The sequence below is a fragment of the Quercus lobata genome, chromosome 4 (assembly GCF_001633185.2).
Source record: "Quercus lobata isolate SW786 chromosome 4, ValleyOak3.0 Primary Assembly, whole genome shotgun sequence".
Classification (NCBI taxonomy): Eukaryota; Viridiplantae; Streptophyta; class Magnoliopsida; order Fagales; family Fagaceae; genus Quercus; species Quercus lobata.
In genome coordinates, this window is record NC_044907.1 from 51,529,511 (window position 1) to 51,599,689 (window position 70,179).

General features: G+C 33.9%; 2 protein-coding genes across 2 annotated transcripts; both read right to left on the reverse strand.

Annotated features, from left to right (window-relative positions):
- Window positions 1–36,501: 36,501 nt before the first annotated feature.
- Window positions 36,502–50,677, reverse strand: LOC115985421. Its single transcript, XM_031108360.1, has 7 exons — window positions 50,365–50,677; window positions 50,092–50,272; window positions 46,263–46,524; window positions 45,861–46,151; window positions 41,344–44,775; window positions 36,717–36,785; window positions 36,502–36,597 (listed from the first exon to the last, which is right to left on the reverse strand). The coding sequence occupies exons 1-7, from the start codon at window positions 50,675–50,677 to the stop codon at window positions 36,502–36,504; spliced, it is 4,644 nt and encodes a 1,547-aa protein (XP_030964220.1).
- A 4,617-nt stretch (window positions 50,678–55,294) lies between these two features.
- On the reverse strand, window positions 55,295–56,427 carry LOC115985422 (zingipain-2-like). The gene is made up of 2 exons (XM_031108362.1): window positions 55,989–56,427; window positions 55,295–55,887 (listed from the first exon to the last, which is right to left on the reverse strand). Exons 1-2 carry the CDS (start codon window positions 56,425–56,427, stop codon window positions 55,295–55,297), a joined length of 1,032 nt encoding a protein of 343 aa, XP_030964222.1.
- Window positions 56,428–70,179: the final 13,752 nt, after the last annotated feature.

Below are 70,179 nucleotides of genomic sequence, written 5' to 3' on the forward strand. Positions count from 1 at the left end.
TTCACAGGAGTTGATTCCTTTTCTAGTGTAAGTCCATCTACTTCAATATCTTGGGCTTCGACCTCAATGGTGGGTTCTTTGGAGCTTGGTCCTTCTCCATCATCATCAATCTCTACTTTTGTTATAGCATCATCAATTTCCACATTGATGGACTCCATTACCGTCTTTGTTCTCTTGTTGAAGACTCTATATACCCGATTAGTAGTAGAATACCCAAGGAAGATGCCTTCAACACTTTTTGCATCAAATTTTCCAAGGTTCTTCTGATCATTTAGAATGTAACACTTGCTTCCGAATACTTGGAAGTACTTCACTTTTGGCTTCTTTCCATTCCAAATTTCATATGCGGTCTTCTTTGTTCCTGCTCAGAAGAATATTCTATTACCAATGTGACATAAGGTGTTCATGGCTTCTGTCCAAAACTTTTGAGGAATTTGCTTGTTGAGTAGCATAACTCTTGCCATTTCTTGAATCAGCTGATTTTTTCTCTCAACCACCCCATTTTGTTGAGGAGTTTTAGGTGCTGAAAATTCCTTTTTGATCCCATTCTTCTCACAAAAAGACTTAAATCTTGCATTCTCAAACTCCTTGCCATGATCACTCCTTATCTTGACAATAGGGACCCCTTTCTCATTTTAAAGTTGATAGGCCAAGAATGTATTGACCCCTTGTGATATATTAATTGATTAATTAGCCAAGTTTATTAATTAATCAAATTAACATGCAATGTACATGACAACACAAACAAATCACTAAATAACTAAGTATGTAGCGGAAATTAAATTGACACAGTGATTTGTTTACGTGACTAACCAATTGTGCGGATCCCAGTACGCGACTTAATCACCAACTTGAAAAAAATATTGGCTGCAAAGTTCTTCAGTTCATCACACGATGAAGATCACGAAGCTCCTTGGTCACAAAACCCTACGGTGTACAAACACAATAGCTTCTTCAAGAGAAAGATGAACTAGGGCAAATTCTATCTCCGGTCACAATTTGCATGAACAAAACTTTGCTTCACACTTGTGCAACTGTGCAACCTTTGACAAACCTTAAAATAATCCTTACATATTGAAAGCTCGAATTTTTGTGAAAACACAAGAGCTGTTTAGACCTCCCAATTAAAAAATACGGCTTGGTTGATTTTACTCTAACTTAAACTAAGTGCGGAATAGAGTAAATGTGAGCGGATAAACAAAGTAACTACTCTAAGCCATATTCATCATATCACAGCAGTAAAATGAAAGCTAAAAGAGTAGGAAAGAAGGATACAAACATAGATAACATCGAGACTTGTTATCGAAGAGGAAACCGACCTCCAAGCAGTAAATCGATCCACTAGAGAATAAGTTTGAGTACATGAATAACAAAAGACCCTCCAAGCCTTGTCTACCCCATGTACTCATGCCATCCAAGCTCCTGCTACCAACTGACTTCGCCAAGCCTTGTCTTCTCTAACTCTCCAGATCACGCAATTCAGTCCAATTGCATCCACCAAACAAATGGCTTCGTCCAATGCTTCCCAGTAGCTCCAAAATACTCACTACACTCTGAAAAGGTGTGAGTTGTGTTTGGGTATAAATCTCCTCTCAAGGTATGACAATGGGAGAGGGAATGAGAAGAGGCTACAATGATTTCTCACTAAGGGTGAGTAGCTCTCTCTCTAAAAGATGGGTGTGTGTATGTGTTGTAGAAAACCTATCTAGGGTTTTTCTCTCTGAATGGCTTCCTTACAATTTTTGTTGGTAATGAGGGTATATATAGTATGGGTGAAGAGTAAGAAAGTCACACATAAAAATCCTCCAGGTAGAGAGTTTCGTACATATCTCACGAGAAGGCCTTACTTGCGAGACACTCGCAAAATCCTTTAGGCTGGCATGACTTTTCAGCTTCCAGTATGTGCTTCTAACGTGGCTCTTTCGTGGGTTCTCGCAAAATCCACTGATTCTTAAATTCATGCTTGATTCTTCACTAACTTAATACTAAACCCAATACAATAAAATTCCACCCAATACAATAAAATTCCAAAAAATACAAGGAATAAAATTAAAGCAATTACAACAGTTTTTGTCATGGAATAAAGCCAGCATAAACATATTTATAAATCACAACTTTAAAATCTCCCCCTTTGGCTATTCTGTGACAAAACACCCTATAACAGACTCTACACTTATACGTGAGTTTGGGAACAATTGCAAAACTCACTCATACCTAAATCTAAAACCTATGATGAACTTGGAACAAAATACTTGTAACCCGAAATACTTGAACAAAATGCATTAGACCCTCAAGGTAAAGCAAGTAATTAAAGGACAAGTATAATGTAACAAGTAAACATATGATTAAGTAAGCATGTTGTAAAACATAAGAGCAACTAGATCAAACATAAAACAGTCATATGGAAATGACTACAATGATCATATAGCAAAGCAAATTATCATTCGAACATGCAACCAATAAAGCATAATAGCATAAGGATAAATGCATGTCCAACACATAAACATGATGCGATGAGAGCAACAAAGCATAGATACTAAACATAACTCAAAGCATCATAAAGCAACGAGAAAACAAGCATAAAGTAAAACAAAACAAAACAAGGTTTTCTCAAAAAAATGTCTTCTCCCCCTTGGTATATGCATCTCCCCTATGGCTTTCTCCCCCTACAAATGTGCACGAGGTAGAATTTCTCCCCCTAAGAATGTGCACATGAGTCATATAGAAATGATGAAACACACCGGTATACTCTCCAGTATACTCTCTCCCTTTTTGTCATGAATAGACAAATGAATCAAGAGGAAAGAGGGAAAGAAAAAAAGATATGAGCAAGGGTAAAAGATGATGAATGGGGGGTGTAAGATGAATTAGGAAATGAAGCTCAAACGAAAGACAAAAACAAAGAATGCTACAAAGCATAAAGTAAACATGACATGCTAAGAATGATGGAACATGTTATAGACCTAGGCATGACATAGACACAAGAACATGTTATATGTGCTAAAAGGTCTAAAAATACTTAACTAGCATGAGTGAATGTAAAAACATGTCAAGTGAACAGGTGTGTGCAGCAAAGGTGCATCTAGTGTGCATGTGAGATGCATGACTAATGCATGAGCAAGCACTCAAGGGGCAAAGTGTATAAAACACACAACCAATGATTAAAACATGATAAACTGATCCCCAAAATTTTGTACTCATCGAAGTCCAAAACAACAAGAAAATTTCATTTGGGCATTTTATCAAACACTTAGAGTGCACACACTACACATGTATGTTAAACAATGTATGAACATATGAAAATCTTGCCTAAATACATGTTATTTATGCCACAAGGGGTCAAAATCCATAGCAAAACATCATTTAAAACAAAACCCAATCAAAAAGATTGACAAAAAATAAGTTTTCCAACTCCCATTTGAGAAAATCTCAACTATGAACAAAACCCCCCCAAAAAACATAATCTAAGGATCAAATTCAATGAAAGGAGTTAAAGATTACCTTAGATATATTTATGGAATGTAAAACACTTGAAATTAGTTGAGTTTTGATGTTGAAACATCAAAATAGGTGTTTGGAAGAAGATAGGAGAAGTTTAAAACAAATGTCACACGAAATTTCCTCTAAAAACTGATCTGGAAATTTTCGCGAGAAGCTGGGAATTTTCGCTGGTAAGCCTTACTCGTGAAAAATTTTTGTGGGTAAATCTTACTCATGAAACAGTCGCAAAACAGTCGCGAAACTCTCTATCCAAAGTTGAAAAACTTGAGAATTTGACCATTTAACTCCCAGTTGAGCTTATACATGAAATAAGTCACGAAAACACCCAGAAAACATGTTTTTCACATAAAAATAACTTGAAAAAATTTGAAAAACATGTGTGATACAAATCACTTCCAAAAGTAAACAAAAAGAACAAAAATCTTTTTGGTTTGATCCACATATGGTTGAGCATACACATATCACATTTGAACAAGTACAATCATACAAATGAAATAGACATTCATTGAACATTAGACTTGTGTGTTGTGTGTGTGTATCAAATGTGGAATAGTCCTTAATCTAGAGTGAAACTTCAATGATCAATTCAATCAAGTCATACACAACTAGTACTAAGTCAAGTGGTCTATCTCAATTATTGAAATGAGCATATATGACCTCCCACAAGAAAATGATTACACATCTTTGAAGCTTTTCATTTGGCTTCTTTACAAATCATAACATTTGATCATTTTTGAACAATACATCTCATTTTGAGATCAGTGCATGAAATTTTTGATATTTCAATATTAAGGATAAGCCTTTGGCTTTTTGGGCATCATACATTTCAATACAAGTTGCTTTTCCTTTTTTTCTAGTCAAATACTAGTATGTGCGACGGCTTTTGCAGCTCTTTATCTCTTTTTGAGATTTGACATTTGTTGAGCTATAATGCAAAAACATGTAATAATTAAAAAAAAAATAGTGGGAAGATATATAGGCACAAGTCTATGCAAGTATCAAAACAATCAAGACTATTGACCAATCATTCATGACAAGCTTGAAGATCGATTTACAATAGTCACACAGATTTTGAGATTTATCCCACAAAGATAGATATGCATACAAAACAAGCTAAGCTCGTAAATGAACTACACTATTAGTACGAAGGTACTAGGCTAAACTCACATGATATATGTGCTCAAACATATACGATTAAACTTTTTGAATTTTTCACTTTTTATGTGTTTTAGGATTTTTTACACACATAAAAACAAATGAATAAAAGTAAGATCAAATGCAAAAACAACAAAAACAATGCATATAAAGAGATGCATGATGTACAAATGCATAACAATGAAGCATCTAATGCATGAAGGGTCCTACAAAGATCGAAAGAATTAGATTAAGGACCAAAAGAGCAAAAGCTTTGTTTGGAAAAATACATGTGCGCAGCAGAAAAATAATGGATCTACTTCATTTGCAATAGATAACATGTGTTATGTAAGTTTCAGAATTTGAGAACAAGAATGCGTACCTTGGTGTGGTGAAATTCAAAAACCGAAGATCAGAAGTTCTTGGGAAGACTTTTAATCTTCACTCCAATTCCACTTAATGCCCAAGATGTGTGGTCTCTCAATCAGTTTCCAAGGAGAGAATAAAGAGTGTCCAACACTCACATACAAAACCATTTCATTCTTTGTATGATCTTAAATGAAAGACCTTATGAAAGTCTCTTATGAAAACCTTCTATGAAAACCCCTTAATGAAATTCTGTATGTTTCTCTCCTTATATATAATTAATTATCTAATTGGGCTAGCCTTTTGGGCCATTCCAATTGGGCTCTAGTATGTGGCTTGAAGTGGGACCAAAAGGGACCAATAAGACTCTAGCTCTAATGGGCCTTGGGCTTTTCTGTCAACTCTTGACAAGTCCAAAGTTACCATTAATTATATTCAATACTACTATATGAATATAATTGCACTCTCGGCCTTATTAATAAATTATATCCCAAGATTTTGTTATACATGCAACCCCTTCATTAAAATATTCGTAGTAATACAAAGTCATGAAATAGACTGCCACTTTGAAGATTACTACATCTTAATCCTTGAGTATCCGGTTTAATCCTTTATGTTATTCATCATATATTTATGAAATTCAATTTCATAAATATACACTTTAGTAACTCCTTACTAAAGTGGTTGGGCCTAACACTCTGAATAACCAAACCCATTAAACTTACCTCAAGGGAATATTTTATATCTCCATTAAAAGACTATGAATTCCATCTTGAGAATATATGTTCCATCAACATTAAATGCGGTTGTCTAATATACTAAGGTTTTGACCATAACTTATAGATCTTACTTCTGATATATCAAAGCAACCTACATCTCATAATCAAGTCCATTATTCTCTCAGGATTTAGAGTTGATGTAAATAGAAGTCGTGAGATTTATTATTCACTTGATAGTTTAGGAGAATAATAAATCTCACGGCGGTCTAATTCAATATATCTTATCTCTTAAAATATATCAACATACCAACTAGAAGTCTCCACTTCGATGATCAAGACAAATCATCATAGTTGATATATTATAGTCTTCGCAGATGAAACGCCCAATTTCATCACCGACTATGAACTAAAATTCTGAATTTACAAAGAATTTGTGATTTATATCTTCTGTGACTTTTCATATAAATCACATACTATGCATCTCATGGACTAAGATAATGTCCCATTAGTTCATTAATAGATAGTCTCATATAATTAAACAATTTAATTATTTATATCATGCCAATAAATTGGATTTTAGGGTATAAACCCCAACAAGCTCAACCATAGGAACCCTTCCTCATCCAAACGGAACGATTGTTTGGAATGAGTGTCTCATGAGAAGTGAGACGAGGGTTGAAAGAATAAGAACCGGAGATGCACATAGACAAGGAGGTAAGAACATCAAAAACTTTCTTCAACAACTTACCATTTTCCCCAAAATCCGGTTTAGCTTGCAAAGCACAACTTCCAAGAAGCTCAAGTTTCTCTTTTCTTTTGATTCTTTTAAGAGCTTGAAACTTAGAGCAATGAGGTCTAAGATGACCAAAGGCACTACAATGGTTGATCAGTTTGAATTGATTACTGATTTCTCAGTTCAATAATTAGATGATGATGAAGGAGATAATTGGGCCAATTAACTGACACTTGTCTGCCCTGACCCTTGAATCAGTAGTCCGACCGCATTCTGGGCCAACGCTGTTGCAAGCCATTGTTAGAACTGCAGAAAGCTTGAGCCTCTTCAATCTAGACCATATCAGTCCATTAGTGCCCCAATTATAATTTGTGCTGATTTGTTGCGAGTTGATGGTGTTTTAAATTTCTTTTGTTTTAAGAAGGGTTAGTTCAAAGAGCTTGACTATTGCTATTAAGTAATGTTATGCTCATGCGATGCACGTTTAATAAATAGACATCATGGCTACCGTATACTAAATTTGCAAGACATTGAAGCTTAAGATTTAAAAACTTAAGGTACGTTAATTTGGGACGCTATAATAGGCTATATAATGTAATACCTATTTTTTAGGAAAAATAATTCAATTGTTTGGTTGTGTTTTTATTACAAGTAATATTTTTCCTTAGAAATAGATTTTCTTCATAACTATTCCTTACTAAAAATGGCTATAATAACTATTCCTTTAACCTACATAATAAATACATAACAATAAAATAAAATTCCTAAAGACCCCTCCCAAAAAAAAAAAAAAAAAATCCTTGTCACTCCTCCCTCTCTCTCCTATGAATCAATTAACAACTTTTTTGGTGGCTTCGTTATTCTCCATGTTAATTTTTAGACAAAACTTCGGGCAAGTTTGGTATCCTGAATGAGGATTAAAGTTGGAATTGTAACTTTTATAATTGGGAATAAAATATGTTGTGATGGAATAACTAAACATATTTGTAGGTTTGGTTGTGAGTTGTAACATTAGAATAAAACTTAAGATTTTTTTTAGAAAATATCTTACTCATACAATAATATTTCCTTAAAAATAATATTTTAAAAAATTTGAAAGAGAGATGAATTAATTTTTATTATTTTATTATTTTTATAATTGTTACATATATATGAAAAGTTTGTTTATTTGAACATATATTAATTTTACAATTATTGCACTGGCTACGAAATAGCTATTACAAAGCTTTTATAAAGGAATAATTATAATTTATTTTAAAGAATATCTATTCATAAGAAATAACAATTCATTGTAATAAATATATTACCAAACTAAAAATAACTAAACCATATAAATAATTATTACATTATAGTGTATATAATAGTCTACCAAACATGCCCTTGAATACAATAATTTCTTCATAATTTCTAAATATCAAAGTTGATAAGAACAAAAAAGACCGTGTGTTAAAAAAGTATTAATAAAAGCTAATAGTAAAAATTAATAAGTTAATAGTATATACATGATATTAATTTATGAGTTTTTATGTGTTATATGTATATATAAGGTCAATTTTCAAATATAAATATAAAAATTGTAGTGAATGTAAAGAGCTTTTGTACTATGGTCTTACCAATCCCATTCGTATCAGATGTAATCCCAAAATTTGGATTTCATTGGATCTAATAACATCTAAGAAGCTCATTAGATGTCAAGAGCCTTGTAACACAACTAGTTAGCATATCTTAATTTTTTTCAAAACATCGAAGGTTTAAATCTGACTCCTCCATTATAACTATCGAATTTAAAAAACAAAAGTCATTAGAATTTCAATATAAGAGTGAAGTCCAACCATATTTGCTAGCACACCAAATGACTAAAAATTGAATTAAATTTACTTGTGCCTCGAGAAGGATCTTAATGAAAAAATATCATTATTTTTCATTCAAAATGCCCTAGAAGGATCTTAATGATTGTTGGGAAATTTAGACCCCGGTTGATAGAATTAACAAGTTTTAAACTCAAGTTGTTAATTAGATTTATTATGAATAAACATTGTTAAAAACAAACTAACATCAATATTATGTCAATATCATGCACAGCAGAATAGTAAATAAGACAAGATATGATGACCCAAGAAAACCAATGAAACAAACTAGTTTCACAATAAAAAACCTGGGAGGAAACCTTCCTGAAGAGCAATCCACTATAGTAAAGAGAAGTTTCAAATCTAGTACAAAACCTTTGTCCCTAGACTCTACAATCCTCGTAAATGAACTTACAGCAGAAACCTTCTACCGCTTCAGAATCTCTGAACTCTTCAATATATGAACGTTGCCCTTTTGCACGAATCCCAATATGGGACTAACCAATGATGCACGACTCTTAGTACGTGACTAACTCCAGCAACTTGAAAATGTTGTTGGTTGCAAAGTTTTTCACTTCATCAACAATGAAGATCAAGAAGCACTTGGTTACAAAACCCTAAGGCGCAAAAGACGCAATAACTTCTTGTAGAGAGAATAAGGCACTAGGTCACCTTTTGCATGTGTTCTCCATGTATGATGGCTTTTAAAATAAACTTTATATATGTCTAGGGTTGTGAGAAAAGAAACCCTACACATACATGTCAGCATGAACCGAAAATCTAGAAATTCTAATTTCATAGATCTCGACAGATTCAACTTTTGTCAAGTTTTGTTCTTAAATCTTGATAGATACTGTTTCTATCGAGGTACTTGTTGAGTTTTAATGAACAGCTTTTCTTCACTTGTTTCTTGGTCCAATCTTCATGGTTTTAATACTTAGTTTGAACAACATGTTTCTTGAAATACTAAACTCATCCTAGATTTATTCAATTACAAGTAAAATGTATTTTATCAAAAGATTAGCCAATTACATAAAATATGTCTCTAACAATGACATCTACTCAATGAACATATGTTAGACTAAAAAAAAGAACTAATATCATTGATTGACTAAAGAAATAGTAAAAGATTGCAAAACGCACAGATATAATTGTAAATAAATATATCACTTCAATTAACAGTGCCTAAATAGAATTATTTAGGGTAAATTTCATTAACCACCCCTAAGGTTTGGGCAAATACTAAGTAAGTCCAAAACATTTTAAAACAAACCAATTTAGTCCATGCGCACAATTTAGTCCTTAAACTATGTCAAAGACGTTACTCACACTCTCTAACTCTTTTTTCCTCTCCTCTCTTATCTGTCGTCCCTCTCTCATGGATCTCAAACTAAAAAATACCCACCACAACCCACAAATACCCACAAATGTTCTTCTTGTTGTCATATTCTTGGTGCCAAAATAATTGATTTGGCACATTCTCAGACCCAAGATTGAAATTAACAAATTCTCTCTTTTCTCTTATCTTGTGTCTCTTTCAAACCACCATGACCACCTAAACTCAGTCGGCGTGACCCACAATCACCAGTTGGCATAACCCACAGCCACCACGATCTCTGTTAAATCTGGGTTCCTCTACTCTATGGATGAGGATCAGCTTGGGTATAGTATTTGTCGGGTTTGCTAGGTTTGATTTGGTATTTCTCTATGGGTTGGCTTTCTTTTCTTCATTTTGAAATGGTGGTGGTGGTTTTCTGTTTGGGGGTCTCATTGATGATTGGTTTATATTTGAGAAGAGTTGCGTTTTGATTAAATTTTTGGTGTTTCTGGCTGTGGGTTTATGAACGGTGTGTGTATTTTTTGGGTGTTGTATATTTCCTGTTTATGTGAACAATTTTTTTGTGGGTATGAATTCAAACCTGATCTCTATTCTACTTGGATACTTTTTTTGTTGGGTGTCCTTTTAGATCTACATGGCTGGGTGGTTTGGGTGGCTGAAATTGGTTTAGTGTGGTTTGGTTTGGCCATGGGTGTTTGGATTGGTTTGATTTGGGTGGCTATGAGTGCAGGTTTGCAACGGTTTGAGTTTTGATTTATGGTTTTGGTTTGTAGTAGTGGGCTTTGTAGCGATGGTGGTGAGGTGGTGGTTTATGGTCTTAGCTAGTAGATCTGTGGGCTATGGTGGGTTTTATTTATTTATTTATTTTTTTTTTTTTTTTATGTTTGAGATAAAATGAGAGAGGAGCAAGAGAAGTGACAAAAGAGAGAGAGTCAAGAATGGTTAATGTTCTTGACACCGTCTAGGGACCAAATTGTGTATAGGGTATTTGTCCAAACCTACTTGGTATTTGTCCAAACCTCAGGGATAGTTAATGAAATTTAGCCAGTTATTTAAAAGCCAAAATTGTAGATAAGTGGACTTGCTTTAAAACCCAAACAATATAGATATGTCTTGTTCATTCTTGCTATCCCATGAAACTGTTTTTAACTCTAAGGAATGACACTACTAACAGAGAAATTGTTGTTACTTTATAATGTATCTTCCTTTTAATCTTACAACCCTTGTTATATAATAACTAATAGCCGAAACGTTTGACTTTTTGTTGACCATTCCTCATTACGTCACATGGTTACATAAATTAATACCACGTCTACCATTAAAAATATAGAAGAATGTATCTTTTCATTTGGTGCTAATACAAACCATTTCAGTGCAGTTTTTTGCTGATGTTGGTGTTCAGTTGCATTGTTCCAGCGGGTAGTTATAAATTTTACATATTTCCTAATAAATTTTAGTTTATATTTCTTGAGACAAAACTCAAAAACTTCAAATTCATTCTGATTCTTCACCCTCTCTCTCTATGTACGGTGGAGAACCTTTGGTTTTCACAAATATTTTTTTGGGAGGTTTAAACGCTATATTCCATTATAGGTTTTTTGGTTTATTATTTCGGTTTTAAAATCTTCCTCCACAAACCCTAGAGGTAGGTGTTTCACAAACCCCAAACGCATGCAACATAGTAACGTCTTCTCCTCTATCTCCAGTCCACTTTCTTCTTCAGCATAGATTGTTAGGTTTAGTGTTTTGTATGGACTATAATTCATCAATTTTCTGACCTTTTGATATCTCAGAAACTATTAAATTGCTTTTTCGATTAGGTTTCTGTGCGTGGCACATGGGAGATACTTTGTAACCATTCTAATTGGATATTTTTATTGTAAAAAATTAGATGGTGATAGGCTTAATTATGTGAATTTGACCTTACAAGAGAGGTTTGTATTTTTCATGGTTTTCTGAAGTTCTATGGATTATATAATATTTATTTTGTTTTAACTATTGTATGAAAAGGAAAGATGTTCCTTATAATACCTGAATGATGTCTTGGAAAAACGTCTTCAACTCCTTGCTACAAGAAATACAAACACCAAGATGATGCTATTAAAAATTCGGTTGGCCCTCTCTTTTCAAAATATTTTAATTTTTTCCCTATTTTTCTATTTTGTCGTTTCTTATAAGGTTTTTAATTGTTTCAAATTTAATTTCTATTCTTATATATGTTTGAATCATATTAGGAAGGTTTAGTGTGCATTATTATTGAGGATATTTCATAACTCTTGGTACTCTTATTGGGGACACTGTTAACAAATCTTGTAAAAAGATTTCAATTTTTTTTTTTTTTTTTCATTTGTGTATTATGTTTTTGTAGCAAAGATTTGATTCTCAACTGGGCATTATAATTTGTGGAAATTTAATGCTTTTTTTGTCTACAAGAATTTTCAATACTATTCTATTACTTGTGTAACACCCCAAATATTTTTTTAAAGCAATTTTTCCAATGAGAATAATACCTAAATTGGTCTTTTTTTTAATCAGTGTGGTTAACTATTTTATGGAGTTTTGAATATTTGGGCATGTGATAGTATTTAGTTAAGTTTGGAATGGGCCAATTTAAATATGGGAGAAACTTTAAGGATAAAGTTGTAATTTTGATCCCAAAATATTTTGGAACAAGTGGCCCACAATGCTCCCATCAACACAGCCCATTTCTCTTATCACCATACATATACCCCTTCTTTCATTTCTCTATTTCCTTATCTAACTCAACCACCGAAGCCCACACAAAATACACACTCTAGCTCCCTCTATTTCTCTCACTACCTCACCGGTAAACCAGCCATCCACCACCACGTTTGGCAGATTTCACCAGAGAACCCCATTAGAAACCCCATACGCTCCATTCTCTCAAGCTTTAAAGGTAAAACTCTTAATTGTTTGGTAGCTTTTCAAGTTTTTCTGAGATTTCTTTCTAATCTAAGCTACATGAGTGGTATACATGTGATTGAGTACATGGGTTTTTGAATTGGTGGATTTATTTGTTAAATGGTTAAGGGCTTTTACAAATGATGATCATTTGGGGTTTCTTCATGGTTAAAAACTTGGGTTTCCTTGAGCAAATCATATGAGTTGATTTTCTGGAAGTTTGAGGTTGATTTTTTTGTAAGAGTGTTAACTTTGAATTTCTAAAATTGGAGTGTGAGCATGTGCTTTGTTTTTGCATACCAAGTGTTTGATAAGTTGTTTATATGAGATTTTTGGGTTTGATTCCTTGTTTTTAATATGCTTTAAATCTGGTGGTTTTAATGTGGGTGAATTCTCAAATAATTTGGGCTAGTCTTACTGTTAGGTTCTAAATGTTTAGAACAATTGGCAAATCGTGAACACAAACTTGTCTAGATATAGATCTTAGAGTCTATAAGTTTTATTAGACAATGCTCAATGCGATTCAAGTCAAGATTCAAGAACATACAAGCTACAGGAAGAAGATTTCATAATCTGTCTAGTTCGATTGATCGAAAGACAAGCTCGATCGATCGAAAGTCGTATCTGCAGAATTTTAATTAAGCCCAAATAACAGTTCAAGCCCATTTAGGATTAGGGTTTCTATTCTACTTCTCCCAGTATATAAAGGAAACCCTAAGCATGTTTTTATGTGGCTTTTCAGAGAGAAAAGAGTGTGCCTCTTTTGTATTTAGAGTTTTGTTCCTAAAACGCTCTCTTATGTCTTCTACCAGTGCTATTCCTTGAAGAATCTCAAGATCCGGTATTGTAGAAGTTGCTGCCTTCTCTAGTCATCAAAGGTATTGATGATCTAAACCTTCAAGGGTGGTCTTGGAGTCACAAACAAGAGAGTTTGTGTATATAAAGGAAACCCTAAGCACGTTTTTATGTGGCTTTTCAGAGAGAAAAGAGTGTGCCTCTTTTGTATTTAGGGTTTTGTTCCTAAAAAGCTCTCTTATATCTTCTACCAGTGCTATTCCTTGAAGAATCTCAAGATCCGGTATCGTAGAAGTTGCTACCTTCTCTAGTCATCAAATGTGTTGATGATCTAAACCTTCAAGGGTGGTCTTGGAGTCACAAACAGGAGAGTTTGTGTTGCTAAACCTTTGAGTGGGATATCAAAGTCACAAACGGGGGTGTTTGTGTTTTGCAAAGGCCAAAGAAAGAAAGAGTCCATGGATTCGGAGCTTGCACGTGGTCGTGTCAGTAAGTTCTACTGGTGGGTAGTAATAAGAAGTTGAGCGTGGGGGCTTGTAAGTCTTATTGTATGAACTTCGATTCTTTCTAGTGGATTCGATTTTTACCTTAAGGATAGCTAGGTTAAATCCTCCCCAGGTTTTTTACCGGTTTGGTTTTCCTGGGTTATCATATCGTTGTGTTATTTATTTTCCGCTGTTATACATTGATATGATATATTTGTGTTAACCTAGATCTGTTAATTTGACTAAGTAATCACTTGGCTAATTACCTAGGTTAATCCAATTGTGTTTTAAGGGGTCTAAAAACCAACAATTACAACTATAGAAATTTTCTAAAGCTGTCATGACAGATTTGAGTCAGCCGCAATGCATGATTTTTAATAAATTACAGAAAAATATTTTTGGGTTGAAATTTCTGTGGTACATTGTATACATATAGGGGAATGTTCCCTTAAAGTTTTGAATTAATCGGATAACTTTTCATTGACCAGAAAAGTTTTACAAATGGCTGCCCTGTTATGTACTGAATCTGAAAGTAAGACTAAAACGCTGAGAAATTGTGGAATTAATCCCATACCTCAGTTGATCTTATCTTGGCTTAAATATACTAATTAGTACTCAAAGAGATTCATGAGTATGTTATATTATCTTATGATGCACATTTTTGCGGTAGTGAATTTAAAATGTTTTGGTTGTGTAAGCACTATGAGTTTCTTGGATGCTTGTTTGGTTCCTGCTTGGGAAGGGTACTTGTCTTAGGATGGGCAAGCTAGACTTTAGGGCCTTTGGTTTGATTTTAGGGTATTGTTACGATTTATGGAGATAAGTGTGATGGTACTTTGTGAAAGGCCTTGTTATTGATAGGATTGATCATTATGTTTCTAGGTTCCGATATTCTTGGTGATGGACCTAGTGACTGGATTAGTTGATTTTGTGGTGCCCGATTAAGGTAAAATTGGTTGGCCTTCCGAGGTAAGTAGTCTTTTTAATGGGATTTTGAAAAATAACCATGTTATATAAATGTTTTTGGGTTAGACATGCTTTTGGAAAACTACCTATGGAAATTATATTTTCCTAAAAACTATTGTGTCGTAACCTTAATGTGTATATATATATATATATATATGGAAATGCATCATATTTGGTATTGCATTTGGGGAAATGCATGAATTGTTGATATGGAAAAATAAGCATCTTTCATTTAATCTTTGATAAGGAAATCATAGATTTTATGGTATATTAGAAAATTTAAAGATGCTTATCTTATCTTGTATTATTTGGGAAATTGATAGAAAATCTCTTGACAAGAATGAAGTTGAAAACCTTACAAACTTTGTAAAAGTTAGATTATTTAAGGTTTTCTGAAACTACCTGGATATGAACTATGTGTTTCAAAGTAATGTAACCTATGAGTTGTTTTAACACCATGCCATGTGCGATTTCCCGATGATCACCCGATTTGTTTTCCGTAATCTTTGTGACAACAGAATCAAGTCTAGGTCAGTGTCCTTTCACTTTGGATGACGCGTTCTTCCCTGCTACCCATGGGGTGAAGAGGTTCCTTGATTTTGTGTGGGTGAGGCTGCTGCCCATGGGACCAAGAGACCACATGCAAGAGAGGTCCTATTTAATGCGCTCTCTCTACTGCCCATGGGGGGAGAGAAAAACCTTGAGGGTATGGGTGAGGTTGCTGTCCATGGGGTCAAGAGTCTGTATACCAAAGAGGACAATATCATGCCAGTTGTGAATGGGTGGATCCCCTGACCAGTCTATGTGCTAGTATGGTAGATTTGTGATAAAATTACCGTATGTAGATTTTATGGCTTTGGAAATTATATTGTTAGTGCTCACAAATTATAATATACAGTTTCATGGTATTATTTTGAGAAACTTTGTGTTTATCATTTAATCATTCTTGTTACATTATTACAAAAAATGATCTTGCAGTATCCAGTTAGCAATTTCCTAAACTAAAACATGTTTTGCAAACTGTTTATAATCATGAAACTTGCATTTCCCCCACCCCCATTAATTATGCTACTTACTGGGCTTTAGCTCATCCCACTCTCCAACAGTTTTTCAAATAAATTCTCTATACCTCGGGCATGGAGCTTGTTTTATTGGTGGTGATTGGAGCATTATGCTAAGTGAGAGATTTATGCTATGATTGGTTGGTGACTCAATCTTGCAAAGTTCAATGAGATCATAATCAATTCGATTGGAGGTTGGATACTTCAGGTCTGTTAGCCTTGGGTGTGGTAGGCCTAGATTTTTTATTGAGGTTGCATACTTTAGAGAGGATCATGACTTTGTGTTTATTTTAGTTGGAACGTTGGATTGTTAAGTGTATTTGGAGTCACATGATTGTAGTTTGTTTTGCTTGTAAATGTGTCATAGAGCTCTGACTTGTATTGTGGAGAAATCAATATATTTATTTATTTTATCAAATGGAAGAAGAAAAAAAAAATCTCCTACGTTCTCGCTTTTAATGGTTCTTCCCTCACACTTTGGACCCTCTTGGGTTTGGGGCATGACAACTTGAATGCTATTTTCTTATCAAGTGGTGTTGTTGCTGTTGTGGACCAATTCACATGGTCCTATTCTTTGATCGGGTTTACAATTGAGGTACACTATTAACAAATCTTGTGTGTGGAAGATTTCAATTTTTTTTTTCTTTTTTTCATTTGCATATTATCTTTTAGTAGGACTCCTAAGTTGAGCAAATAAATATGTAGATACAACATTGTTGCTACTATTAAGGATCCAATTAATCACCCGTTAAAATTAAATTATACCCAACTTTTGATTGATGGGTAGTTTGTCAATGCTGTATCTATTAAGACTTCCCAGCATTCATGGACTTATTAGTAACGCCAATGAATTCTTACTCAAAGGTACTTCTTCCTTTCATATGGATGGTAGGTAAACCTACTATTCAAAACTAAGTGAAGTATTGAATCCATATATATTTTCACTATATTTATAACTTCATTTTTTCTAGACAATGTTAAACTTTTATATATATATATATATATATATATATATGATATGGCTATTTGATATTGGATCTTAGGACATGGGATGTGATTGCTCATGATCTTAAAGGTGACACTAAAGATAAAAATCGAGTAGTTGCTACTTGGTACTAAAGTTGCATGTTTGGGAGAATTATGCTAGAGGCATTATGTTAATCATTATGTTTTAAACATAAAATTGATTGAAATTTCATAATGGCTTACCTTCCGTGCAACGCACGGGTTAGCGACTAGTATATATATATATATATATATATATATATATACAAAACAAAAGTTTTTGACTTTTAGTTGACCTTTCCACAATTTTCCACATTAGCATTTTTTATTTATATTTTTTAATTTTATTTAATTATTTTGATTTTATATCACCAAATTACAGAAAATTTATTAAATTTCTTTAAAAAAAAAATTAAATTTAGTTGTTTGGTACCATACAACTACTATACTTAAAGGAGACCTAAATTATCACCTAATCAAGGAATTTTTAGATAATCCTAACAAACTATATAATAACTCTATTAATATAAATCTATCCCAAAAAACGGAATATATATCTGTAGGGGTGAAATTCCCAAAATCAATAATGGGCCTGGGGACCCACACGAAGCCTAACCATGACCCAACGGGGAATAGGGGCCCAACTGACTTCTGGCCCAACCCTGTTGAGCCCGGTTTGTTCTAAAAGACGTCCGAGGAGGAATGCCTCCTCGGACACACAAATATGGGCCCAATGAGCGTCCCCTCCATAGTGAAGAACCCATCCAGGTGAACGTGGGTAGGAGGGTGAGCCTCACACAGCAAGAAAGAGGAAAATGTAAGACATCAGGGAGAAGCCACAACTACCGCATTAAATGCAAGAAAGCTACTTTTTCAGCCGCATTAATGTGGAGAAGACAGGCGAACAGTGTTTCATTGGCCAGTGCAACTCACAGAAAGATAAGGAAGATGTCCGATGGGACAGGCACTCAAATGAAGGTCCAGATGGTTAACAAGTGTAAGGTCCTTATCAATTTAAGGAGGCTATATAAGAGAAGGAAATCCCCATGAAGAGGGGATCGGAGAATTGAGAAAAGAGAAAGAAAGAGAGAGAGGTGAAAGAATTCTGTAGTCTGTAACCAAGAGCAAGAGGTGCACTTATACGTCTCCTTGGATCGATACCCTGTGAACTAAAAATGGAACATTCTCACGTTCAATATGCTGCATGGCATACATCTAACTGACGTTCACTTCGTCTAGCCCTAGTTCTGTAACCCGCTCTCTACAAATTCATTATTTGGGGACTTTTGGGCCAGAACCACTTACTTGGTGGGTCTGGGCCCCAAAAACCGCCCCTACAATATCCATTAATTTGATAATTTCTAAGTGGATGACATTTAAAAAAAAAAATTAAAATTCTATCATATTTCCTTATATCTAGCAATCATGTTTTCTTTCTATTCTTTTTTACTTTTTCTTTTTTATATTAACGTTGATTAGAAATTATGATTTCTATAGGATTTAAACTCTATAATTATATCAAATGAGACTCAAAAAATAAATATCATTTTTAATTTCAATAGGATTTAAATTTTATATCAAATGGACTCTACCAACATGTTCATCCTTTAAAAAAAAAAAAATAACTAAATTTGATTAGGAATCCATAATCCTAACCAAAATTGATTAGGAATCCATAACCCTAACCAAATTTGATTAGGAATTCATAACCCTATATTATATTATAAATAGTTTTTTTAGGGATTATTTGTTACAATTTCAACTCCGCTTTTCATTCCTATATTATATTTTAAACATCGTTTTTTTTATTATTCTTCCAACACCACTCTGCTGTACAGTCTCCTACATTGATTTTGGTTCTTGGAGCACCTTGAAAACAAAAGGTATGTAAAGTTTTCTTTTTATCAGGTTTAATGTTAACATATATGAGAGATGTCAATTACAAAAAGTTTGATGAAACATAAAAGGAAAAAGAACTAAAAAAACACATAATTTGGGAAAAAAGATAGTGACTATATTAGGCAAAGTCTTTTGGAGTTTTTTTTTTTTTTTTTTTGGAATTTTTTACGTTCATGTGTTTGTATGTATTGGGTTTAATTAAATTGGAATTATCTTTGAAACTTTGGTTTCAATTGAATAATGAAAATGACAGAAGAAGAATATTCCTCTATTTGGAGTCTTTTGTATATGTGTTGTTGTAGTTTAAACTTGGTATTTGAATTGTTAAATTGTTAGTACACAGTTTCATTGTTCATCTATTAATCATGAATAATAATATTGCTATTTGCAATCATCATGATATGGTATCAATGAGGTGATCATTACGAATGCTTTCTTTTAGAGTTTAGATAGAGTCTGTTTTATGATTAAAGAAATATATAATTAAAATACTTTTGAAATTACATTTTTTTTTTTAAAAAGAAATTATACACTGGATCTTAAATGACTTCTATTAAACTCCATCCTTTATGACATCATTAAAAAGAAAACTCATACAAATAGTTATTAGGATATTATTTGGAACTATCATAATGGACTAACGTATTACACATGATACAAATCTAATTGTAATATCCTATGCTATAAAATAAAAATTGGGCTTATGGTTATCTTCTCTTTGCAAAAAATGGTTAAATTCTCATTAATTGTGATAGTTCACCTTCAGGTAAAATAGAAACTCTATTAACTAAGTTTTATGAAATTTAAAATTCTATTTCGAAAAATTTCCAGGATATTAGATTTTATTTAATTATTTTAATGATTTTGTATTGTACAAGTATAAAATTTATATATTACATACAATCATTACTTCAGTTACCTTCAAAATGATGGAGGATATAAGAATGCAATTTGTAGATCTGCTATTAAGATAACATAGATTAGATTGGTGGTGGATAGTAAATTTTACTTGCAGTTGAGTATTGTTTGAAGTTATCACCATAGAATATCTCACGATAGAATGTGTTATGTGGAACCAATGATATAAAAGAAAATGAATTTTTCTAAAGTATTATATTGAACAAAAAATTACTTATTTTTATTGTGAGGTTGAATTTAATCAACCATTTTATTGGCTTTATTCCGTGCCAAATTTGCTTATATTTCAGCATTTAGTAACCCTGTATTTAGGTGGGTTTGTTGTAAGGGTAGTGAGTGAGATAGAGTGTTGATTGCTCAAGAGTGTGCAAGAAAACAGAGACTCGCGGCTTGTTCTCGCGGGTGGCTCGCGGCTTCAAGCTGCCAGACGCAGCACACGTGCCAAGCATGCCAGAAGGTAAACAGTCATGCTAGTTGGAGCACTACAAGACAAAACAGGACAACTGGTCATACGGTTATCTCGCGACTGGATCTCGCGACTCAGTCAAGTCGCGAGGTCAAGCCGCAAGCCACCCTTGTTTTGTAAATCCTGACGTTTCACATTCCTCTCTTACTCCAGTATAAATACCCCTTTTACCCACAAATGAAAGAGAGCTTCCAGAGAGAATTTTAAGAGAGAAACCCTAAAGAAAAACAAGATTGATTCACCCACAATCTATACATTAGAGTCTCTTCAAATTCCTCAACTCTCTTCCTCTCCATTGTCAAATCCTTGAGAGGCATTTTACCAAACCTTGTTCTCACCATATTCATCATTGTGAGAGGGCTGTTTGGATTTCTGGGAAGCAGTTAGGAAGGAACCAATCTACATTGGTTGATGCTACGGTCTAGTAGCGGAATCTGGGAAGTTAGAAAAGAAAAAGGTTCGGCGCAACCTCATTGGAGCATGAAACTTGGAGGGCTTAGGTGCACTGGGTAGATTAGGTTTGGAGGGTCTATTGCTGTCCATGTATCCCAACTATATTTTCTAGTGGATTGTTTACCGCTTGGAGGGCGGCGGAGAGGTTTTACGCCGAGGGCTTCGGTTTCCTCTTCGATAACACATCGCGTGTTGCCTTTGTGTTTGCATCTTCCTTCCCTTTTATCTTTGCCTTTTTATCTGCTGTGGGTTGTGATTTTAATTTGGTTTAGATAGTTTTTTCCAATTCCATATTATAGCTTATGTTAATTTTCCGCACACTAGTTGTTTGGTATAATGCTTGAATTGGTTAAGTTGTAATTTGGGGGTCTAAACGTTCAAGGGTGTTTATACATATATTTGAACTTTCAATTGGTATCAGAGCAGGTACACTTTTATTGGTTTCAATACCATTGTGTGATCCTTGACTCCCTATTGAGATGGATCGGTCTCAATCCCTAAATGCACCTCCATATTTTGATGGTAGTAATTATGCTTTTTGGAAGGTTCGCATGAGAGCGTTTCTTTGCTCAATTGATGAATCTGTTTGGGATGCTATTGAGATTGGTTGGACCAGACCTGAGGCAGCCAAATCCACATGGGATAAGGCAGCACTTGCTGCATCTAATGCTAACAGTAAAGCACTCAATGCTATTTTCTGTGGTGTGTCTCTAGATGAATTTCACAGGATCTCTCACATTACCATTACTAAAGAAGCATGGGAGATATTGGAGACCACGTACGAAGGCACGAAGAAGGTAAAAGACACCAAGCTGCAGATGCTAACCACTCGGTTTGAGGAGTTAAAAATGAGTGAGGATGAGTCCTTTGACTCTTTCTATAGCAAGCTGAATGAAGTAATTGTCAGCAAGTTCAATTTGGGAGAGAAAACGGAGGACTCTAAAATTGTAAGGAAGATCCTTCGATCTTTGCCGGAAAGTTTTCGTGCTAAAGTGACAGCGATTGAAGAGAGCAAGGACCTTGATGACATCAAAGTCCAGGAGTTGGTTGGTTCTCTTCAGACTTATGAGATGTTGCTACCCAATCAACGGAAAAGTAAATCTCTTACTCTTAAGACCATTAATGAGAAGGTGGAAGATCAAGACTCATCGGGAGAAGATGTGGTTGACAAAGATGTTGCATACCTTGTTAAAAATTTCAGAAAGTTCTTGAAATTCAAAAATAATGGCAAATTTGGTGATAAAAGAAAATTTCAAAGTTCAGGAAGGGAGAAAATGGAATTCAAAAAGAAAGATGGAAAAGAATCCCAACCTACACAAGGTGTCACTTGTTTCGAATGTAACGGGCATGGACACTTTAAGAAAGAATGTCCGAATTATTTGAAATCGAAAGGCAAAGTGTATGCCATAACATTGAGTGACTCGGATTCATCCGACTCAGAATCTGAAGAAAGCTATGATGGAGAGGGGAACTACTCAGTTTTTATGACTATTGCTCATGTTGAGTTATCAAACGAGTTGAATTTACTTGTACGAGACCTTGGAGAACATAGTGATGAAGAATCACTGGGAATTGTTGAAGAATCAGATGCTGAAGAAGATGAAAGCATAGCCAATCTTCAAGAGAATTATAACTCACTCCTGAAGAAGTCGGCTGAGTACACAAGGGTGGCCAAGGCTGCTGTGAGAAAAATGAAGAAGGCAGAGGAGGATTACAAAAGTCTCCTAATCCGATATAGGGAGGCCAAATGTGAGATAGAAACACTGAATGGTGAGCTGTTAGAAGCTTACACAAAAGTGAGATTTCTTGAGCAAGAGGTTGTGCAAGCAAATGCTAAAATTGAGAGGGTCACCACCAAGAAGCTAGATGATGTTATTTCATCTCAAAAGAGCTTTTCAGACAAATCCGGGTTGGGATATACCAGAGGAAGTAGCTCATCTGGAAATGTCACTAAAAAAGTGAAGTTTATAAAGGCCAAAGAATCAGCCAATGTTGGTCCTACTGCTGAGAAGCCCAAGATGGAGGAGAAGAAGAATGTGGAGAACCAACGGTTGTTGAATCCCCGCAATCAGTATGTGGGCAGGTCTGAATCTCGTGCCAAGTCTCATCCACGACCACAAAGAGGTCCTAGATCAACTTATGTGTGTCATCATTGCGGACTTCAAGGGCATACTCGACCAAATTGCCAAAAGCTGAGAGCAAAGAATAGTGCAACTCCTCAAAGGTCACGAGGACCTAGAAATGATAGAAGAAATTGGGCAGGTGAACAATCTAGAGATCAAAATGGTGATCCCGGAATGATGAACGTGATGAAGATGATTGGTGCATTCACCAACTGCTTGGAAAGCTTCTCACGAAGGTTTGAAACCCTAACTCCCGCACCCAATCCTATAAGGAAATCACCCCAAACGCAAGTGACGTGTGGGTGAAAAAGGGTACTCATGCATAAGCATTACAACATGTCCATGCATTAATACTTCCTATGCTTTGCGACGATGTTTGTTTGTTTGATTGTTGTTTTTGCCGATGGTTGTTTGCTTGTCTGCTTGTGCATACTTTTGATTTTTTTTTATCAATCTTTTTCTTCTAGTGTCAAAAATCCAAAAATCACATAAAAATTAGAAAATCAAAAAATTTGATTGACATTGTTGAGCTTTTGTCTCAAAACCTGTTTTGCATTATACCTTTGTGCTAATGGATTTGTGCATTTTCGAGCATTGCTTGTTTCTTTGCACTCATATCACTGTGGGAGAAATCTTGAAATATATGTGATTGTTGTAAATAGATCTTCAAACTTGTCATAAATGATTAGTGAATGGTTATGATGATCTTGAGACATGCATAGGCTTGTGTCTATATATCTTCCCACTCTTTATTTTTGTTTTTGCTAAAAAGAGCTCACCAAATGTAAATCTCCAAATGAAAAGAGATATTAAGCTGCAAAATCCTGTCGCACATTCTAGTATTCGATTAGGAAAAAGGGTAAGCAACCTTATATTAAAGTGAATGTTTATTCAAAAAGCCAAAGGCTAGTTCTTTAATGTGAAATATCATATATCACTCTCACAATAAGAGGTAATTGTCTCAAAGAATCAAAAAGATCAAATGTTATGATTAAAAGTGGAGTCAAATGTAAAGCTCCAAGATATGTTATCAAGTTTTGTGGGAGGTCATATATACATATTTCTATAATTGAGATAGATCACATTATCTAGTGCTAATTGTGTATGCCTTGGTTGAATTGATCATTGAAACTTCACATTAGACTAAGGACTATCTCATTGTTGATATCCACACACAACACACAAGTTTATGTTCAATAAATGTCATAATCATTTGTGTGATTGTTCTTGATGAAATGTGTTTTCACATGCTCAATCTTTGTTAATTCAAGCACAAAAAAATTTTTGAGTGTTTTAGGTGTTTTTGGAAAGTATTTTGTTTAAAAAATCTGAAAATTTCAAAAATCCTTTTTTTTTGCCCTGTTTTGGCGACTCAGTCGCGGGTAAGTCAAGTCGCGTGCCTCAGTCGCGTCTTCGCGGGTCATTTTTGGCGACTTGTTCGCAAGTGGAAGGTCCAGTTGCGAGGGTTACTCAGAGATTTTGGCAGCTCAGCTCGCGACTCTCTCGCAGGTAGACCTTCCAGTCGCGAAAAACACTTAGAAAAATTTTTCAAACTTTTGTCTTTGAGTGTTTTGGCGGCTTGAACTGGCGACTTTGTGGCAACTCTCTTCAGCCGCGAAAAACGCATGTTTGGCAAAAATAGGGGTAGTTTTTAAATCTTTTTTAGTTTTTCCCTCGAGCTTTTGTGACTATTCATCTTCTCTCACGACTGTCTCCTTCCCAAACACTCCGTGCTCCCATTTCCAAACTCCATTGTTGCGTATTTTTTGCTCAAAATCTTTAAGTAACAGGTATGGGTTGTCATTCTTGAACTCCTTTCTACTTGATTTTGTGTTTTTCCCCCTTGATTATTCGCATTTGTTTATGTTTTTGAGATGGGTTTGTGTTTCGACTATTGCTCTATGTTCATGCTTAGCTTGTGGATGCTGTTGCTTGAGTTTGAAATTATTTTAGTTGTTGTTTTTGGTCTTCATCATGTGCTTAGCTAAGTTTTTTTTGGGTTACTCATTTTATCTAAACTTGTGCTGATGAGTTGATTCAAAATGTTCCTATTGTGGATGTGAAGTTTACTGTGCTGAATGTGCATGTTCTATTGTGTGAATCTATTGGGAGCATCTGTGAGTTTTACTATGCTGATTATGAGTCATATCATTTTCATCCCATTGTATGTCTCATTGACATATATTTGTCTTTAGGATGTTTTCTATCTCTGCTGCTTTAATACTCCCCTGCTTTCTCCCTGTTGTTCTTGTGTTTTCTCTTTTACGCTTGTTCATCCATGTGGCTGATTTAAGTAGCTTAAGGTTTAAGTGTTTAAGTTCATCTGTGTGGTTGCATTTTTTTTGTTGTTATTAATGACATAGTACTGATTAGTTCTGCACATGTATTGCTCTATGTTGTTGTGGCCTCTTCTGATTGTTCACAGATGGCACCTTCATCCCCAAAGAAAAAAACACCTGCAAAGAAGGCAGATAAGAGAATGAAAATGGACCCTAATTTGTTCGGGTCTATTTCTCACTTTGAGATATACAAGGATTTCTTCTTGAAAGCAAGAATTATTCAAGAAAGATTTGTAGATTTGGAGGATTTAAGAAACACCTTTATCCCCAGCTATTTTGAAGGGGAAGGATGGGAAAAGATTTTGAGTGATCTCCCTGTAGTGTGTGAACCCCTGATTAGGGAATTTTATTCAAATGCTGTGATAAGGGAGGATGATCTAAGCTGTTGGGTTAGAGGTAAAGAGTTCACTTTGGATGCACATGACATTGATGATGTGCTAGGTCTTGAAGGATTAGAAGATCAGGAGTTTGTCAATTACAAAGATAGGATTGTGTCTATTGAAACTGTTCAACAGAGGATAGGTGGACAAAGAGAAGGAAATGTCTGAATACCACAGCTTTTCCAGTGGACATGAGGTGTCTAACTATAATCATGATGTTTAACCTATATCCTATAAGGAAGTTGACTACAATCAACTGTGCAAGAGCAATTTTTCTGATGGATCTCAAAGAAAAGTCATTCATTGACATCAGTTCCCACATATATGACACTATTGTGGATGAGACTAGAACCACTTCTAGGCCAAAATTGATATTCCCTAGTTTGCTAATGAGGATCTTTAGAAAGAAGGGTGTTCCAATCCCTCGAGACATCAATCCCATGTCCACACCTTCTGCAATTAACAAGCTTACCTTCAAAAGGATAAGTGTTCGGCTTCCAGGTGAAGAAGATGAAGGTGATGAAGGAGAGGGTGTCCCAATAGAGACTGAGGCAGAGGCAGCAGGGCATGCATCAATCTCAACACCTAGGAGGACTAGCGAAAGGACTAGAGCATCAACTTCTTCAGATACACCTCCAGATGCATTTCAAGTCATTCTGGAACGACTTGATGGAATCAAAGGGGTCCAGACCGAGCACTCTGAGAGAATGAGAGCCATGCAGGACCAGATAGACATTCTGTCTGCAAAACTTGACAGCTTCACCACCCAGCATGGACAGTGACCCTTTGGCCATATAGACATTCTGTCTGCAAAACTTGACAGCTTCACCACCCAGTATGGACAGTGACCCTTTGGCCATTCCGGTCAAAAAGGGGGAGAATTTTGTTGATTGAAAAGCAGAAAAGCAGCTCTTAAGGGGGAGTAATATGTTGAGGGGGAGCAGTTAAAATCAGACATTGTCTTATCTGTGGTTATATTTTGTTTTTGGACTTTTAGTGTTTATATGGGTTTGATACACTGTGGTTTGGTGTATTCTTGTTTCTAACTCATATCTTATAACCTTGGTTTAATCTTTTATATATTTTGTTGATGTTATTCAGGATATATTGTGTTTTGTACCTGGTTTGTACCCATGTGCTTATGTAAGCTTTTAGGGTTAATATTTTTTATGCACATTCTGTAGGCTTTATAGTTTGTACCTTGCTTAATGCAGCCTTTTATGCTATGTTGAAATCGGTACTTCTATCTAAATGTCTTGCATTTTGATTTATGTACTGTCACTCTTGTGCCCTTGTAGGATTGTTCCTAGATGCATATACTTTGTGTATTATGCATTGGTTGAGTGTTGAGCATACAAGTATCTTGCCTTGTTCTTGTTAAGTTGTATGTTCAAGTGTTCATTCCAAGTGTGAATGAGCACTGTGATCACTACCTTGTGGTGATTACTTGGTTGATCAAGCCTTGATTTGAATCTTCTCTTCATCTTTGCTTGATCACCTTAAGCTTGTTTCATATGCATTTCATATTTTTCTGCATACAATGATCATGGTGTATTGTTGTGTTTCAGGAGTTTCATGTTCTTATGATTCAAGTGCTTCACAGCTTCTAGAGTTAGGTGTGAGTGAGTTTTGTTCAACTATTCCCAACTCACATGTTAAGTCTAGAGTCTGTTTTAGGGTTTTGTCACGGAATAGCAAATGGGGAGATTGTAAGGTTGAATTTAATCAACCATTTTATTGGCTTTATTCCGTGCCAAATTTGCTTATATTTCAGCATTTAGTAACCCTGTATTTAGGTGGATTTGTTGTAAGGGTAGTGAGTAAGATAGAGTGTTGATTGCTCAAGAGTGTGCAAGAAAATAGAGACTCGCGGCTTTTTCTTGCAGGTGGCTCGCGGCTTCAAGCCGCCAGATGCAGCACACGTGCCAAGCATGCCAGAAGGTGAACAGTCATGCTAGCTGGAGCACTATAAGACAAAACAGGACAATTGGCCATACGGTTATCTCGCGACTCAGTCAAGTCGCGAGGTCAAGCCGCGAGCCACCCATGTTTTGTAAATCCTGACGTTTCACATTCCTCTCTTACTCCAGTATAAATACCCCTTTTACCCACAAATGAAAGAGAGCTTCCAGAGAGAATTTTAAGAGAGAAACCCTTAAAGAAAAACAAGATTGATTCACCCACAATCTATACATTAGAGTCTCTTCAAATTCCTCAACTCTCTTCCTCTCCATTGTCAAATCCTTAAGAGACATTTTACCAAACCTTGTTCTCACTATATTCATCACTGTGAGAGGGCTGTTTGGATTTCTGGGAAGCAATTAAGAAGGAACCAATCTAGTAGCGGAATCCGGGAAGCTAGAAAAGAAAAAGGTTCGGCGCAACCTTGTTGGAGCAAGAAGCTTGGAGGGCTTAAGTGCACTGGGTAGATTAGGCTTGAAGGGTCTATTGCTGTCCATGTATCCCAACTATATTTTCTAGTGGATTGTTTACCGCTTGGAGGGCGGCGGAGAGGTTTTACGCCGAGGGCTTCGGTTTCCTCTTCGATAACACATCGCGTGTTGTCTTTGTGTTTGCATCTTCCTTCCCTTTTATCTTTGCCTTTTTATCTGCTGTGGGTTGTGATTTTAATTTGGCTTAGATAGTTTTTTCCAATTCCATATTATAGCTTATGTTAATTTTCCGCACACTAGTTGTTTGACGTAATGCTTGAATTGGTTAAGTTGTAATTTAGGGGTCTAAACGTTCAAGGGTGTTTATACACATATTTGAACTTTCATTTATTCATTTTCAAGTTGTACATTTTTTTAAGCCAAGTCATAGACCTTTAAGCAAAATAAATACTTTTAACTTTTATTTAACTATCCCATGCATCACACGGGTTAGCGACCAGTGGTACGTTTATTTGAAAGACAAATTAAATGCATGTAAAGTGTAAAAAGAAATTAGTTATTTGTTGGTTGGTGGTGTTAGTGTATTCTTCTATGTATATCTAATTCTTGTTAATCCCTTTGTTTTGCAAGGAGAAAGAGAGAGAAACTTCGTCTTCGTTTGGAAAAAAAGTCAATATATATTCACTAAGAAACTAATCTTGAAAAGTGATATTGATGTGGATTAGCATTTCAATTGTGTTCAAAGTAATTAACTATAGGTTACTATTTGTCATCGATCTTGATTAGACTTATTGTGAGCTTTGGTTTAAAAAAAAAAAAAAAAAACTAGCATGTAACCCGTACTATGTGTCGTTACAATTAGTTGATGTAACCCGTACTATGTGTCGTTAAAACTAGCATATATATATAGTTGGGTTCAAGTTACACTTAGTGTAACTTTAAGCAATATTATACCACTCAATATTTTTCAATTTAATGTAAATTTTGACAAATCCATCATTAGATTATATTATCTTCGTATATTCTCTATTCTTGCAAAATTTTAAGGTGATCAAAGATTAATAACCATGTCATCAATTAATTGTTTAAATTCAAGTTTTTGTAGTTTAAAATAATGCATAAAAATTGATTTTATGAATCGAATGGTCAATAATATCCAATTGACATGAAAATTGGCGTGATTGTTAGGAACATATAGAATATGTAATTCGACAATAAGATTTTCAAAATATGAATTCTATAATAAGTTATTGGGTGATGTAGCATTGCTTAAAGTTACATCAAGTTGATTGTACAAAGTTTAATTAGCTACAAAATTGGTTGTAGCCTTAGGCTACAATTTTACTTAATATCTTTTTATTTGATTTGAATTTTGACAAATCCCCATTGGTTTACATCTTTTCCTTATATCCTCCATACTTGTAAATTTATAGAAAATTAAAAATCAATTACTATGTTATCAATAAATTGTTTAAATTGTAAATTTTTATAGTTTAAAATTATGTATAAAATATAAGCTTATAGATCATATAGTAAATAACATCTGATTGACACAAAAATTGACATATATATTAAGAGTGTAAAGAACATGCAATTCAACAATTAGATTTTCAAAATATGTAGTTATTTTTATTTTATTGAGTAAGGTTGTAGCCTTATACTCTAACTAATTTTGTAGCTAAACTTTCTCATATATATATATATATATATATATTGTGTGTGTATGTGCGGGCGCGCGTATGTGTTATTCTTTAGATTTAGCATTCTTTTTATACATATTTAGATTAGCCCCTCGAAAAAAATTTCTAGCTCTGCCACTGGTTGAGCCAAGATTGATATCAATTAGAATACCATTTCAATTAGATGGCAAAATTGATATAAATTTTGCTCATCGAGATGTGACTTATTTATTTTCATACGTAAAATTGTGATCACATTGATATATTTTTTTCCCAATCATGCTTCTTCACATTCTCATCCTTTTGTATTTGATATAAGTAAAATCCATCCTCTTGTACAATCCAAATGCAATGGTCTCCACCACAAGCCCATTTCCACTTATAGGTTGCAGCATATACATCAAAAGCGGCATGGAAGCTCCCGTAAAAAAAATAGCAATAGAAAAGAGTCGTTCCTTGAAAGTTAGGACGAAAAGAGAATTCCCACTCTCCTTTAGGCTGGAGGGTTTTCAAACCTAAATCATTATCTGCAGATTTACAATGGTAGTCAAGAAGTTCATTGTTGAGGTTGTTGATGATTCGTACATACTGTGTTCTAAATGGGTTGGGTACCCATGTAAAAGAGCTACTTAGGCCAAATGATAAGAGAAGGACAAACACAAAATAATGAAAATGGGACATCATCCTTTGTTTCATTTTTCTGATGCATACAAAAGCTATTTGGTTAAACTTGAATTGCATTTCCCTTATGCTTTTATAGCAAGAGGTTGCCAAGTTATACCTACAAAAAGCATGTCCAAATTCTATGCGATTGCTACAAACATTTAATGCACCTTAATTTTTCATTGGGAACATTACACTGACTTATCCTGAGGTCTACTCAAATTATATTTATTTCTCCTTTATTTCAAATTGTACACAAACCTTTATAACTTTTCAAAATAAACTACACTTATATCCCTTGTGATTTAACAAAGCTAAATCCACTGATCGAAATTAAAGAAGTATAATAATAATAATAATTTATGTACTTTGGCTTTTACCCTTCCGATTTCAAATGATATTCTAATTTTCTTTTCTTAAATTCATGGAAAAGCAAAGGTAAAAGATTTTTGATATAAATTTAATAACAAACAAAAATATGAAAAAGGTCATGAAATTAGTGTTGCAAAATTCAAAACAGGCAATCAAAGAAATATAATATTTAAAATATATATATATATATATATATATATATATATATAGGGAATAATGTTGATGTTTTTAATCACTCACTTTGGTGCGAAACTGACAGTAGTAGAATTGTTTTCCCACTGGCTTGTGCCTTCTGGTCTACTATTACTCCAACCAATATTTTTGTACTTTTATATTTTCATTTTTACTTTATTTTCCACTCATGGTCAACAATAAGCAATAATATGGTGAGAAAGTGTTCTCACCTTTGTATTGATAATTGACAATGATGAAAGACTATACAATTCTCCGAGCTTCCTCTAAAAATTAGGGATAATAATAGGGTGGGGCAGGTCAGATCATAGATGCTCCATTGTAGTCTTGTCTCTCTTCTGGTCAAATTCGGGGTGGGTTGATTATAGTTTACTAATCCTAGTGCAATGGTTTTGACAAAATGAGAGGCAATTGTTTGGAGATGGTAGCAGAATATGTATACAAAAATAAATAAATTATAATTAGGATATGTGTATATATATATATATATATATATATTTGCTATCATGTATAAAAAAAAAAATATGTTATTTATAAATATTTAATTTTAAAATATATTAAATAAATTATATGTATATACATTCAGGGGGTGGGGGCAAGGTCGGGGCCGGCGTAGAAAGCTCATCCTTGCCCCCATCACTTCCTCAAGGTGGGAAAAATCTGCATAGTATAGAGTGGAATAGGAGGGTCAAGCAGGGTTAAGGAGTTTTTGCCATTCCAAAATATCTTTTTTTGATGAACCATTCCAAAATATCTTTCACCGTTGCCCTCCATTGGCTTTTATAAACATACAATAAGAAAGTACATTGTTGCAAATTGATGAATTATGTGAAAGCTTCTCGTAGTTTTGTGGATAGCTTTGGATTAGGCTCAAATTTGTTAAGCGAGGAAAACTAGTGCTCCACCTTAAGGTTTATATAATATTCTTCAGAGTTGTTTTTTGGTCGGTAATCTTATATTTTCTTTTCTGGGTTATTGTGAATGTTGCAACATTGATTTCTCGATTTTTTTTTAATTGAATTTTGATTTTTTTAAAAAAATCTTTTTTTCTCTTTTTAAACCATTAATTATAGATACAAAAATGGTAAATTCATTTGGAAACAGTGATAAAATAGATAATATGTAAGTTTTCTAAATTAAAATTTCAATTATGTTAGTGGATTTCACAATTTTAATCTATTGAAGTGGTGATTGTAGTTTATTTAGAAAAGTGAGCAAACTACCGTGCATCCTGGGCGAGATGGTCATTTCACAAGTATAAATATTTGTGGGGTGTAGGGTGTAAAGGGTAAGAGTCAGAGTCCAAGTCTCTAACTTAGAAACAAGGGAGAGTGTTTGTTTCAAAAAAAAAAAAAAAAATGGTGGAAGGAGGCTAGTGTAATTTTAGTAAACCTCAGAATATGTCACTGCAATTTCCCCAATTTTCATTTTCTATGCTCATTAATAAAAGCCTTAATAAATATGTGTAGTAAATGCCCAACATTAAGCATACTTTCATATTATATATCTTGTCTCATTAATTATATTTGAAATTTTTTTTTCTAAATGAGTCCGGTTAATAAGTGTCCATAGGACATCTCTTAATAGAATATTTTAATAAAGTTTTAATATCATTTTTATGGAAAATATAAAAAGATGATAAAAAATAAAGGGAAATGTTAACGGATGCCCTTGGGCAATAATTAGTAATCCATTTAAAGAAAGTTTTTATGAGAAAAAAAAAATTAATACTTTGACAAATTTTTCAATTTTCCATAAAAGTGGTGTTAAAACTTTCCTAAAATAGATTGTTAACCACTGCCCTAAGGGCACCCGTTAGCATGATCCAAAAATAAATTAAATTATTTTTCGAGTAAAAAGTTTCTAAAAATACTTCTTAAATAAATGCTTTTAGGGTATCTATTAACTCTTCTCTTTCTAAATTGGACATTAAATTTCTTGCAATAAATATGTTCATTTAATACTTACATTTATGAATTTGTCTCACATTAATAACTACATATAATGTTATTGCATTAACTACACTTGCTCATAAATTGCCTTGATACTCATTAAGTATACCTCTAGTTAATGTTATAGCATTAACTATTCTTGCTTATAAAATGCCTTGATACTAATTAGTATATATATGTTTACTTTACTTTATTTTTTGAAAAATATAAAAAAAAATTACTTAATAAAGAATTAAATGTCTTAACCATTACCTTTAGGGCTTTCGATACTAAAATCCATAGTTATCAAATGTCTTGCACTAAACATAATTGTTTAAAAAATTATTTGCATTATTTTATTTTTCTTACGTTAATAAATGCACCTAGTTAATTCTATAGCTTTAAGTATACTTCTTTATGATCTCTTAATACTCGTTAAATATACCTGACGATAAATTTTTTTCCTAGTTAAGTTATTAAATGTCTATCAATAAATATGCTTGCATAATAAATGCATTTAAATGACTACTTTATGTTTAGGATTTATGGAGGTGGTTAGACATTAATTCAAAATAATTTTAGATCTTTGAAAGCTAAAATTTTGCTGCTTTTGAGGGGAAAGTGTGATGTGATTAACAAATTAGATCATGCTAACAAGTGCTCTTAGGACACTCGCTAACAGGTGCTTTTGACAGTTTTTTTCATTTACCATAAAAGTAATGTCAAAACTTTTTTAAAACGAATTGTTAACCAATGCCCTAAGGGCACTCGCTAGCATTTCACTAACAAAAAAAAATCAGCAATCACCTATTAGCTCCTTCTCAAAAAGCTCTCCAAAAGACTCAAATGTTGAAGTGTTTTGAAATCGAGGATCCTTCCTCTATTTATAGATGGGAATATCCTTGGTTGATAACTTGGAGTGAAGTACAAAATCCCTTGCACATAAATTATCTAGCATTTATCTTTAATAATGAGTATTCCTTTGATGGTTTATGAATACCAAATTACACTTGATGCACTAGTCAAAATGCAAATTATAATTAAAACAAAGTTTGACTACAAACTTGGTTGTAGCCTAAGATTTCAATTTTCTTTATAAAAATTAACATTGCTACATATTTTGAAAATATTACTATTGGATTACATGTTTTTTACACTCTTAACACACATTTTAGATTTTGTACCAATCGGATGTTATTTATTATATGATCCATGAACTTCTTTTTATGCATAATTTTATACTACAAAAACTTGCAATTTGAAAATTTAATTGACAACATGTCATTGATCTTTGATTTTTTAGAAATTTTGCAAGTACGATTCAATAAAAATATATTGAGTGAACATTTAGTTTTACGCTACAATCAAGTTTGTAGCCTAACTTTGTCCTTACATACTTGAATTCAGGGTTTATCCAATTTGACTCCTACTTTATTTTCTTATTAATTTGAGTGATAATACAACTTTGAGCCAAATTTTTTTTGCCTTTTCCAAGAAATATAATCATGGGTATATTTATGAATTTTAATTTACATAATTATCTTAAATTATTAGAAAACCAACTAGTAATTCAAAATAAATCAACTATCCAATGGAAATATCTACTTGGAATAATGCAGTGCACGTCCACTCTTATTTTAGGCTTGATCCAACGAAATCATGGCATGTAGTTAATTAAAATTAATTCTTAAAGAATCAATCATAATTGTACATGATCAATCATAATTGTACATGATCAATCATAATTGTGGTAATGTATTCCACCCGCTAAAATATATGTTTGTATCGATCTTACAATTTGGTAGTTTGATTTAAGCCTATGAGATGCCATTTTCTTCTTGGATAAAACTTAAATACAGTATCTTAGGTGTTGTTCCTTAGGTTTCCTTCTTACGATTTTGTCATGTGGATTGTATTTTTTAATTAAGTAGCCACATGACAAAATCTTAAGAATGAAATCCAAGAAATAGCATATAAGTATTATACCTAAGTCTTACCTTTTTGTCTTTAAGACATCCAAAAGTCAAAGTTACGATTTTTCCCTTATGTCATAGAATGACAGCTTAACCCTTGGAGAGATTAAACGGATGTAAGAGATCACAATCTCAGCCCAATTGTTTCAATATAAGGCCAAATCTATGTGAATATGTGAAACCTTGTTCAAAATGGAGATTCAAAGGTTATCATCCCTCTTAGATCAAGAGCTATACATTTGGGTTCACCATCTATTTTAATTTATGGAAAAACAAATAGAAAACCTCATAATAAAATAAATTCCTCATTTTATAGTTTGAATAAAAAATTATGAAATTATATTTGATGAAAATTAAAAGAAATACACCGCCATGGTCCTCGATACGACCTAATAAAATATAGGACTTTGATTTCTAATTATATTCTAAAAAATAAAAATTATATGTAATAATATCTAATTTATGAATCATTGATTTAAAATCGAAGGTTAAGTTATGAAATAGTAAGTTATTAGAGATCTACTTTGTCTAACGAACTGGTCTTTTAGAATATAGTGGCAATAATTCATGTCATGCAATCAAAGCATCCAAATGAGCTAGAGCAACAAAGCAGCATGTCAACAAGTGAAAAATGGATCAAGAAATTTAGATTTTGGAAAAGGTTTTGAGAATCAAAGTATGATTATCCCTCTCCACCGTATAGTCCACATCAAAATCAAACGGGTACTTTTCGGAAATGCATATCTGTATTGTCTTCAAAACTCCATTACTTTTTTTTTAGTTAATCTTACAATATGATGATTTGAACCCAAGAAAAACTAAAGGAAGAACCAAAGTTGTATATGAATTAAACAAAAGAAGAAAGAGCCCTGTGTATTGTTACTATTGTACCGTTGCTCACTATAGGAATTCTAACTGCACTGAACTCCCCCAGATCTCATTACTGAAGATATACCCTACAGTATCTTCCTCTTCTTTTCCTTGCTTCTTACTGATGCAATCATGCAAGTTGAGTGAGTCGTTTAAAAGTTAAAACTCTTGGTCTGGGGCTGGCCGCTGGAATGGTGGTTTAGCAAATCATTCATAATACCTTTTATTTCTTACGTCTTAAACTGTGAAATCAACAAATGATTGGTTGAATACTGATTCGGCGTTCAAAGAATTAAAGAAGCAAAAAATACAGAAAAAGTAACCAAAAAAATGACCTACCAAAATCATTAGGACCCAACTTCGGAATCCTCATTTTCAATTTATTAATTTTTTTTTCCTTTAAATTTTGTCATCCTAAACTATGTTCATAATATATATATATATATATATATATATATATATATATATTAAAAAAAGGGTTTTCTTAATTTTAACTATGTTTGAATTCAGATTTTTTAATTATAACAAAATTTAAATCCAATCCCTTTGATGATGTTCCTTAAGTACTCTTTTTAAAATTTAGCTATGTGTCTATTTAAATAATTCAACTAACCGCGTTAACATCTCTTTGTTTTTCTTTTTTTTTTTCTTTTTTTCCCTTGGTTGCGTTAGAAAACTCGGCCCACGAGAAAAACCTCAGAACCCAACCTCTCTAGCCCAGCAGAACTGAACCACCACAAGGCAGCTGGAACGTATGGTTCCTTATCGTTCCCCATGGTGGCTATCAAATTTGAGAGAACACAATGAAAATAATAACTGGATTGTTTGGAGGTATTCAGCCTCCTTAGTATTCACTTTGATAGATAATTCAGAAGCCTTCATTTGAAAATACTTCAGCAACTTAAATACAATATGGATAACTGAGCAACCCAAAATAAAAAGGACCACTAAAACTCAACTTCTAAAGATTCGGACTACTACTTAGTGCCCGTTTGGTTCAGCATTTGAAGCCCAAAAAGCGCTTTTTCAAAAAAGATCAACCCAGTTTTGCGTTTGGTAAGCTCAAAACGCAACTTTTTTATAAAAGTTGCGTTTTGAACTTTTAGAAAAAACTGAGGGAAAACGCGGAATGGCTTATGGACCCCTGAGGGTCCATAAATGAAAACGCGCTCTGCGCGTTTTGTATTATTACCGTTGCAATATTGAAAATACCGAAATACCCATCACCAATAAACTTTGCCCTTTTCTCTTCTCCGCTCCTCTGTTACAGACCAACACCGGTCAATAAAGTATCAACCAAATACAAACAGAGCACCACCCAACAATCACCGGTCTACCACCACAACCCATTTCAACATTTGATAATCCAAACACAAAATCAACAAAATCAAACCAATTTTACACAATTTTACAAAGGAACCCAATAATGAAATCATAACCAAAAAAAAAAAAAAAAAAACCGATTTCCGCCGCATGTCGTTGGCAGTGGGGAAGAGATCAAGCAACGGTGGAGAGGAAGACAGGCAGCGGTGAAGGCAGAGATCAAGCACCGATCTGACCCATTCCTCCCTTTTGGATTTCCCCTCTATCTTCGTTTGATGAGAATCATGCAGACGAAGAGCTAAAAAAAAAAAAAAAAAAAAAAAAAAGAGGAAGAATCATGCAGACGAAGAGCTAAGAAAAAAAAAAAAAAAAAAAAAAGGAGGAAGAAGGAGAGCTCTCTGGGACGTTCTGGAACTTGGAGAAGTGATATGGAAAAAGAAAGGAAAGAAGGAAACAAAGGAAAAGAGTGGGTACGTGTGTGGACTAGAAAAAAGAGGGAAAAAAAAAAAAGAAAAAAAAGAAGAAAATGTGATAAGTGAGTGGAGGAGAAAAAAAATGAAAAAGAAGGAAATATTATCACAATATTTTCACAATAAATATTAAGTAGTAGGTTATTATTAGCTAACACTTGTGAGAAAAAATAATTTTTTTAGAAAGAGAAAAAAATAATTTTAATAGTACGTTCAAATTAAAATTAGTATCAATTTTTATCACAATATTTTTACAATACTTTCACAATAAATCTTAAGTGGTAGGTTATTATTAGCTAATATTGGTAAGAAAAAAAATAATTTTTTTAGAAAGAGAAAAATTGATTTAAGTATAATGAAGTAATTGATTTAAGTATGAAACAAACTCACATAAAAAAAAAGTATGAAATAAATTCACTTATATATACATTGTCCTTTTTGGTCTTTTATCCCTCAAAAAGCCACTTTTATAAGTGCTAGCCAAACACTCAGCTTTTTCATTATGCACTTTTTAACAGTTTTTACCAAACACTCAGCTTTTTGAAACTCCACTTTTTCATTATGCACTTTTACAAAACTCCACTTTTTCATTATGCACTTTTTCAAAAAACTGAACCAAACTCATCCTTAACAACCTTAACGTTAACAACAACGTTCTAATCAAATTTCCTAATTTGACTCAAACATGACTTTTATTGAAATCAAATAAATAACAAACAATCACATAACATGAAAAACACAACTCCTGTTCCTCACGTTTCTCATACCAGCAAGAACTTCCTGCACGTGACAGCAGCCCTCTACGGATCTGCTTCACGTGGTCGAGGAACCACTGGACACCGATACAAAATGAACCCACTGCCTCACATGAGCACCATTAGTGTCTCTCTCCAAACTCGATCTGATAAAGCCCTAAGATTTAGAATTCCAAGTTGAGATTTTGTAGAAAAGAACAACACAGATTGCACCAAAGAAACTCAACTTTTTGAAGATATATATATATATATATATATATATATATAATAACACAAGCAAAAATAAAATAAAAACTATTAGCAGGGAGTAAAAATCTTGAAGAAGACAACAATACCGGTGTCTGATTTGTTTAGCTATTTTGTTTTATTTAAGAGAAAAGTTCACAATATTTTCACAACATTTTTACAGGATTTTTACAATAAATCCTATGTGGTAGTTTGTTACAAGTTATTATTGAAGGGGTAGAAAAGTCATTTCAGTGATAGATTTAAATTAGAACTAATAACAACTAATTACCTATAATTAGTTGTGAAAATATAGTGAACATAGCACATCTATCTATCTAATATGTATAGCGCTGCGTTGGTTTGGAAACAATTTGAATTAATGGCCATGGGAAACATTTATTTACTAAATATGCCCTTGGGTAGGGAGTAGCGAGTGTGGATTATGGTGGCCGTTTATTTTGTTAAGGTTTGTGCTCAACAAGCTCCTCCAATGGATGCCATTGTCAACGACAACGTTGGGTTAAGGTGGCCAGTTTTTTCTTGTGTAATCTCGTTAGTGAATCTAGTAGATTTTATTCTGTTGCCAACGTTAAACAGGGGTGTAACGCTGTGTTTGCTGAGTTGGATAAGTTGGACACGTGAAATAATTTAATTTGGGAATTTAAAGAGCTACATATAAGGTATTGTATCTAAATTTTTCTCTTTTAATTAATAGTTAATAGTATTTTTAGATTAATTATTGTGGTATATTTATTTAATTAATCATATGTTAGCACATTCATTTTTTTAATTCGTTCATTATTCATAAAAATAAATAAATAAATTATCATTCATCGTTTTCTTAAACTTAAGATCATGCTAGATCAAAAATATTACTTGGAAATAATTGTTCTTACATTTTTTTTTTTTTTTTTTTGATAGGAAACAATTGAATTTCATTCAACTGAAATTGTAAGACAACAGAGAGAGCAAAAGCATTACAAGCAAAATTCCTCAATAACAATATGCTCAACAGGACTTGGAATCAAGGTTATTAAACCCGGACCGGACCGTACGGTCCGACCGGAAAACCCGGGAACCGTTCAGATTCATGGTCCATTTAAGGTAAGGAACCGTTCCATGCGAAAAAAGCATGGAACCGTCCGGACCGCGGTCCGACCGTCCGGGTCTGTGAACCGTGACCGGTTCACACGGTTCGGACGGTTCCCTAATTTCAGCTCTTTTTTTTTTTTTTTTTTTTTTTTTTTTTTTTCCCCCTATACGGCGTCGTTCCACCTTTTTTTTTTAACCCTCTCTCAAAAATCACTCTTAGCCTCACTCTGAAACCCTCTCTCAATCACTCTCAATCCTCACTCGTCTCTGCCTCTCTCAAAAATCACTCTCAATCCTCACTCTCTCAAGTCTCAATCACTCTCTCGTCTCTGCCTCTCCCTCGTCACCGTCGCACTGTCGCAGCTCAGCCCAGATTTCTTCCTCAATCCTCACTCTCTCAATCACTCTCTCCCTCGTCGCCGTCGCACTGTTGCAGCTCAGCCCAGATCTCTTCCTCACTCTCTCAAAGTCTCAATCACTCTCTCGTCTTTACCTCTCTCCCTCGTTGCCGTCGCAGCTCAACCCAGATCGCAGCTCACTCTCTCACGCTCATCTCTGCCTCTCTCCCTCGTCCCCGTCGCAGCTCACTCTGTGCCTCGTCGCCGTCGCCGTCGTTGGTACTTTAATCTGTTTTTTCTTTGTTAATATTTGCAAGTTGATTGTGGATGATGATATAGATTTGAAGTGTTGGTGTGTAAATTGATTTGGGTCAATTGAAAATTGATTGTGGATGATGATATAGATCTGAAGTGTTGGTGTATGTGAAGACAAGGCTTGTGATATTATTGTAATTGTGAAAATTGATTTGGGTCAATTGGTGTTTCTGTCTGCCAAAATTACTTTGTTGTGTCTGCAACTTCTTGCTGCATGTTTTTTTTTTTTTTTTTTGTATTTTTTATTGCTGTTGGTTTCAATAATATTTACATTATTCTCAAATCATTTGCCCCATTACTAAAAGCAATCTCAACATAATTGAAATCCCAGAATTAACATAGCATCTGAATATGCTAGATTTCAAATTTACTTAACTACAGCTATCAGACCACATATTAATAAAAAAATAAAAAGAGAAGAAGAAAAATGACCCTCAAGAATAGAACAGGTGGACCATGGACCTGTTTCAAAATGAGTTCAGTGATAGAACAGGCAGACGCCTTATAGTATCTTAACTAGCTTTTTCTTATGATGGTGTCCTGAAAACAATTGGCCCTAATGTCTCACATACTTGACAAGCACAATGAAGAAGAAATGACTAATCAAAATGTGAAACAAAAGTAAGCTAATAGCTAGTCAAAGTGAGAAGAAGCAAAAACAGTGTGAAACAAAAGTAAGCTAATAGCTAGTCAAAGTGAGAAGAAGCAAAAACAGTAATACAAGTACCAATGACTTGCAGAAACCCTGTGCTTTCCCAGATAAGAAGACATTATTCTCAGAAACCCTATGCTTTCCCAGCAATACAAGTTAATTATTTAGTTTTATATATTTTTTTTTTTTGGGTCTGTTGCATAATGAGTAGGTTCTGTGGAAAGTTGAAAAGGAAAAGTGAATGTGGGATTAGGATGTTTTAGGGATCAGTTTTTGTATTATGGTTCAATTAACTTGTGGAAAGGATGTTACATTTGAAAAGTTTTTTTGTCTAGTGACTTGTTTCTTTCATGCATTTTTGATGGGAAGGAGTTTTTTTTGTCTAGTGTGTAACAATGTGTAATTGTGTACTGTATTTTTGTAAGTTTTATGTATTTTTTAGAAATAAGCTTTTCTAAATGAATTAGGCTATTTTAGTTAATTTTTCTATTTTTTTTATTAATTTAATGTTTTTATATATATTTAAAATAATTATTAAATTAATTATGACGTCATCACGGTTCGACCCCGGTTCGACCTCGGTCCAACCTCAAAACCCTTGAATCTCTCCCTTTTACGGTTCAATGAATGGTCCGGGTCTGAAAACCTTGCTTGGAATAGCTCTTTCCCAGACCTGTGACTTATCAGTGATCCTAACAGCTTTTGCAAGTTCATGGGCAACTCTGTTGCCTTCCCTTTTCAAATGATGAAAGGAACACCAGTTAAAACAAGAAGAGACTTCCCAAATATTCTGAACAATGTGACCAATCTCACCACCAAAGACCCCATCATTGATAGCTTGAATAATGGACAAGGCATCGGACTCAATAATAACATGAGAAACCTCCATTTTCACTACAAGAAGCACACCTTCCAGAACAACAATAGCCTCTGAAATCTCAGCAGAAAAACATGCTGGGAGGACCTTGGAAGAAGCTGCCAGAATTTCACCCTTGCAGCCACGGATGACCACACCAATGCAGGAATTTCTCTCATCATTAGATGCAGCTGCATCTGTATTGACTTTGTAGAAGCCTAAGGGGGGAGCTTTCCAAATGGTCAAAGGAGGGGCTTGAGCAAAAATCGGAAAGGAGCAGGCTGCCTTGTATTCAGCTATAACTTTGCAAGCCATTTCCCAAGCTTGAAGAGGAGGAGAACCAGAATCCTCATGGATTGCTTGATTACGATTCCACCAAACTGACCAAGCAACAGCAAAGAAAAGTTCTAGATCACTTGGAGAGCCTTTTGCAATGAAGTCAAGAGCCACATCCACCAAGTCACAATAAGGATAAGAGAGATCAATTGGACAGTTGTGCCAGAAACCCCAAGTCATTTTTGCATGATCACAGTGGAGGAGTGCGTGGACAGTGGTTTCAAAGACTTTATCACATAATGGGCAGAAGCTAAAACAATGAATTCCCCTGTGGTTTAGATTTTGCATAGTTGGAAGACCATTAACACATGTCCTCCAAGCAAAGATTTTGAGTTTTGGAGGAACTTTTTGCTGCCAAATCCGTTTCCACAGTAAAGTCCTTGAGCAGCTTGAGCTACTTTCTCCATCCTCACTTGAATCCACCAAACCCATAGCAATGTGGTATGCACTCTTGACAGAAAATGTTCCTCCTTTGTTGCCTATCCAAATAAGGCTATCCTTGGGTAGGTTGTAGCTTATAGGGATTTTTAGAATGGTGCTGGCTTCGTGAGGCAAAAAGGTGGCTCTAATCACATCAATTTTCCACCATTTAGTGTCAATGTCTATGAGGGAAGAAACCATGGGATAGTCTTCAAAGGCTACTTGGGGGGAAAACACCTTGTGGGTTGATGGCGTAAGCAGCCATCTATCTTCCCAAATATGGATACGACGTCCATTGCCCACTCTCCACCTTGTGCCCCTTCTGATTACCTCAAGACTATTGTGAATGCTTCGCCAAGCATATGAGGGGTTGCTCCCTTTTTTGGAATTGAGAATATCGTTGTAAGGAAAGTATTTTGCTTTGAAGACTTGAGCCACTAGGGAGTCTGGGTTGGTGAGAATTCTCCAACCTTGCTTAGCTAACATGGCAAGGTTGAAGGCTTGTATGTTTCGAAAGCCCATACCACCATGAAATTTGGACCGACACATTCTCTTCCAACTGACCCACGCAATTTTGTTCTCCTTATCCTTTTGCCCCCACCAAAAACTCCGCATCATACTTTCCAAATCATGGCAAAGTGTCTTAGGAAGTTGAAAACAACTCATAGTGTATGTAGGCACCGCTTGAGCCACCGCTTTGATAAGGATCTCCCTCCCACCAATTGAAAGGAGTTTACCCTTCCAGCCAGCAAGTTTTTTAGCTACTCTATCCTTAACTTCGGCAAACACTTGTGTTTTTGATTTCCCAATGATGGAGGGCAGCCCCAGATATTTATTATGCCGAGAATCTTGCATAGGACCAAGAATGTCAAGAATGCTTTCCTTTAAGTCTTGAGGGGTGTTTGGGCTAAAGAAAACTGAAGATTTATCAGTGTTGATTTTCTGCCCCGAAGCCTCTTCATATTTGTTGAGAATACTTATGAGTGCGTGACATTCTTGAACCTTTGCTTTGCAAAACAAAAGGCTGTCATCAGCAAAGAAGAAATGGGTGATCAAAGGGCAGCCTCTACAAATGGAAATTCCATTTATTTGTTGATTCCTGGCAGCTTCATGAATGAGGGCTGAAAACCCCTCAGCACAAAGGAGAAAAAGGCAAGGGGAGAGCGGGTCTCCCTGCCTGATGCCCCTTGAAGGAGAAATGTTCCCACAAGCCTCTCCATTTATAAGCACTGAGTAAGAAACAGAGGAGACACAATTCATAACAAGGTCAATCCATTTATCCACAAAGCCCAACTTTACCATCACACCTTTAATAAAATTCCATTCTACCCTATCAAATGCCTTGCTCATATCTAGTTTAATAGACATATAGTTTTCTTTTCCTTCACTTTTATGATTTAGATAATGCATGAACTCGAAGGCTACAAGGACATTGTCCGTGATTAGGCGGTCGGGGGTAAAAGCACTTTGGTTCTCAGATATGATGTTTGGAAGAATGGCTTTGAGTCTATTGGCTAGGACCTTTGAAATGATTTTATAGGTAGTGTTGCAAAGGCTGATGGGATGGAATTCAGTCATTTTGGTGGGTTGATTGGTTTTTGGGATGAGGGAAATGTTAGTCTTATTTATATCAGTCATAGGCAGATTAGAGTTCAGCACACTTAAGACCATATTAATGATATTAGATCCTACAATGTCCCAATAATTATGAAAAAAGATTGCGGACATACCATCTGGCCCAGGTGCTTTGTTGGGGTGGAGTTGCTGCAGAGCTTTCAAGACTTCCTCACTTGTGAAAGTTTTGGTGAGCTCTATGTTCATTTCTTCTGTGACACGCCTAGGGATTGCACTTATGACTTCATTGATCCCAGTGGGGGAAGAGGTGGTATAAATTTTCTTAAAGTAAGAAATAGCAGTGGCAGTGATACTTTCCTTGCTTTCACACCAAATCCCATCATCATTCCAAAGCCCCAAAATGGTATTCTTTCTCTTCCTTTCCGAAGCACGGGCATGAAAAAACTTAGTGTTTCTATCTCCATCCCTATACCAATGAACCTTGCTGCGTTGTCGCCAAATGGTCTCCTCACTGTCCAAAAGATCATTTATTTCCTCCCTAAGCTGATTAATCTCTGCCCCTCTATCACCTTGCTGATCAACAGTGGTAATGGAATTAAGAATTCTTCTTTTCTCTGCAATTTTCTTTGGTATACCGCCTACCACAGTCTGATTCCAACTTGCCAAAGCACTTGCACAACGTTGGAGATTAGAAGCAACCCCTTCAGGGGTGGTGGAGAGAGAGCCCGATTGCCATGCAGCTTCAATCACCTCACGACAATCCTCCCTTTCGATCCACATAGCCTCAAAATGGAAACGGCGAATACCTTTACGGGTTGGAGGGAGTGAGTCAGTGATAGCAAGAAGGCAGTGATCAGAGGTGGAATCGGCCAGGTGGTGAACAATTGGCACCTAGAAATGTTCAAGCCATTCAGTATTGGCAAAAGCTCTGTCCAGACGGAGCGAAATTCTGTTGCTCCCTTCCTTCATATTACACCACGTATAATCTGGGCCACAGTACCCCAGGTCCTTGAAACCACACTGATTTACCATTCAATGGAAACCATCCATTTGAGATTAGGAACGCTGGGCACCACCTGCTTTTTCAGTCATTGAAAGAATTTCATTAAAATCACCACAGCAAAACCAAGGCAAATTAAATTGACTATTAAGATGGAGGAGGAGTTTCCAGGATTCTTCCCTTAAATGTGTTTCCGGATATCCATAAAAATCGGTAAATCTCCAGGAAAGGCCATTGTCAGCTTCTGTGATTATAGCATCGATGTGATGATTGGAATAACTCTTAATCTCCAAATTTGTATCACTGGACCATAGTAGAGCAAGGCCTCCACTCCGGCCCCTGCTTGGAACATATAAACCGTTTGTGAAACCAAGATTGAATTTTACTTTTTCCATACATCTGTTCTTTGATTTAGTTTCCAAGAGGAAAACTATTCTGGGATTCCAGCGCCGCACATAGTCGCGGAGCGCAAAAACTGTCCGAGGGCTCCCAATTCCCCGGCAGTTCCAACACAAGGAATTCATGGCTCCCGGCGGTGCTGCTTGGCAGCCACCGCCGATCTCTCAGTGGTATCATGAGTGTTGGAGTGGTGTGAGTCACAAAGTTTCTTTGGAGGTTTGCATTCGTTTTCTTCTTCTGAGAAGACTAACTTGCCAACTCTTTTAGAACCCGTGAGCCCCATCAGATTTTGAGAATCTGGACTAGAAGTTGAGGTTTGGGTTTGTTTTCCTTGGGCTCTAGCTATTCTCTTCCAATTTCCTTTTCTTGGGCTTAGAGGGACGGTGGTGGTTTCATTACTAATAGGGGGCTTATTTATTTGTTTTAATGGGCTGGTAACTTCATGGGCCTCAAATGTGGTTTGCTTAGGGAGGCCCACAGTAGAAGACTCATCACAGACCTCCTTACCAGTTACTAAGATTTTTTGAGATTCATTTGAGCATTTTTCAAAGAGAGGCGTTGGGCTCAAGAGACTCACCTTGTCAACTTTTGCCGGATTTCTAGCTGGTGACTTGACTGATGGCTTGGCAGAAACACCACCATGTCCTGGTTGCGTGTTCTTGGGATGTGTGGGATTTTGATTTTGAATTTGAATGGTCCTTGGGAGTTCTACCTGCTCTGCTTCCATGTCCATTGAATCAGTGGCCGAAGGTGTTTGCCGGTCAACGGAGCCACCCTCCTTTCGTGCCTCATAACCATCGCCACTTGAGACTTTTGGCTTCTCACTTCCACTTTTCAGACCCCCATTTGCCCGTAACCAGTCACCGTACTACCTATGAGCTTCAGAATTGTTGGAGTTTCCTGAGCAGTGTCGTTCATCATGTCCCAGGATTCCACAAAGAAAACAAAAGGTGGGAAGCCTTTCATATTTAAATGATACCCAGAACTTCTCACCTTCTGGGTTAACAATGTTGCCACCCCTTCGCAGCGGCCTATTAATGGGTAAATCCACACGTACCCTCATGAATTTAGCCTGTTCCGACATCCAGGACCGCTTATCGGTCTCAATGTATTTTCCCAAACTGCTACCTAAATCCCTTCCAACTTCTTCAGACATATTCTCAAAGGGAAGTCCCCAAACTTGGACCCAAAATGGAGAGTGGGTGAAAGTAATATTTGTGACTGATAATCCCTTTCTCCATCTGCACATGAGCAAGAGATTGTTGTCAAAGTTCCACGGTCCGTTCCTTTCAACCCATTCCATCTGATATTTGGAGTTGAATTTGAACTAAAAAATATTTTTTCCAACATCCACGATTCTCAAATCCGAACCTAACTTCCAAGCTGATCTGAGAGTGCTTTTTAGAGCTCTCGAATTCTGGTTTCAATCTGCAAGAAGACGGCCAAACAAGCTCAGTGCGCATTCTTCTAAAAGCTCTGATTTGCTTGTAGTTGAAATGGAAATATCTTCTTCTTCTTCTTTGGTGAGTTGGAGATGTTGTAATCCCTCTATAACTGGTTGGTCCATAATAGTGAGATGTAGAGGTGAGATTATGGGCTAAACCATATCCAGCAAGATCCCATAACAAGAAGGGAGGAAAGACTCGCGAAAGACGAGAGAAAGGTGCTCGTTCTGAAACGAGAGAGAAAAGCTCCTACGCTGGGAGAGAAAAAGAACGCTTGTTCTTACATATATATGAAGAGACGATCTAGTTTGTAATGCATGTGCTAGAAAATCCTTAAATACGAAGAATCTGCAATATTAGATTAGGCTTTGGAATTGATTAAATTCATAATATTTCATGTGCCCAAGATGTAAATAATAAATTTTATCTCATGAAAATATCTTGAAAAAAGTCACATAAAATTAATAATGAGAAAAAATTAAAATAAAGGCATCATTCAAATGCCATGTAGATTAGGTTCATGTATCTTGTTTACATGAAATGATGGAGAATTGGTTGAAAGGTTTTTTAGTTGTAATTAGGAAATAAGCCTTATATTTTCTTTGAATTATATTGTACCTTAGGCTAAAGCCATCTAATTTCATTTATTCATCAATAAAATATATTTGAGATTTTTGTTAATTTTCTTTAGAACCAAACTAAGCAGCGATTAGTACTCCCAGGCAACTATACTGTGATGGACACAGAAATCATGGTTGTGGAAGCTAGGATCTTCCTGGCAAAGGAACTGGAACTTCAACAAGTTATCATTGAGTCAGATTCTCTCCCAGTTGTTCAAAGCATCTTGGCAAAGGAAGTCAGCGGGGAAATTGGCCATCTTGTCCAAGGAATTTTGAGCCTTATGGAATGCTTCAGCAGTTGGAAAATCAGGCACCTGAAAAGGGATTACAATAAGGTAGCGCATGTACTTGTTTTGCTAGATGTAATGAGACCAGCCAGGTGTGGAAGGGGTTTCCCCCTCCAATGGTGAGACACCTCATCCACCTGGACTGCCTCCAATGTTGTAGCCTCATCATGTATCTTGTTGTACTCCAATTTCGGTTTTTTTTTTTTTTTTTTTTTGGAAAGCGTACTCCAATTTCGGTTTATATCCAGATTTTCTCATAAAAAAATTTCAGTTTCTTTTACTCTTTAGCAGTAAGCAAATAAACACACACACACAGAGCCGATGGTTTCGGTTTGCACTGGAAAACAGAAGCCTAAAGCCGAGCTGATGACCTTGAGCTAACAACAAGAGGATTGGCAGCGCAAGACACGATAACTAAAAGACATTTGTTTTGTTTTGTTTTTATTATTATTTTTTTTTTTTTAATTTTTTTTGGCATTTGGAAGTCCATGGGCCTGAGGAATGGGCCATCTTCTGGCTATTTTGTTTTTGGGTTTTTTTTAATTACTTCAAAATTTTGATGGGCCAATTATAAATGTTTAGGATGTAAATTTTACATTTTGAAGGGTCAAATTCAAAAAAGAAACTAAAAATTTAAGCAAGCCAAATTCTAACTAAAATTTGAGGAGGGCGGTGCCAATAGGCAAATTTTTGTTTAAGTTAGTGATTTTGTTGCATATTCAGAATAGTGTTAACAGAAAAATCAATAAGCTAAATGTTAACACCACTAACAAGCTTGTAAGATCACTCGTCATCATCTCAAGCACAACACTCTTCAGCTGCACTCCATTTCCTCAGCACAACAGCTTGCAGATGTCCTCACCAAGTCTGAACTGCCCGATCACCTTTGGAATCTTACATCCAAACTCCAGTTGGTTTCTTCCAGGCTACATTGAGTTTGAGGGGGATGTTAGTATATAAGTTAGACTATTCGCTCGCTAGGCTTAGGCCGATTATACTATTGTACTTGTCCTACACTCATATTACTTATACTACACATAGTGTGTCTATATTAAATCTCTCTTTTTGTACCATAACACACAAAATGTACAAATTATTCTGTCAATCTTTGTATGTCTCTCTCTCACACATCAACTTCTCTTTATATTGTGAACAAAACCAAATGAAGCACACTAGTAGTCCATTTGTAAGATAACTAAGCAACAAAGCCCTTTGGCGATGTTATCTTTTTGTCTTATAAACTAGGTCGTGATGTCTGGTTCTATCAATTCCCTTTTATGCTATAATTAAGCTGCAAGTTTAGCAATTGCAACACATGCCAATTGAAAAGGGACACCTAAAAAGTCGGTAAGGCTTTGACAAAGAAGGAGAATCTCAATAATTACATTCCTAAAATTGCGTAATTTCTTCTATTTTTCTTTTGTCCCCTTTTTTGTGAAGTAATTGTGCTTGTGTTTTTTATAGGGATTTTGCTTCTTTGGCTCATCAAATCAATAAAAGCAGTAGCATTAGGTAACATTCCTTATTTTGCAATTTGTCTAGATGCATTTACATTTACATTTACATTTACATTTACATGCATGCATACATATAATACATATATGGAACAGTGATAAGTAGTAAGCTATATATATAAACACACACAGCTATTTAGCATAAATCTTCATTAAAATTAAATACATAAATGCCAGGAAAATGAATTAGAGTTAGTTTTTCATTGAAGTTAACAAACATTTTTCTTTTCATAGGAGCTTCCAAAGAATTATTATGATCGCATGCATGCTCCACTCTGGACTTCAAGTCGTTTTCTTAGAAAATGAATTGGTCTTCTTTGCACTTTGTATAGATTCTGGATTAAGCACATGCAGTTCTTATCTACAATCTAATTAGACTAGGTTTATGATTAGTCAGGAAAAAGCCATTAGTAGCTGCACAATTTGATAAGGAAGAAAACAATATAGATGGTAGTAATGCTGTAATGATGTTTTTAGTTCATAAAATTTGTTTGAAACCTCACCGGTAACATTCCCATTTCAGATTGGGTCTTGTCAATAATTTAGTTGAAACTTAGGCTCACAACTACATTAAAGTAAGAAATTCTGAAAAGTTTATCGGCATTCCTTACGTTTTCTCATATTGGAAGGTACGTCTTTTTTATTACAACTACGTTCAGATTTTGACGTTACAAGTAGCAATATAGTACAGGCATTTTCACAGCCATAATAAATTTAACATACATATAGTGAAAGAGAGAGCAATACTTATAAGTGACTTGATCAGTCGTCACCATTGGAGTACCTACGCAACTGGAAAGGAAGCTTTCTGGGCAAGGCCACAAAGACCTTCTGGAGCTCCGCTATATCTCAAAATCCTCATATAGCCATTCTCACCCAATTGATGCCCCATGAATTTTTTAATAACCAGTAATTGGTATACCATCATCACTCGTTCCATACCCAATTATAGTAACAGCATGGTTTAAATCGGTACCACATTGTCCTGTAAAAATTCCGCTGCTATAAAATCGAAAGTCAGGACCATAACCCTCGAGGGCAACAGAAACTGGTTGGATGGCCACTGCTTGTAGTAATGCCCCCTCATCATTGGAAGGTACGTCATCAAATGCACTTATCGAAGCTGCTTTATAAAAGAAATCTTGTTAGGACAAAAACAAAATGCAGCGAATGAAGCTAACAAGTTTTGAGTTCCAGACAATGTTATTCTCTTACCACACGTTCCTTGGTTCTTAATGGGTGTAACAGCTCCTCTCTCTATCCAATCTATAGTCGTAGGAATTTCAGTTAGGTTTCCGTATCTGAAAGTTGTTTTACGTGAAGTTGGCTGGTTGGAAATCTTGTATCCAGTACGAGTGGCAATGAATTCTTCATTTGTTAAATCTGCAGATTCATTGACACTTAACTTGTAAGTGCGATTCCCTTCATTGTTGACTTTGTCTATGTAATTTACATTGTCCTTGAATATCTTGAAACGCCTTATCTTCTCAACATCGTCACGTAGTTGCGTCCATGTTGAGCCATCCATTGCTCATGTCTCATAGCAAAGGAATCTTCAAATGATGTGTGGGACATGGCTTGAAATATCCAAGTCCCTATAATCAATAACATGATTGTGATAAGTTTTCTTCCAAGTGTTCAATGTCATTATTTTACAAATTGAAGAGAGTTCTTTGGCAATGGCTTTTTGATATCTGTCCAATTCTTTGTTGGTTGTTTGGAGGGAACCAAGGCTTCCTACTCAATAGCAATATTTCTATATATATATATATATATATATATATATATAATTAGCTTTCCACCTCATGTTTTAGTATGTATTTCACATTCTCTTTAAATTAATGGTCATTTTTTTTTTTAATAATTATATTCATATACCATTATTATTTGAAAGGAAAATAAGTACCAATTCATTTAACCTTTCATCTAAAAAAAAAAGTTAATGAATTGATTCATTTAACTTTCTACCTAAACAACAATTTTATTGAAATATTTAATTTTAATTAGTGCTCATTTTTAAATTAATGTCATGTCACTCTTCATTGGAAAGAAAATAAGTACTAATTCATTTACTTATCCTTTCACCCAAGTAAATGTTTTGATGGCTATATGCATTTAATCTTTCCCAAATTAAACAATGGGGATTTAATGAAATTTTTTTTTTATGAGAATCAATTTATTATTTATTTATATTCAAAAATGAATTATTTTATTTTCATAGTATTTAAATTTTAATAAAAATTATGGACAACCACTTATATTTTTTAGCAAGTATGTAAACTAATGTGTTGACTGGTAAAAGTTTCAAAATAAAAGTTGTCTAGGATATATTTTTCTATGTTCTCAACTAATAAGTTTGTCCCACATATTTTATTTCAAAAACCGAATCATTTTTACAGCTTACATGATAATGTTAATTATGTCATTCGACCTAACCTATAGAAAGAGGGTTCCTTTAGTGATTAATAACTATAGTTTGGAGAAGCTAACTTATGGTAAAACACTAGAATTTGTAAGACCTTCAGGCGGTAAATGCTTAATTCTGTGTGCTATATTATCTAGCTAGCTATCTTTTGCTTCTCAAAAAAATATTATCTATCCTTCTCCAAAAAAAAAAAAAATATATATATATATATATATTATCTAGCTATGGTCCACTAATTATTTATAACAAAAAATAATTTATATGGGTTTTTTACAACGAATTATATAGGACTAGAAAAAATGTACACTTAAATTAATTTAAGTATTAAATAATTGAAAATTTAATAAAAAGTATATTCAAATCTTTAATGATATTAATCAAAAATATTTATATTTCATAAATCCTTAATGATATATAAACTATAGTCACCTAATTTGTGCTATGTAATTAAAACATGGTATTAATAGGGTAAATGCAATCATTTTCAAACATTTATTAGTTATAGGTGGTGCATTAATTTTTTATGTAAAATTAATTTTTAAGATCATTTTAATGTAATCTTAATAAATAATTGATGTGGAATATAACATTCAAGGTCAAATTGAGTTACGTTTGGTAGCAATTAATTGAAAGAAAGTCCAGAAAAATTTTTTTTTTTTTAAATTACTTACATGCAATCAATAATATTATTATTACTTTCTCAAAATATATATATATATATATATTTTAGGGAGTTTCAACCTATAGCATTGAATCCTAAATCTCTTATACAACTATTAGAAACTTTATCAGTTTAGCTAACTAGAACTCACAATATTATTAAAAGATAATTTTACACTTAAATTGTTGGAAATAATTAAAATTTTATGCATTTACTCATGTACTTGGTTCATATTCTTGATAGTCCTTTCTACTAACATATACTGATTCTCCAAAAATTACAATACATGATAAGTATTATACATAGGACATAATTATAAAATGTTTTAATATGCACCGTACATCGCACGGAATATCAACTAGATTTATAAAATGGACTTCTTCGAGGGATTCAAGACCTCTAAAGTGAAACTTCGTTCAATATTAATACTTTTTAGCCTGCTTTTTTTTTTTTTTTTTAAGAATTTTTTTGCTTGCTTTCTTATTCAACATTAAGCCATATAAATAAATAACTTTACAAGATAAAACAAACATTTAATTTCAAAAGAAACCCAATCTTTATCATCTAAAAGTAGATAAGATTTATTTAAAAACTAATACAACAATCCATCTCCTCCTTATTTATTTAGCCATCCCCAAATGACAACGAATACTTATCTCCAAAAAAAAAAAAAAACAACGAATACAATTTTAAAATGACAATATTAAATAAAATAGAGGCACATAACGTAAACATTCACTCCTTATATTTACCCTTGTCCTAAGGGTTGCCTTTGGTAGGGGGCTCTCTCTCTTTTTGTAATTTAAACATCTTCAAGCTTGTCTTGATACCTTTTTTGTTTCTTGTCTACTACCTTCCTTCTTCTTGAATAACCAATACCAATAGAATTCTTCTCTTCCTTAGTACACTGCCTGTGTGCTTTGGTCTCGTATATGTTTTCAATTTTATTCAATGAAGCATTATTACTTATAATAAAGGGGGAATATATCTTTGTCTAGATTTTGGGTTTTTGTGTTCGACAAACCACTAGGGTGTTGACTAGTTTGGCCTTTGAGACATCCTTTTTGATACCATACAAGTGGAGCTTTTGCTATCCAAGCATGCTAAATCAAATTTCATTATGAGACCTTTCAAACGACTAATCTCTCGAGCCAATTGGTGGTTGTTTTATTATAATTTAATCCAAATTAAACTATAATTCAATGTTGCAAAAATGACTAAACCCTTAGCTAAAGATTCAATGTTTTTGCAATATCTTAACCATTTCTACTCCAATCTAGGTCCGTAAACTATTGTTTTAAAGAAAATTTCAAGATCTTTAACATGAACATAAATTTATGATGATTAGACAGGCAAATTTCTGGTTAAATCTTGACCAAATCTTGATTATGGTTGATCAAACTTGGTCAAACATTGCCAAGACTATTCAAATGGTTTGGAATGGTGGATTAGGTTAATTAAAATGAGATGAAATTTGGAAGTTGGATGAGCTTTGGGCTAATTGGACCGTTGATCAGCTTGGTCAAAGTTGGTCAAAGTAAGGTAATTTTGGTGTTTTGAGTTCTTGAACTATTAAAATAGTTTATCCAACGTCCAATCGGGATAAATTAATTTATTTTATGTAATTTCTTATTCTTCCATGTCAAAAATCTAATTTTGGCTTTTTAAGGCTCAAATTAACAAATTGGCATGCAAATGGAGGTTGGACATAATGCAGTATCGACACCTATTGTCTCCAATAAATACATCAAAAAATAGCATGCAAGTTCTTGCACCAAAAGTAATAGTAGAATTGCTTCGTGCCTAAAAAGTTGATGCAAAAAGAGAAGTCTTATGGTCCTTTAGGCTGAAGAGTTCTAATGCTAAGATAATTATCTGTAGATTTGCAATGGTAATTTAGGGATTTAGTATTGAGGTTGTTGACGATTTGTACATAGTGCTTTCCAAATGTATAGGAACTACTTAGGCCAAAGGCTAAGAGAACGACATGCACAAAACAAGAAAACGGGGATATTATCCTTTGTTTCATTTTTCTAGTGCTTAGAAAAGATATTTGGTTATAGTTAAAATGCATTTCACTTCCAACTTTTATAGCCAGAGGTTGTTGAGTTGTCCATACAAAGCTTGTCCAAATTCAATGTGATTGCTACATAGGTTAAATGCACAAAGTACGTGAGTGTCAATTAAACTAATAAAATTGCATAAGTTCTCCCATTTTTCTACTTTTTATTTTTGTGAAGTAATTGTGGTATAGGTTTATGTTTTTATTACGTATTTTACTTCTTAAGGGTCATCAAATTGATATAAACAGTAGCATTAGGTAACATTCTATCTTGCCAAGGGCTCTGTAGTTACACCCTCTATGCACTAAATGCTTAGAGATTTAGGGGAGAAATTATTCGAACTGTGGAGTTTGCAACATTTTGTAATTATATCTAAAAAAATGATAACATTCCTTGTTTTCTTGGAATTCTAGACACAAATAAAAGCATATAGAAACTAATGCAAAAGGAAAGAGAGAGATTCCCAGAGTACAGAGAATTAATAGTGTTCTCTCCTTTCACATTCATACTTTCCAAAATGAATAAGAATTAATTTTTCCTTAAAGCTAACAAAAACTTTTCATTGCAAACGAGCTTCCATAGAATTTTCATGATTACATACATGCTTCACTGTAGACATCAAGTCGTTTTCTTCGAAAATGTATTGGTGCTTTGCAGCTTCTGTAGAATCTGAATGATGCAAATGCAATTAATTCTTATATACAATCTAATTAGAATAGTTTATGACGAGTCTGGAAAAGTCATTAGTACCTTTGATAAGGAAGAAAGCAATATAGATGGTAGTAATGCCAAATTTTGAAGATTTTATCAGCATTCCTTACGTTTTCCTCATACTATATATTGGAAGGTACGTCTTTTTTATTACTACTACGTTAAGATCTTGACGTTAAAAGTAGCAGTACAATACAGCCATTTTCACACTCATAACAAATTTATCGTACATATAGTGAAAGAGAGCAATACTAAAGGTATCTTGATCTATCACCTTTGGAGGACCTAAACAACTGGATAGGAAGCTTGCATGGCAATGCCACAAAGACCTTCTGGAGCTCCACTATCTCTTTGAATCCTCATATAGCCATTCTCACCCCAATTGGTGCCCCATGAATTCTTAATTAACCAATACTTGGTACCATCTTCACTGGTTCCATACCCAATTGCAGTAACATCATGACTTAAATTGGTCCCACATTGTCCGCTGAAAACTCCGCTGGCATAAAACTGCAAGTCATGACCAGTAGCGTCGAGGGAAACTGAAACTGGCTGTGTGGCCACTGCTTGTAGTATTGCTAACTCATTATTGGAAGGTAAGATTACAAATTCACTTATGCGAGCTGCGTTAATAGATGCCTTTTCTTGGTCACAAGTTCCATCCATAGCCTCATATGGGTAATTTTCTTCAGTGGCTAGTCCTTGGTTTTGTATTATATATGTAAAGGCATAACTCACGACACCACCACCATTGCACCCAGAATTGCCTTCCACGACACAGTCCACTAGTTGTTGCTCCGAAAGGGAGATCAAGTTGCCAGTTTTGATCTGATAGATCCCCTCTACTGCTGCTACTGCTGAAAAGGCCCAGCAACTTCCTAAATAAGAATCAATAATAATAAAAATCTTGCTAGGACATAAATAAATGTAGCAAATGAAGCTAGACTAGTTTGAGTTTTAGAAAATGTTATTCTCTTACCACAGTACTGGCCTTGGCTCTTAATGGGGGTTACAGCTCCTTTCTCTCTCCAATCCATAGTCATTGGAATTCTGCTTAGGTTTCCATATCTAAAAGTGTTTTTAGGTGATGAACTTGGTTGGGTGGAAATCTTGTATCCAGTATGAGTGGCAATGAATTCTTCATTCGTTAAGTCTGCAAATTCATTGACACTTAACCTGTAAGTGCGATTCCCTTGATTATTGACTTTGTCTATATACTCCACATTGTCCTTGAATATCTTCAAACGCCTTTTCTTCTCAGCATCATCTACGTAGTTACGTCCATGCTGAGTCATCCATTGCTCATGTCTCTCAACAAAGGATTCTTCAAGTAATGTACGGGACAAGGATTTAGATATCCAAGTCCCTAAAACCAACAACATGACTGTGATAAGTTTTTTCCCTAGTGTTAAAGCCATATTTTTTACAATCCGATGAGAGTTCTTTGACAATGGCTTTTTGTTATGTGCGCAATTCCTTCGTGGTTGCTTGGAGGGAACCAAGAGGTCCTACCCAATATCAATACTATCAATATTTATATATATAAGTGGGAACTTAATGTGTGAGAGATTTGTATGATTTGGATCTATCCATTTCCAAGTGAAATGGAAAGTGTATATTTAATGGCTATGATACAAAATGAAATAAATATATGGTTCAGATTTGCTAGCTTATTTAAAATTATCATCCACTTTGAATCTTGCCCATTAAATAGACACTCTATTTCCATAAAAATGAAGTGGATCCAAATCCATCCGGGAGAGAGTGAGATTTTGGCACATGTTGCAGAAAAATTGAGTATTCTTTTACCTAATCTTTTAGTAAGCATTTCACCTCATCCTTTAATTAAGGCTTTGCTTTTTTAGAAAATTAATGCTCATTTTAATAATTAGTGTCAAGTGTGATTCTTCTTTGAAATGGAAATAAACTTCCTTTTTTTTCTTTTTTCTTTTTTCTTTTTTTTTCTTTTTTGAGAAGAAGCCCCTATTAAATTAACCTTTCACCTAAGCTAAGTTTTTAATGAATTGATTTCATTTAACCTTCCACCTAAATAATGGATTTAATGAAATATTTATTTTTCATTATTTAATTAATACTATATGTCATTTTTCTTTGAAAGGGGAATAATAAGTACTAATTCATCATGTAATCTTTCTCTTAAAAAATGGTTTTAATGATATTTAATTTTTATTATTTATTTGAATCAACAATAAATTACTTTATTTCTATAGTATTTAAAATTTATTAAAAAAAATTGGACCACCACCTAGTAGAATATATATATATGAGATAGGTTCAAGTTACACCTAGTGTAACTCTTGTAAAGTTACACCTTTTTTACACCATAAATTTATAAGAGATATAACAGCTAAGAAAATGTCATTAAATGCTATTACTTTCCATCTCATTCGTAATTAATACTAGCATTTTCTCTCTCCTTATTTATTTTTTTCACTTGATTAAAGGGTACACGGCCAATTTTAACAACTTGCATTTCTATACTTAGAAAAAAGAAAAAAAGAAAAAACTTGCATTTTATTATTGTCTCGTATAGTTTTTCCTTTTTTCCAAGTATAGAAATGCAAGTTGTTAAAAATGGCAGTGTAACCTTTAATCAAGTGAAAAATAAATAAATAAGATGAGAGAAAATGCTAGTATTAATTACGAATGAAATGGAAAATAGTAGCATTTAATGGCATTTTTTTAGCTGTTAGATCTCTTATAAGTCTACGATGTAAAAAATGTGTAACTTTACGAGAGTTACACCAAGTGTAACTTGAACTCATCTATATAGCGTGTAAACTCTCTCATTGATTGATTTTTTTTTTTTAAGAAAGGACCACCACCTGGTGTATGTTATTCCTTTTTTTTGCTGAGACCTAGCGTGTGTATTCCAAGATCTGAACTAATATGTTTGTTCATAAGAAAAGAAATTATACGGGTTTTTTATATAAAATTTATATAAGAATATTTATCATCAAAAAGAAAAAAAAGAAATTGATTTTTAAGATAAAATTATTCCTTATATTTAGTGCTGTGGCAACAATTAAAATAAAGTCTATTAAAAGGCAAAAGCAAATTTAATAACACTTGCAATAAAATATATATATATATATATATATAAATCTGCACTTAAGTTAATTTAAATTATTAAATATTCTAAATAAAAAGAAAATAACATATTCAAATATATAGTTATACTAATCTTAAATAATTACATTTCCCAAATCCTTTCAATGATATGTAAACTATAGTTACCTAATTTTTCATATATTATTTATTTATAGGTGCTACAATAATTATTTATGTCAGAAGAATTTTTATGATTGCAATAATTGATGTGGAATTTAACATTCAAGCTCAAATTGAGTTATTTTGGTAGCAATTGAAATTAAGTTAAGCAAAAGATAAAAGCAAATTTACTTGCATGTTATCAATAATATAAAAAATATAATTATACACTCAAATTAGTAAAAATTATTAAATATTTATGAATTCATTCAATTAATTGGTTCATATTGTTTATAATCCTCTTTTTCTAATAACATGTAATCAAATTGAAGTTGATTCTCCAAATATTACAATATATAATAATAGACATAAGTAAAAAATGTTTCAAATTAGTCTAGCTTGAAAATGGACCATTTCGAGTTTGTTTAGACCTCTAAAATGAACTTCACTCAATAATAACATTTTTCTCAGTTTATTTTATTATTCAACATTAAGTGTCTATTTGGCTAACTTATTTTTTACCAACTTATTTTACTATTCAGCTTATTTTTGCTACTATTCATGAGTTCCACAGTACTTTTTGGTACTATTCATAGGTCCTACTGTACCATTTTAAGTAACATTTACTTTTATCTAAAGTACTTTCAGTAAAAAAAATTCAATTTCAGTAAAATAAGCGGATCCCAAATAAACCCTAAGTACCTGTTTGGATACTGAGTCTGCGTCCAATGTCTGACATTTCACTTTTTTTTCTTTTTTTCTTTTTTTTGAGAAGAGCGTTTCATGCTTTTTCTAGTGGATCCCGTGCACTGTTCACGGGACCCACAAACCTCTCTTTTCAACAAAACTTTTATTAAAAATGGGTCCACAGCACTATTCATACATTTAAAAATTATTTTGTTACAGTATTTTCAATTTTTAGTTTTCAACAGTATCCAAATATACCCTAAGTGTGCGTTTGGTATGGATGAAATTTGTCAGCTTATTTTATTATTTAGCTAATTTTTACTACTATTTATGAGTCCCACTGCACTTTTTGGTACTATTCATGGGTCTTATTGTACTATTTTAGCTAATTTTTACTTTTATTTACAGTACTTTCAGCAAAAAAAATTTTAATTTCAGCAAGTGGATCCCAAACAGACCCTAAGTCATATAAATAAATGGCTTTTAAAGATAAATCTATCATTTAATTTTAAAAGAACTCTAATCTTTATCTGCCACAAATAAATCGGATTTATTCAGATGCTAATCTAACAATCCATCCCATCATTATCTATTTATCCAACCCCAAATAACAACAACGACTATCTTGAAATGAAAATATTAAATAAACTAGTTGAACATAACATTCCTTCCCCCCTTCATTTTACCTTCAAAAACAATTTATTTTTTAAAACCATCTTCTAGCTTGTCTTGATGCCTATTTTTCCTTGTTTACTTCCTACCTTCTTCTTGAATAACCAGTACTATAAGAATGTTTCTCATCCAAAATGATAACTCATCAAAATCATTTCTTCCTTATTTAGGTTTGACAAACCACTTGGGTGTTGACTAGTTTAGCCTTTGATACATTCTAATTCTTTTCTAGCCTGTTTAGAAGTTTAGAGAGGGAGGAGAGTAGAAGGGAGTAGAGGGGAGTAGAGGGGAGTAGAGGGGAGAAGAGAAGAGTAGAGGAGAATGGTTATCCTCAACCTTATTTGGATGTTTTTAAAATTAGTAAGGGGAAAAGGAGTAATTAGCCCTTCCTCTTATTTGGATGTTTTAAAAATTATGGTGGAAATGAACGGAAATGATTTAAATAAACAAATTTACCCCTATTTGAAAATGGATTTGCAACATTAGTCTATAATTGATTTATTAGATTAAATAATTGTTTGCTTTTAGAAAACACAACCAGATTAACCTAGTTAATTAGCCAAGTGATTATTTAGTCAAATTATCCAAATCCAGGTTAACGCAAATATATCATATCATTGTAAAGTGCAGAAAATAAAGAATACAACAATATGATAACCTAGAAAAACCAAACCAGTAAAAAACCTGGGGATAATTTAACCTAGCTATCCTTAAGGTAAAACGAATCCACTATGAAAGAATTGAAGTTTACACAAAAGCAACTTAGACCACTAACATTCTATTGCTACCTCGAGTAGGAAACTTACTACCACGACCATATGACAGCTCCGAGTTCATGAACTACTTCTTTCTTGAATTCCCAAAAATCACAAGAACTCTCGTTTGTATATCTTTAAGCTCTTGAATCTACAACTGAATTGATCACCAAGCTCTCGACATCAATCTTGAGATTGTAAATCCTAAATATATATAAAGGCAAACACCTTTAGATTTCACAGAAGATTCACACACACAACATAAAGAGCAACCTCAAAACATGGCTATGGTTTTTTCTTTTATACTTAAAACAAAACATAAAACCCTACACATCAAACGAGCTTGGGCTAAGTTGGAAATTCTGCAAAAAAATAATCTACATGACTTTCGATCAATCGAGTCTAATTCTCGATCGATCGAGCCAGGCAGATTTACAAAGTAAATCCTGCAGTAACTCGATTTCAACTTTACGTAAAAACACATACTTTGAGGTAGTCTAAACAAGACTAAAACGTTTTAATCATGGTTTGCCAACAATGCAAAATGAAATTCTAATACATTAGTTCATAATTCCATAGAACCTAACAATAATTACTTAATCAACATTCTTACTAAAAAGTGGTCAAGTGAGGTCTACCTAATGAGACTATGTGAGCATGCGTATACATCTAAGCCCTAGAGTTCTTCTACAGGTCATGTGAAACATGTAAACTAGAAAGTAAAAAAAAAAAAAAAAAAAAATGATCATGTAGAAGACAACCAACCTAAAGGTCAGAGGAATGTATGAGCATATGCACATCTAATAATGTAAACATGGAAGCATGTGAACATCCAAACACGTGAACATAGAAGAATGTGAAGATATAATCAAGGTTGTCAAAATCGTGATCCAGATCATAAAATCGCACGATTTTATGATCCTACCTCACCAAAAAGTTTAAAATCGTAGCAGGATCGCAAAAATGGTAGGATCGCATAGGATCGTAGGATCGTATGGAATCCTACCGATTCTACCGATCCTACCATTTGGCTTGATTTTTTTTTTTTTAAAGAAAAGTGGGATTCATTTGGGTAAGATAATCCACATAAACCCACAAGCCCAACGGGTTATCAGAAGCCCAATAATGAATTGAAGTCCCAAATTTACCCCTATGTCAACATAAAATCTCAAAAAAAACCTATAGTACTTAAATTTAACGTTTTCAAAAACAATACCTAAAATATTTAGATGATGAAATGAGATATGACAATGACAGTGATTAGATTAGAAGAACCTTAGAATGGGAATTAGCTAGTTTACCTTAGATTGAGAATTCACTTTTGGATTACATATTGAAAATTTGTAGTTAGCTAGTTTTTATATGCTAACTAGCCTAACTTATTTTGGATTTGGAACTTAAAATTTGGAAAAAAAATTTCATATGTGTAGATAATATTTTGGTACTTAGTTGCTAATTAAACATGTACTGAACTTTTTAGATACATTATGTCAAAAGTTAAATATATTTTGTTTTGTTAGAATGACATAAGAATGATGTAGTGTGTGCAAATTACATTTTTTGATGCAATTTTTTTTTAATGGATGGATTCATATTTTAAGTGATTATATAATATACAAAATCATTATCAATAGGTTTTTTGCTTAAAATCTAAAAATAAGTAAGATCTTACGATCCACGATCCAATCCTACGATGTACGATCCTACATAGGATCCCGATTTTGACAACCTTGGATATAATCATGCAAGCATGTGAACATGGAAACTTGTGAACATGTGAATGTGCAAGCATTTGAGGGTATGAACATCTAAGCATATGAGCATCCTAGCATGTGAACATGGGAGCATCTTAACATGTGAACACGAGAGCATCTTAACATGTGAGCACGTGAGCAACCAAGTATATGAGCATGTGAACATCCAAGTATGTGAGAATGTGAACATCCAGCATGTGAAAATAGGAACATCGATGCATGTGAACATGGGAGCATCTAAACATGTGAGCATCCAAGCATGCGAACATGTGAGCATGTGAGCATGTAAGAACATGTAAGCATTATTGATACCATATTTTGTCTGGCCCCGATTCATACGTCAAAACAAAGACTAGAAAAAAAAAAGTACAAACAGTACAAAACTATGAATTTCAAACCCAAAAAGGGAAAAATAAATACAACATTTTTAAATGGCGAATCAAAAAGTCACAACATTTAAAAAACTCATTTTACAGAAAATCTAGTCAAAACCCTAACCGAGTATGGTCAAAAGGTTGACTTTTTGATCTAATCATTGGATCGTGTTGAATTTTAGACCGTCTCGTAAGAAATATTTTCCCCTTAGAAACAATAGTCTATGAGCCAAAATAGGAGTTAAAACGGATGAGATATCACAAAAACACCAAAACCCTAATAAAGTCTTCACTGTATTGACAGTTTTTTATTCAGGAAAATTGACGGTTTTTTATTTGGCTTTGCGCAATAAACTATATCAATTGGGCAAGAACTGGAATAAATGGGCTAGACCATCTTGAAGAACAAGGTCTTAGCTAATTTTCACCAGAAGGGCTCAATGATATCAGCTTTGGCCTAGAAGATATGAATTTTTTAAGGAAAGACGTTCAGAATTTTTCAACTTTGGGTCACCTCTGTTCTAAGCTCAATATCTCAATGACCGTAGCTCCAAATCAAACGAAGCTAGACCCATTGGAAACTAGAAATCTATCACTTTCCATGCATATAAAATTTGAAGAAAACAGAGCTTGGAAAAGCCTCCAAACAGCCACACGAAATCAGTCCAGAAATAAATAAAATAAAATAAAGACACACAAAAAAAATGCTGACAAGGCACTGACAAAGTGGATAAGAATGGAGCTAGCATTGGTGTACCAGGGTATACCAATGCTAGTCGTCCCTTTGAAGGGGCGGCTAGCACTAGTGTACCATGGTACACCAATGCTAGCCTCCCCCATTCCTTCATTTTTGCTATAAATACCCCATGCCCCTTTTAGGAAAATCATGCAGAGTTTTATGTAGAAATTGATGAAGAAATAGATGAAAAAGTGAGGTGGAAAATTTGTGTAGGATTTGTGAAAAAGAGAGAGAGAGAGAGAAATCCAAAAATCCCTTAAAAAAAATTTTTAAAAAAAAATCTCTCTCTCTCTTTAGGAAACCCTATACAAAAGGCTTTCTTCATTTCTCCTTTGTTGTAATCTTTTGTAGGTAAGGTTTTGGGATAGGTTTAGTTCTTTAATAACTAAACCTATTCCTCCCCTTTTAATTTTGTAATAAAAAATGCTTGCCTTTCCAAGGCATTAGGCGGGTTTTCGATCTCTTGGTTGATGATAGCCATTGATCGTCTAGATCATGCAACTCTTTGTCTTAGGAGTGGTGATATGACTGACCACTTGGTTCCCATAAATGGCACTAACTGATGATGCACAAAATTGTCGATGAGTTAATCATCCACATATGCACCAATAGGTGTACTTGAAGAACAAAAAGAGAGAGAAAGAACCTACAGAGAGCATTGATAGGGTGCCGGCCAAAAACCTTCCGAAGGTTAAGTCAGTGATAGAAGAATCTCCAAGTACTTAAGAATACAAGATCTAGGGAGAATTCACGTACCTTGAGAAGTTTAGGGTTTGGTGCTTATATAGTAGTGGAGAGCTGACTCAAATCCCTTGATATAGAGGTTTTCCTTATGGAGAGGATATAGAGTTAAAGGCCCCGAGATCTTAGGTCTGCTCTTCCCATATATGGAAAATTTGATTGCATAATAGAGTCTTTGGGTGTGGTGTGCAAGTTATTTCCATGTAGAGGCATATAAGTGGGAAGCATGCAAATCCTACATGGAATCTAGAGTAATCTATCATCAAGGAAGGGGAGGTCTTGGCCCGTCGGTCTTCCAAACCAATGGGTCAGGAGGATGCATGACATGCCTCAATCAATCCTTGATGACGAAGTCGATCAGCATGGTCATGATTCGATTGGTCAAGAGGATGCATGACGGATCCCTGATGACGGAGTCGATTTGCATAGTCATGTTCCAATGAGTCAGAAGGATGCATGACATACCTCGACAAATCCCTGATGACAAAGTCGACTGGCATAGGAACAATCCGATGGGTCAGGAGAATGCATGACGGATCCCTAATGACGAAGTCAATCAGCATGGTCATGATCCAATGGGTCAAGAGGATGTGTGACAAATCCCTGATGACGGAGTCAATCGGCATGGCGGAGTGTGTCGCATGGTGTCAAGGAAGGTACTTAATGATGCTTTTGGAAATCAAAGACTCTTTTAATGAGCTCGTGATGCTTTTAGTAACCGAAGACTCTAGGGTGTTAAAAACTTTTTGGATGGTGAAAATATTCCTTATCATTAATAATATAGCTATTGATTTTTAATTTTCTAAAAATTTTGCAAACGTGGTAGAAATAAGAAGAAGATGCAATCCAATAGTGATTTTGTTAAAATTCACCTATAATAAAAAGATATTGACTAAGATTGTACTTTTAAGTTACAACTAATTTTGTAACTAAATTTTATCCAAATAATATTATTACTATTGTCATTTGTAATGCTCTGAATGAGCAGTGATGGAAATGGAGATTTCTTACATGGCATTGCGTCGACGACAAGGAAGAAAGTGATTCCTACTTTCTGTCTTTGTCTTTGATGCATAGGGCCTGGAGGATTGTTCGGTGGAAACTTCGAGGAAGAGGGCGTTGTTTTTTTGGTGAAACTTTAAAATTAAATTAAAAGCAAAAATACAAAACTGGCTCTCTAACTTTTAGCTTTTTTCATTTAAGTCCTCTAACTTTCAATTTTATCATTTTAATCCTCTCTAACTTTCAATTGTTGTCAATTCGGTACTCCATTAAACTCCAGTTATGTCCTACTGTTGATTGAGCCAAAACGACATCATTTTGGTTTTTTTTTTTTAAATAAATTTCGAAATTAAAAGAAAATTAAAAAAAAAAAAAACTGATATTAAAAAAAAAAGAAAAAAAAAAAACAATTAGGCGTCATTCCCTTACCTGAAATCAAAACCAAGGAAATCCGTCACCCAAATGTTTGCAATCAATGGAACACTGTACAATTGAGAAGCTTCAGACCAGGCGAGAGCACTGCATACTCACCAAAAACTTTCACCGGGCTCCCTATCTCTCACCCTAAACCCAAGCTTTCTCTCTAATCTCTAAAACACTATCAAGCCAAGCCTCCATCGGACCTTCATGACTTGAGCTCATCATCATAGATCAGCGCCGCCACCACAGGCGGCGGATTGCTCCTCATCAAGAACCCTCACCGAGCTCCCCCTCTTCGAAGCTCTCTCAAAGTTCTCATCTCCCTCTCCGATCTAAACCCAGCTGGAGCTTCCTTGCTCAATCGTGACAAACAACGAACGCCACGAGGGTGCTTCTCAATCTTCTTATAGGCCATCCCACTCTGAAATCACGACTGTAACCTAGCTCTCTTCTAAACCCGAACCAAGGCCTCACCAAGACTCCTCCACCCTCATACCCAACAACCACTCTCCAATCTACAAGCTAATAGCACCTTGAACGGCGCGTGGACCGCAAAGAGTGGGTGTGGAGGTGAAGGGCCTCACGGGTCTGCCAAACACCAAGACAGTGGTGGCGAATGGACTAGTGTGTGTGGGTTCCCCTAAATTTTTTTTTTTTTAATAATAGTTTTTTTAATTTTCTTTTAATTCTGAAATTTATTATAATAATAATAATAAAAAAAAAAAAAAAAAAAAAAAAAGCCAAAATGATGTCATTTTGACTCAATTAACGGCAGGACATAACTGGGGTTTAATGGAGTATCGAATTAACAACAATTGAAAGTTAGAGAACTGAAATAACAAAATTGAAAGTTAGAGAACTGAAATAACAAAATTGAAAGTTAAAAGACTGAAATGAAAAAAGCTAAAAGTTAGAAGAACAGTTTTGAATTTTTACCTAAATTAAATCTAGTCATTGGGCTTGTCAAAATGTGTTGGAAGATTGTATAATTTGTATTTGACTATTTTATTGCGGAAATTCAAATTCGTGGCAGATTGTATCTGTCCAGTGAGGACCAAGGCGGCAAGACCTGTGACTTTCTCTCGCAACAAATTCCAAAATTTCCAGTTCTAGTTCATCTCTCTTTCCTATTCAATTCCAGTTCAATTTAATCTCTCTTTCCCATCCAAACACACAAATTTAAAGCCTTTCAAATCACAGCTAGCTCTCAACTTATCCATGAAATTAGGAAGATAAAAAAGAGATAATAAGAGCATTTATATCAAATAATGCAAAATAGAAAAATGCAAGGTTGTCAAAATCGGGATCCTACGTAGGATCGTGGGAGGTAGGTAGGATCGTAGATCGTAGGATCGGATCGTGGATCGTAAGATCCTACCTATTTTCAGATTTTAAGCAAAAAACCTATTGATAGTAACTTTGTATGTTATATAATCACTTAAAATATGAATCTATCCATTAAAAAAAAAATTGCATCATAAAATGTAATTTGCACGCATTACATCGTTCTTATGTCATTCTAACGAAACAAAATATATTTAACTTTTGACATAATGTATTTAAAAATTTCAATACATGTTTAATTAGCAACTAAGTACCAAAATATTATCTACACATATGGAAAATGTTTTTCAAATTCTAAGTTCCAAATCCAAAATAAGTTAGGCTAGTTAGCATATAAAAACTAGCTAACTACAAATTTACAATATGTAATCCAAAAGAGAATTCTCAGTCTAAGGTAAACTAGCTAATTACAAATATGAAATCCAAAGGAGAATTCTCATTCTAAGGTTCTTCTAATCTAATCACTGTCATTGTCATATCCCATTTCATCATCTAAATATTTTAGGTTTTGTTTTTGAAAATGTTAAACTTAAGTACTATAGGTTTTTTTTGAGATTTTATGTTGACATAGAGGTAAATTTGGGACTTCAATTCATTATTGGTCTTCTGATAACCCGTTGGGCTTGTGAGTTTAGGTGAATTATCTTACCCAAATGAATCCCACTTAAAAAAAAAAAAAAAAAAAAATCAAGCCAAATGGTAGGATCGGTAAGATCGGTAGGATCCCATACGATTCTACGATCCTATGTGATCCTTCACAATCCTACATACGATCCTACCATTTTTGCGATCCTGCTACAATTTTAAACTTTTTGATAAGGTGGGATCGTAAAATCGTGCGATTTTACGATCCGGATCGCGATTTTGACAACCATGGAAAAATGTATCAGTTTTTCACATTCAACTTTTAAAATTACTCGTATCAGTCAAACTAAAAATGTGTAAATTTACAAAATTGCTATAGTAATTATGTAAATTTGTACTGATAATATTCACCTTGCATATAATTTTTTGTTCTTTCTTTACGTAACCTAATGTTGAAGGAAGAGAACGGATGGTGATTATTGTATGTGAAAAAAGAGAAACAATTACAAAAATTAAGAAAAATTAATAATTTAATGTAATATAATATAAAATAGATAATCTGATGTAAGGTGTTTTGAAAAGTAATTATGTAAAATATAAAATAGACATAATTTTTTTTTGCACAGTGTGAATGCTCTATAGGACAAAATGGTGTTTATTTTCTCTTTTTAGACCATTAATATTTAGGGTGAATACAAGTTGGCAAGTCATTCTTCATTAAGATATAATTAGAAAATCTCATTTTCATTCTATCATTTTCATACTAGCATGTGTTTATAACATACATATTCAAATTGCTTAAATTTAAAAGTGATAATATATTACAAATGGCCAAAAAATGATAATTTATTTTCATCATATTTATTATATTGTCTAATCAACCTCATCTAAGTCAATGCTATCATCATGTTTATAATTTTACAAACTTATTTCTTTATTAAAATTTTCTTCATCATCATTAACATTTACTATATCTTGTTCTTTTTATTCTAAAAATTTATTTTTTAAAAAAAAAACTATTTCCTCTTGGCATATTAGTTTCATGGACTTATTTCAATAATGACAAAAATAAAAAATATTTATATTGTCAATTATTATCTTATTTGTAGTAAAGAAAAAAAAAAGTGTAAGTATTAAAGTGAAGCGTAAATGTGTATTATGTAATCCAAATTTTGTAGGAAAAGAGAGGGAAAATATATATATATATATATATATATATATATGAATATGATATTTTATTAGGTTAAATTAAGTAACCTAATAATTTTGTATTAAAAACAAGTCTAATAATTTATCAAAAAAAATAAAGTCTAACAACTTATTATATTCAAATAAAAATACAAATTTTAACAAAAAGCTTATTTTAAAATATTTGTCTATGTATCATACAATATGTACAATTTTATGATACGATATGATACAATTCATATGATATAACATTATATCATATAATTGATAAGCACTTACGATACACTAATACAATACAAAATTTTTTACATATGATACACCAATAGGCTGTCTCCGTCTCATCAATCATGCAAATTTTTGTGTCATTATTAAGTATTAATACAAAATTAGAATCAACGCTAGCTGGCTAGCTTGCTAGCTTTGTTAATACCAAAATTATTTAAACAAAACAAACCTTGTCTCGAGGCACATCGAAAATGGAGACAGTACCATTGTAAAATATGGTTAAAGGAGCTGAACCTGAAAGGTTCACTGAACTAGCTAGGCCTGAATTTCAGCAAAATAACTTATTTTTAATACAAATAAAAACAATTTTTCAATTTTTTTTTTATTTCAAAGAATGAAAAATGTGAATTTACTCATTTAGTACCTGAGTGTAGGGGGAGAACAGACAGCCAAAACAGGAAAGAGAATTTGCTCTCTTGTTTTTAATATAAATACCTCAATCGGTATCTCTTAGGAGCCACTGTAGCCTTCTTTTCTTCTTTCATATTGCACACTTATGTGAAAAGTATCGGTCTTGCATCAATTTCCCAATCAAACGCACACGTTATAACCTTTCAAATTTAGAGCTCTCAACTCATTCGTGGACCTCCACTCAAGTTGCACCTATTTACTTATCTCTTATAATTCCCATTTCATCTTTATCCGAAAATAACCAAAAAAAAAAAAAAAAAAAATCTCATTTCATCACATCTTTAATCTTTCTTACCTTCTCCTCCTCTTTCTGCATCTTCTCAATCTTCAGCTAATAGGTCATACCTATGGCTATCCTCACCAATGAAGGTACTTCCTCTTCTTTCACTCACAAATGGGAATATGATGTCTTCTTGAATTTTAGAGGTAACAATACCCACAATGGTTTTATAAGCCACAGGGCCGACCCAACAAAATTTGGGGCCTAAGGCAAAAATTTTATATGGGCCCTTTTTATATGTAAACATTAATTAAATAAAATTATATAATACTAATTAAATTAAGACTAATTTGATGTAAATACAGAAATTGATGAATAATACTAGCTAAATTAAGGTTAATTTCATATAGAAGATTGAATATTATAGTTGAATCAAAAAGAATTTACTTTAATTTGGATATATGATTATGCATAGTTAAGTACAGTTGTAATCTAAATTTTAATTTTATCTATTCTTTTTAAGAGAAAGAGATAGATAGATAGATATTATTTGGTGTGTGGCTTAGTAGGAAATTAGTCATCATTGATGATTTATCACATTTACAGCATTTTATTTGAAACATCTTAGGGTTTCAATTGGGTTAAATTTTTATTAGTCTCCTATTTGAAAAACCTTGTTAGAAATGAAAAAGAAAAATACTACAAAATGTTCACAATAAATGTGATTATGACTATTGTGGGGCCCAATAATTCGTGGGCCAG

Bases quoted from the DNA above. Each gene is read 5' to 3' on its own strand.
- LOC115985422 (XM_031108362.1), bottom strand. From the start codon at position 56,427: ATGGCTTTAACACTAGGGAAAAAACTTATCACAGTCATGTTGTTGGTT. The intron at 55,888-55,988 runs GTAAGAGAATAA...ATTCTTATTTAG, and splicing joins GAGCCAAGGCCAGTACTGTG to GAAGTTGCTGGGCCTTTTCA.
- LOC115985421 (XM_031108360.1), bottom strand. From the start codon at position 50,677: ATGGATGGCTCAACATGGACGCAACTACGTGACGATGTTGAGAAGATA. The intron at 46,525-50,091 runs GTATGGAACGAG...GCTCATGTGCAG, and splicing joins CATGCTGTTACTATAATTGG to ATGGAGAAAGGGATTATCAG. The intron at 44,776-45,860 runs GTGAGTCTCTTG...GAACATTTCTAG, and splicing joins ATCCGGCAAAAGTTGACAAG to GTGCCAATTGTTCACCACCT.